Raw genomic sequence first — 71295 nt, forward strand, 5'->3', positions numbered from 1 at the left:
GGAGAGAGGTCTCAGGAGACACCAAACCTGCTGACACCTTGATCTTGGACTTCCAGCCTCGAACTGTGAGAGAATAACTTTGTGTGTAAGCCACTGTTTGTGATATATCTGTTGTTGGCAGCCCTGGCAAACTAATACACCTGCTAACATAACAAAATACTTATTTCTCAAGGGCAGTTGCTGCCTACAGTGTTTCCCCGAAAATAAGACCTAGCCGGACCATCAGCTCTAATGCATCTTTTGGAGCAAAAATTAACAGAAGGCCCGGTCTTATTTTACTGTAATAGAAGACTGGGTATAATATAATATAATATAATACCTGATCTTATATTAATTTTTGCTCCAAAAGACGCATTAGAGCTCATGGTCCGGCTAGGTCTTATTTTCCGGAAAACAGGGTATTGAGATTTTCAAGATCATAAACACGCAGATGTGTTTTTGGCCAGTTTCTGTATTTGCCCATGAGATCCTTGAGATAAACATTAAGCAGTTTTTAAATTTCATTTAATCTTCATAGTGATCTGTTTCACAGATGAAAAAATCCCTAGAAGTTAACTTGCCCAGGGTCACTAGCAGGATTCAAACTCAGTTCTGCCTCTAAGTGCCATCTCTTTCTCTTTAGTTCAGAGGAGCTGGGTGGGCCTGGGGAGGGTCATGGGACAGAAGCGAGAATCGTGGAACTGTCTGGTGTGAACGATGGTAAAGCTGCCAGAAGACGGATCCTTGCAAGTGCCAGTTCGGTGTCTTCCTTAACCCATTCACGAAAAGCTCAATACTTCTGAAAAATTCTGGCATACACGAGGCAGGACGGGTTGCCATAACCACACACCACCCTTACCCTGAAAGGTTTCTTTAACCGGCACACCTGTCTGAACTGACAGACCAAGGGGAGCTCATGTACATTCTGGTCTTTGTCAACAGTGACTCCTAACCACACTGTCATTCTTTCAAAATACATTTTATTAGTGGCACATGGAATTTAAAGTTAAGCAATTTCTTTCCAGAGAGAAGGTAAGTCCTGACAGTCTAAAAAAGCGAGCATGCATGTCACAGCACAAATACCATTCCAGTGTCAAGAGATATGAATAGGAATACTCTCCAGCAGGGAAATCACTTTCTCTACCTTGCTGACCACACTGTATTCACACTCAATTCAGTTTGGGGGGCGGGACCCCCCAGCACTGGGCAGCGCGAGAACGCAGTAAGTCACAGTCAGTGGCATCTCCACACCCACAAGCCCTCCCTGTTGCAGGACAGGTGCAGAGCTTGCGAGCCCCATTACCTGCTGTGAGGACCCAGCTGGCTTTGAGCAGCCATGCTGGCTGCGGGAAAACACCAGCGAGCGGGCTCGCGTGAGCCCAGGAAAACCCTCCGACTTGAAGGAGCTCTGCACAGTCTCCTGATCACCCTTCATCTCCAGATCAGGGAGCTATGGGTTACCAGAGGGTCCTTTTAAAGTATCTAGAAACATCTACATTAGTAAGTCAGAGAAGATCTGAAGTCTCTTAGAAAAATCAGTGTTTTTTAACCCAGAGTGTCTTTCACCCAGTATTCTTCTGATTCCAAATGAAGGTGAACGCCTTGAGGCCCATGAGGCCTTCTCCCATTCGCTCTGGGCTCCTGTCTCACTTTCAGGTCCCTCTACCGGGGGCTTTCCTTCCCACTGTGCCCCTTCACGGGGTCCTGTGGGAAAATGCAACCAGCAGAGCCCCGGCGGCGGCTGTGTCACTGCTGAGGGTGGGCACACCCCACACCCAGGCAGCTTCTGTCCGGTTAAGCTCACGATGTCTCTTCTTTTTGACCTAAGACAAAGGGGACAATCTACGAGAAAGGCTCAGTAGTTTGTCCTCTCTGCTAGTCTTATTTTGATTTAATACAAGCATTTTTCTCATCACTTTGGTCCACACCCCACCAAACATTCAGATAAGATATTTATTGATCACAACAAAATGAGTGACAGACTAGAGAATTTTTCCATTTCTAGATCTAATTGAGTAAGCTAAGTCTCTACAACAGAAAACTGTACTTTACCTCCAAGCTAGTAGCTAGAATACAATCTTCCAGGGGCTTAGGGCAGCTCAGTGGGACTGGTTTCGCCGAGATCAATGCCGGAGTGTACCTTGCCATCCTTGGCAGCCGCCCACGGCATGGACGCAGAGGTCCACTTTACTGCCCAGTCTCCTGCCTTGCTGACCAAGATGACACCGCCTAAACCTTTGAGCTTTGACTTCATATAACCCAATGACAGGTCAGCAGCCTCTTCTAACGTCTTTCCTGAAAACAAGGAAAGGTTGAGAGATAACATATTATTTAGAAAGGAATCTGGGGACAGCCAGCTGGCTCAGTTGGGTAGAGCGCAGTGCTTATACTACCACGGTCGCTGCTTTGATTCCCACATGGGCCAGTGAGCTGCACCCTCCACATAGACTGAAAACAACGACTTGTTTGGAGCTGAGCTGCGCCCTCCACAACTAGATTGAAAACAACAACTTGACTTGGAGCTGATGGGTCCTGGAAAAACATACTGTTCCCCGATATTCCCCAATAAAAATAAAAAACCACAAAGGAATCTGATGGAAAAATCATTTGCCATATGAAAAACCAAAGCACATTAACCAAACAATTCTTGGTAAATGATTTCCCTTTGAGTGCTTCAAAGAAGGACAGCCCTCCTTGCCCTGAGACGGAGTCCTGGCACCAGCCTAAGCAGAGCTGTCTTTTCTCCCACACCCAGGCTCAAAGTCTCCCTACTACCCCCCAAATGTGACAAACAGTATTCCACATGCTCTCCAATTCTAGATCCTAACAGAAAGTGGCGAAGAGTCCAAATAGTGTTAGCAGCATTTGTAGCAAATGAGAACGGGGTTTCAGGTACTTTTTCATCTATTTATAAACAGTTTCCATTCATTTGTCTCCAGAGTCTGAGCTTGTTCTACATACCTTGTTCTACGTGGAAGAGAGTGAGTCTGGCCAGATTCACCTTCAGGATGCTTTCCCCGTGCCCTGTTGTTGAAATGGCTCCAATTTCATTGTCAGCGTAACCTCCAGATCCTGCTCAAAGAAGGAGATTGGTTCCAACTGAGCAATAGTCAAGAAATTCAAACACACATTACCAGTCTAATGCTACATAATATTAAATCCCAAAGAGTACCAAAATGTAGACAAAGGTCAGATTAGCAGCCATGACCTTGAGACAGTGGTGGACTAGTAAGCACCACGTGGCTGCCCTGAAATCAGGAGGATGAAGGGAGCCTGGGGTCGGCGGGTAGGCCTGACCTTTCATGGAGTAGGTATACCAGGACACGGCCTCCTCTGCCCCAAATCTACCTGGTCTGCATAGACTGAAACATACACGACGACTCTCACCCCTACCACTCACTCACTCCTGGGAATTAGTGCGCTTCAATCTTAATGCAAATAACAGTTTAATTAGTACTATTTCTGTAGTAGCAGTGTGTCATGTTCATACACGCAAATCTAATAAACGCAAACTTAAATTTTCAGCTTTCTTAGTTCGCTATTTGGCGCCCATGCCTGGGAAGAGGTAATGTGTACTTAACCCTTTGGGAATACGTCTGCAGATTCTGGAACTGGGGTTAGAAAGAAGAGAGAGGCATGATGGGTAGCTTGGGGACACCCTTGGTATCCTCTATCTCCATTTCCCCTTACCCAAGTCATCCCAAAAGACATGCAATCTAGGAAAAACAGAATGCCTACTAGATACAAATGCCCTCTCAAAGCAGTGCCCTAAATAACCTCTCCTAACCCAACCGCCACTCCCAGAAATCCTGACGCTGCCACCAAGAGGAAGGAAATGAAGAAACAGGAGAAGGGTAGAGAACAGAGAATGTGAACTTGATGACGGGAAGAAAGGAGGGGCCAGTAGCCACCCATCAAGGCTACCTATACACGGCGTGTCCCCAACTCGGCCAACCATTTTATTCATGATGCCCCCTGTCGAGGTTGCGTAAGCCACGTTTCCTTTGCAGTCCAAGGCAACAGCACCCACGGTTCCCAAGTTTCTGTCAAAAATAAACAGAAAAAAGTGACAGGCTGAAATGAGAAGTAACATGAGAAGTAACTTGGGGAAATTGTTATTTCCCCAAGTAACAATGTAGCTTAATACCCTGTAAACTCCCACACATATAGGATACACTTCAATTCCAATATTCCCAACTCCCGGAAGTGGCAGAGAGCCTGTTTTCTTTTCAGTCTTCATGTCACTTAGATTGCTAGACATTCCTTTAGACCTCAACTTGAAGAATAAGCACATCTAGTCCCCGCACCACCATTTGCTGGCTGTGTGACTTTATTGTTTCATTTTCCCCATCCATAAAATGGGCATAAAAAGAAGTGAGTGCACCTCAAACTTGAGTGTGCGTAAGAATTCCCCGGATCCTCAGAGATCCTGAGTTGGTAGGTCCAGGGTGGGACCCGTACCATGCATTTCTGACAACCTCCCAGGAGACGCTGACGCTGCCATCCAGACCCCTCTGCCTGCTTCACAGTGCTTGCTGTAAAGATGAATTAAGGTAATTTCCCTCCTAACATTTTATTATAAAATTTCAAGTTTAAAAAGCTGAAGAAATTGCACGGTAACAGCCACATACCCACCACCCATACTCTGTAATGAGCTATTCTTGAGACACTTCTATAAGTGTTGAGACACAGCAATGGACTAAATGGACAAAGTCCCTTCTGCTATGAAGCCTGCATTTGGGGCCGAGGGTAATAGAGCAATACAAGCTTCAGGTTTTAGTGAACAGCAATAAACATGAAGATTACCGCAGCCTACGGGGAGCGTGATGGTGGAGGTGCTGTTTTATATAGGGGCTCTCTAAAGGAAGCGAGGGGCACGTCCTGCTGGTTACTGGAGAAGAACATTCCCGAAGCAGGAACATCACTGCTAAGTTCATGGCATTTCAAGGCCACTGTAGTGGGAGAGAATCAAGTGAGGAAGAGAGCGCCAGAGGGATGGCCAGCAGCCAGCATGAAGGCTCGGACAGGTGGGTGACCACACATCCTGGGTGCCTGGGACAGTTCTGATTTATGCCTGTTGTCCCGGCTTAATCAACAGTGCCCCTTTCACTCTCAAAATTACATTCCAGTTTGGACACTAAATCACATGGTCATCCTACTTATACGCCACGGTAAAGGCTTTTACTGAGACGGGAAGACACTGGAGAGTTTGAGCTGAGATGTGTGATGGTGTAAGTTTTAAACATAATTATTCCCACTGCCACACCCATCCACCAAATGGCTAAAATGAAAAAGACACATCAAGTGTAGGTAAGGATGTGCAGGAAGTGGACTTCTCCTTCACTACTACTGCAAATGTAAACTGGCATTTGGAAAACCGTTTGACAGTATCTATGAAAGCCAACTCAGCAAGTATACGTCTACGTTTTTGTGCAACAGACATGAGGAGACATGTTCACCACAAGGGTACAAAAGTGTTCATGGCAGTACTGTTTGTAATAACAGAAAACTGAAAGGACACACATGTCCACTAAAGGAAAACAAGTTGTGAGACAGAGATGACACGGACTTCCATACTGCGATATGCAACACATGGATGAGTCTCAGAAATATGATGAAAGAAGGCACCCCAAAATGTACATGTTATAGGACTCCATGGAAATAAAATTCAAAAAACAGGCGACGCTTATCGATGGTGTTACTAAGTGGTTACCTTGGAGGGAACGTAGTGAATGGGGAGGGGTCTGAGGGGGAGCGTCTGGCAATGCTCTTATTTCTTGCTCTGAGTGTTGATTACATGAGGTGTCCACTCTGACACTGCATCAAGGGCATGCTATACAAGTTTATCTTAAAAGAATTATTCTGGCTATTGTGTGTTGACTGAGGGAGACAAGAGTGGAAACAGACCAGTTAGGAGGTTTGGAGACGGTGGCTTGTTAGGGTGGTTTCAGTGGAAAAGGTGAGAAGAAGGTGGGACTTGGGATATTTTGAAGGCAGAGCTGATAGAATTTGCAGATGGACTGGATGTGAGAGAAATCACAAACAACTAACTCTACGGCTTCTGGGTTCAGGAACTGAGAGGCTGCACGAAGCATTTACTGAAGTGTAGGAGACGATTAGGAATAGGTTGGTGTGCATGGAGTGGGGTTAGATGGGGAAATAAAAAGCTCAGTTTGGGACACAGCTTGAGGTACCTGTCAGGCAATCACATGGGCAATCTGAATCGTGGCTAGACATTCAAGGGGTTAGAAAGAGACACTTGGCATTCTAATTAGAAGAAAACAGGAGCCCTGTCTTCCATCATTCACAAAAATCAACTCCAGATAGTTAAAGACAAAAACGTACAAGGTAAAACAAAATTCTTCAAGAAAATCTAGGTGACTCTGTCTCAGGGTAGGGGATCCTGCTAAGTTTCTAGTCTTACAAACTATACAAGACGTAGAGTACATATTTGATTATAAAAAATAAAAACTTGTATATGGCAAAATACCATAAGGAAAGTAAAAACAAGATTAAAAGCAACAGATTTGGGATTTTTTTTTTTTTTAACAGAGAGGATACAGCCTTAAGACTGACGAGACAAAACAACTAAAGAGAAAAAATGATCACAGGACATAAATAGGCAAATTCATTGCAAGGAATGACCCCAAAACAAATGCAAAATGCTGGAACTTGTTCACAGTGACACCATCATCCTCCCTGTGTCCTCCCAGGCACTGCAGGTTGCAGGTCCACCCCTACCATTTGCAAGGGTTGAGGCAAGAATACAAATACAAATGGAGGCCCATACACCACGTTTACTAGGTAGAGGTTATAAATATGTTCTATCCTCTTACTCTGATAAATGTATCTTGAAAAATATTGTAAAACTGTGATTTTCCTATGACTGAAAGTTGACTTCATTATTTATTATTGTACACACGCGAATCCTTGGATGATCAGCTGGTGATGCCTGGATGAGTGAAGACAGACAGGTAGGCGCGCACGCGCGCGCACACACACACACACCCCAAATTATGATGTATTTATTCCATAAAATCACTTTTCCTGGCCTCATTTCAGGGTGCACTGATTATGTTCTTATAATCAACACTGCCACACAACATGCATTCTATAGATAAAGTGACAAATAAGACAACGTAGTTCTTAGCAAGTTCTTCATTAATTTTAATTTGGAGAAGCTTTACTCTGCTGAGGCAGTAGCAACTGGAATTATCAATAAAATTCTTGAAGCAATATTTAGATTTGGAAATGAGTCCTGATTTTAACATTACCATACTCAACTGCTATATGGGGTTACACATGATAAATTGTTATCACAAAAGATATTAATTAACTACTTTAATTTGATGACACAAGTCACAATCACTTACTGTAATTTTCTTAAGCAGTTTTTTTTTTTTAAATTGGGGAAGGGGAACAGGACTTTACTGGGGAACAGTGTGTATTTCCAGGACTTTTTATTGGGGAACAGTAGTGTGTTTTTCCCAGGAGTCATCAGCTCCATCCAAGTCAAATTGTCGTTTCAATTTTAGTTGTGGAGGGCGCAGCTCAGCTCCCGATGCCATTGTTAGTTGCAGGGGGCGCAGCCCACCATCCCTTGCAGGAGTCAAACCGGCAACCTTGTGGTTGAGAGCCCGCACTCCAACCAACTGAGCCATCTGGGAGCTCAGCGGCAGCTCACTGACTTCATTCTAGTTGCAGAGGGCGCAGCTCGCTGGCACATGTGGGAATCGAACTGGCAGCCTTGTTGCCCGGAGCTCGAGCTCTAACCAATTGAGCCACTCATCCGCCCCTGTTAAGCGGTATTTAGATCCATGCAGAATATTTTAAGTTCTTTCAAATTTCAGTGCTGGTATATTATAAAGAAAATAGAAAATAAGAGTATGTTATTGGATTTTGTTCGTCTCTCTTCAAATGATACTGTACTCTGATATATAATGCACAGAAAAATTGCCTCTATAGAAACTGGTTTCAGGATTATTTGTATAAGAAATCTTATCCAAGTTAAGCAAATAGTTTTGTTTCCTTGTTTCAATTTCCTTGTATTTTATTGGAATGTAATTTTTCTTGCATATTTCATATGCACCTTTGGTTTTGTTTCTCCACACTTAAAAAAATATTTTTAATCCTTTCAAAAGAGAAATAGCCAAACAGATATTTTCAAAGCTTTTGTTAAGCTTACAAACAGAAATGAATAGTTCATACTAAATAACTGTAGATAGCATAATTTCAAAATTAATTTCACTTTCTGTTCAAGTCCATTATTTGCTCTTTGAGAATCTTGTTGTTTTGCCGAACCCTTCTTAACTAAATTAATTTAACAGCATTTAGTTGGTATTCCCACCATGTGTCTAAGATTCGTTAAAAAGTCAGCTATGAGTTTCAGCAAGCTGTTCCATCTTTGGGCATCTCTAGGAAATCTTGTATTGGACCCTATCTCGTCCCACAACTGGCACAGCTGAGGGTATGTCTACTAGAAACAAATTCAAACTGTGAGCTGTATATGTCATAGAATACTTCTGGATTTTGGCCATACTTCATGCTTATGTACCATTTACCAACCACGTTAACTCTATTATCAGATTTGCCTTCAATAGTTTAAAAAATTAATTTTAGTTTAAGATAAAAAGATTTTTCCATTCTTCTTTTCATTTGAAACAATGTACTTTAAAAAGCAGGTATGAAAGCCAATGAAATGCTCATTGATTTAGACTTGTTTTGCTTCTCCGGTAGTGCAATGATGGATATAATATTAGTTGTTCAATGTATCTTCTTACCATGGAACATTCTAGTTCAACTGAGTATTTTATTTAAAAAATTTTATATATGATTTCACCTCACTTATTCTCCATTAAATTAATCTGTCTGAATTCTCTATCCTAGATAGTAATCATTAGTTTCATTATTATTTGTCCTAATTACGTTTGGCATTTTATGAAATTTTGAATTAATTTTTACTAAACCTAGAAATTTTCCATTGTTTTTTGTAAACACTGTTGATGGTGCCATGAAAAGCATCATTAGGCTTGGTGAAATACTGGACACATCGTGTTATTCTTTCAAGAACATTACACTGATGTTTTATATTGCTGTCTTTTTCTGGTATTATCAATTGTCTGTTAATTCAGCTGTTTCCCCTCAATTCTAGTGCCCGCATGTGTGCTTTCTTGTGTGATTCTTCGCGATGAGAAAAAAGAACTTGTCCTCGTTCTGAATTTTATGTGGGTCATCCTGAAAGAAAACCACTTACTTTTATTTATTTATTTATTTATTTATTTATTTAAGATTTTATTGGGGAAGGGGAACAGGACTTTATTGGGGAACAGTGTGTACTTCCAGGACTTCTTTCCAAGTGCCGTTCAGCTTCAAGTTGTTGTCCTTTCAGTCTTAGTTGTGGAAGGCGCAGCTCAGCTCCAGGTCCAGTGGCCGTTGCTAGTTGCAGGGGGCGCAGCCCACCATTCCTTACGGGAGTCAAAACGGCAACCTTGCGGTTGAGACTGAGCCATCTGGGAGGCAGCTCAGCTCAAGGTGCCGTGTTCAATCTTAGTTGCAGGGGGCAGAGCCCACCATCCCTTGCGGGACTTGAGGAATTGAACTGGCAACCTTGTGGTTGAGAGCCCACTGGCCCATGTGGGCATCGAACCGGCAGCCTTCGGAGTTAGGAGCATGGAGCTCTAAACGCCTGAGCCACAGGGCCAGCCCCCCACTTACTTTTATTGTTTTGTTTCTAAAAATGTAAGCAGACCACTTCTTGAAGATGTTTTTCTTTTTTCCTTTCAGCTTTTTTTCCTTTTAAGAGATCCACTTTAGTATTCTATCAAAAGCTTGACTCACACTCAGTTTTCAATAATTAGGGATTAAAAAGTAAAGTGTAATTATATTGCAAGTGTATAAAATTAGAATATATTTTCATAAAAAATAAAGAGCAAATCAAAAAAATAAAATAAAATTTGCAGGTGTAATTTCAAATAGTTTTTTCCTAAAATATACAAAATTATCTAGTAATGTTAAAGTCAAAACATGAATTATAATTAACATTTTAAATCAAAATTACTTAAAAGTTGAAATTTTAACACTGTACTTTTAAAAATTTAAGTCTTTTAACTGTTTTTGTAAGACTAAAACCACTCATAATTCTCATATTCAGTGTCCATGTGGTTGCCGACATAAAGAGCCGGCTCTTCTCACTGGCTCTGTCTAGCCCTACGCTGTCCAATGCAGCAGGTACCAGCGACGCGTGGGGACTGAGCACTGGGAATGTGGGTGGAGCACAATGACGTGTGTTGAAGTTTAAAGTACATGTCACATTTGGAAGATTTTGTATGAAAGAAAAATAAAATATCTCAAGTAATTTCTTATATTGAATACATGTTGAAAAAATATTTTGGATATAATGGGTTAGGTATATTATTAATTTCACCTGTTTCTTTTTACTTTTTAATGTGGTTACTAGAACATTTTCAGTTACATATACAGCTCTCGCATTTCTATTGGACAGTGCTGGTCTGGACCCACATATATATATATATATATATATACATACATACACATATACTTCAGAGTCATGGGAGTCAGCCCTCATGTGCAAGTTCTGCAGCCATTGTTCTAACTCATAAACACCTCCAGAACCACAAATTTAAACCGTCACAGAGGAAAGAAATGGACACTTGGCACCATTGTGAAACAATACTTCATTACGTGGGAAGTGATTTGACAAGTTATCAATTTGTCTTTTTCTCTTACCTAAGTCCTCCCACTGTTCAATTCTTCCCACTCCAAAGCAGTGTCCATTTCTGATGTTAGCAGTGGCACAATCCACAAACCTTTAGACTCAGGTGGCCTTTGCTTCGAGGATAGAGAGCAAGAGATGTGCAGAAGCATTTCCCTGGGGGCTGAACGGTGTTAGTCACAAGAGTGGATGATGGGGGTTATGGGTCCTGCTGTGCCGGTGCTGAGCTACAGAGGTGCCCATGTGTCTGTAGTAAACCAGCGTTTTACCTGTTTAGTGATGTAAGGGGGCTCTAAAGTGCAGGGTGCAGGGCAGAAGCCCCTCTTGCTTACATCTAGGAACAAGACTGGCTGGTGGAGATGTGCATTGTTGCAAAATTTTTAGAAAGCCACGTGGCAACATCTATTAAAATGTACATGAACCACTGATGAAGTAACTCCATTCCTGGGACTCCAGCCCATAGGTGCAATATCACACCTGATAAGGTTATCAATAGGTACCAACATAGGCTAATCTTGTAAAAAAAGATTTTTAACCTGGGAAAATTTTTCCTAATATACCTGCCTGGCTTCTCCATCTCAGATCTATTAAATTAGATTCTTTAGGGAAGGGGCCCAGATATGTTTATTTTGGAAAAGTTCCCTAGGTGATACTGAAGTATTATATAGCTCTGGTTACATAGCACAAATCTAAAAAAAATACGTATGCAAAGTTAGATTTTATTCCACTGTAAATTCCAAGGCCATATTCAAATTTTATTTTTCAAATTTTGCTTTAAACAAGGGAGATTTATTTGGGAATTTGAAATCTGTACCACAGAAAACCGTAATTCAGAACCTATCATTAATTCAAACTTCTAAGAGTTGTGCTGATTTCTTTGCACTATGGAAGAGGCTTGAGTAAGTTCCCAGGGTACATTAGATGACAGAGGACCTATTTAGCCTACCTAAGATAACACAATGATCAAGAAGCACTCAGAGAGTTAATCCATTAACACAAGGCATTCTCCTCTTAAATCAGGTTGGAGAAAGAACTGTTAGCCCAGTTTGAGTTAGTATTCATAGGAATAATAAATGAGGTTATAGTTAAGAATCAAAAGAGCAGTTTTTCCACTATTTAGTGTGAGTTGTTTTGTTCAAAAACTGAAACTACTAAGTGATATTTGACTTATTTCAGACACGTAGATAATCAGGTATTAGGTTGGTGCATACGTAATTGTGGTTTAAAAGGTTAACAAATGCAAAAATTGCAATTACTTTTGTACCAACCTCATATTTGTCAAACTTTCCCTCTTTAATAACTCCCCAAACTGTCAGCCCCAGATGATACTTACTTTTGTTGGTCTGGTTTCTGAGCACATTTCTCATGCTTCTCTTTTTGTAGGTGTTTTATGTTTCTCTCTGTTATTAGCTGCTCCCTAGGAACTGTTGGAATCCCCATGGCTGCAGCAAATTTTGCTGCACCTTGGTCAGTCAGGAAGCAATGAGGTGTCTTGAACCAGAAAGAAATGGAAAAATGGTTAGTTTTTTGAAAAAGTTAAAATCTTTTTAACGGTTCCAACTGTGTGGAAATAATTACTTCTCTCTAGATACAAAGTCTCAAATATGTTAAGAAATATTTTGCTTTTCTGAATGTTGAAAAGAGCCTGGCTCTCTGAATTTTTGTATTAAAAAAAAAAATAGACCCTTTTCACGAAGATGGCGCCGAAAGCGAAGAAGGAAGCCCCTGCCCCTCCCAAAGCCGAAGCCAAAGCGAAGGCTTTGAAGGCAAAGAAAGCAGTCCTAAAAGGCGTCCACAGCCACAAAAAAAAGAAGATCTGGACGTCACCCACCTTCCGAAGGCCCAAGACACTGCGGCTCCGAAGGCAGCCTAAATATCCTCGGAAGAGCGCTCCCAGGAGACACAAGCTTGACCACTATGCTATCATCAAATTCCCCCTAACTACCAAGTCAGCCATGAAGAAGATAGAAGACAACAATACACTTGTGTTCATTGTGGAGGTCAAGGCCAACAAGCACCAGATCAAACAGGCTGTGAAGAAGCTCTATGACATTGACGTGGCCAAGGTCAACACCCTGATCAGGCCTGATGGAGAGAAAAAGGCATATGTTCGGCTGGCTCCTGACTACGATGCTTTGGATGTTGCCAACAAAATTGGGATCATTTAAACTGAGTCCAGCAGGCTAATTCTAAATACAAACGTTTTTCACTGTAAAAAAAAAAAAAAGCCCCAAATGATGGAATAATGCTAGGAAGGTGACTTACATATGACCTTATATTTAGAGAACTTAATCCATTATTTAACACATGCTATTAAACAGCTGGTCTGTTCAGTTTGCATGTGTTATATGTGTTGAGAGACGGCTGAAGAAAACACGGGAGGATAACATAAAAGCAATCACTGGTCAAGTGATTACTACTTAAATTACATCATCAACAGAGTCAGCATCCTGGCTTATTCGTGACATTTAACATTACTTCTGTTCTTTTATATAACTTTGGGAGAAGAGCGATCTCAAGTATTTCCCTATAGTCAGACCCCTTTTAGTCACTAAAGTACAGCAGTGACAATCCCTTTGGGACATGATGCTGTGGTCACATGTACCTTTTCCATAACAAGCCGTGCCAGTTTAATGGGATTTGCGATACACTGGACTGCAGATACGGCTCCTGAAGACAGGTCTTTTCCACTCATGATACTAGCATCCATTTCAACTTCACCATTTGTGTTCAAGACAGACCCACAACCTAAACCCAAAAAGATGAAAGCAAGAATTAAGAAATGACCTCCAAGTTTCCTCTAACCAGTCTATTTTAATTCATCTCCCAGTCCACTGCCAGAGGCAAATTTGTTAAAACCAAAAACCTGACTGGGCATCACATGGCCTCCAAAATCAATAATAGTACGAAGCTCTTCATGACCTGGCCTCTGACTTACTTTTCCAGCTTCATCTGCTCTCCTTGGCTTTATTTTACTGAAATACTAGTGTCCCTGAATGTACCATAAGTTCTCATTACTCACTCTGTGCCCTTGCACATGGTCTACTCTTAACCACTAGCATCCTTTCTCCAGCTGTCTCTGCCTAGATAATGCCTATAAGTCTAGCTATTCTTAACTTCTTTGTGACTGTTTCCTCATCTGTAAAAATGGGATAAGAATAAAGCTCAAGAACAAAGAATTATAAATATATCCAGCACCTAACTAGGTAAAATTCCCAGTGTTTGGCATCCAATAAGAAATTACCAGGCACACAAAGAAACAGGAAAATATGACCCATGATAAGGAGGAAAAAAATTAATCAATGGGAACAGATCCAGAAATTACACAAATGATAGAATTAATAGACAAGAATGTTAAAACAGTTTTTATAACTGTATTCCATATGTATCAGAATGTGGAGGAAAATATGAAAAGAACCCAAACATTACTTCTAGAAATGAAAAAAGTCTGAAATGGAAAATACTGATGGAGTTAACACCAAATTAGGAGTGTAGATAATGTCAGAATTGAGTTGAATTATCGGACACCCAGCTGCTGTCCAAGAATTGCTTGGTGGTGTGGGAAAACCCATACACATAAGAATGGGATACTCTGTTATCCCATTCTTAGGAGTAAAGGCAATAAAATGGAGCAAAGATAAGTCTTTTCAACAAATGGTGCTGGAACAAAATGGATATCCACATGCAAAAAAATAAAGGAATCTAGATACAATCTTAACATCCTTCACAAAAATGAACTCAAAATGGATCACAGACATAAATGTAAAATGCAAAACTATAAAATTCCTAGAAAGTAACATGAGAACATCTAGATAACCTTGGATTTGGCTTTTTAGATACAACGTCAAAGGCATGAACCGTGAAAGAATAAATTAAGCTGGACTTCATTAAAATGAAAAATTTCTTATGCAAGACACCATAAAAGAATGAAAAGGCAAGCCACAGACGGGGAGAAAGTATTTGTAAAGATATATCTGATAAAAGACTGTTATAAAGATTGTTACCCAAAATATACCAAAAAAAATATCTTAAAACTCAACAATAAGAATACAACTTCATTGAAAAACAAGTCAAAGATTTTCAGAGACACCCCAACAAAGAAGATCAATGGTAACAAATACAGGTGGCAAATAAACATATGGAAAAATTAATTGCATTTTTATATACTAGCAATGAACAATTGGTAATTTAAAAAGTAGTATGTACAATAGCACCAAAATACATGAAATAATTAGGTTCAAATCTAACAAAATATATGTATACGAAAACTACAAAACACTGATGAAAGAAATCAAAGATCTAAATTAATGAAAGTATATGCTGTGTTCATGAATTGGAAGGCTCAGTATTAAGATTTTAATTCTCTCCAAACTGATCTACAGATTCAGTACTACCAAAATTCTAGCAGAACTTTTTTGATAGAAATTGACAAGGTGACTCAAATTTGTGGGAAAGTCAAAAGGACTAGAAAAGCCAAAAGAATTACGAAAAAAAAGTTAGAAGACTCTTACTACTTAACTTGAAGACTTAATATAAAAGTATGGTAAGTGTGGTATTTGTGAAAGGATACACATATAGATGAAAGAAATAAAACAGAGTCCAGAAACAGACCCATGCGTATAAAGTCAATTGATTTGCAACAAAGGTGAAAGGACAAGACAATGGAGAAATAAGTGCCTTTTCAACAACTGGTGCTGGGAACAATTACGCTAAACTGAACCTTATTACATATCATATAAAACATTACATAAAATTACATTACATATAAAAATTCATTAAAAATGAATCACAGACCCGAATATAAAACGTAGAACTATAAAATTTCTAGAAGACAATATAAGAGAAAATGTTTGTGACCCTGGGCTAGGCAAGTATTTCTTAAGATACAACACAAAAAGCATGAGCCATTAAAAAAACTGATAAATTGAACTTCTACAAAGTAAGAACATCTGTTCTTTGAAAGAGACAGAAAAGATAAGCCACAGAGTGGGAGAAAATATCTGTACAGAGCAAAGAAACGGGAACTAGCTGCTCCAATTTCCTAATCCATATTTCTCCAATTCATGCAAATTCTGTTAGTTTAGAGGGCTGGCGACCAGACCGACCTGTTCCAAATGAAGGTCCTTTTCAATAAGCAGGGGTTTGTCAGCCAAGAGGGTCCTAACAGGCATAGAGTTTAACAAGCCCCCACAGAAACAGCTGGCTGCTCCTCCTGCAGGCAAGGGGGAGTGTCTAGTAAATTCTGGCTCAGCAAACAGTCATAAAAATGCAGTTATGCCACATTCTATGGTCTGGCTGATTTATAAAATTTTGCATAAGTGTTACAAGTGCTTAGCAAAGGCAAGGGGACAGAAGAAATAGTAAATATTTCATGACTAATTGCTTAAGATTTCCTGAAATTCTTCTCCCTAACAGATGTTGGGGTGGGTGGTATACTTCCAAGAAGTATTTTAATCCCTAGACTTTAGGTTTTCTATTTTAAAATAAAGAGGAAATGAGTGTCTTCCAGCAAGTTATTTAACTTTTCAGCTCCCTTAGTTTTCTTATCTGAGAGAATAATAATTATACCTAACTCGTAGGACAACTGTGTAGATTGAATGAGTTAATCCTACAAATTGTTTGGTACATTGCAGACATTCATAGTAGTTATGATTATTACTCTAAAAAAGGATCAACTGAGTGAAAGAAGGTAAACACAAAAGAATACTCTGCATGAATGCATTTACATGAAATTCTAGACAATGCAAATTAATCGATAGTGACAGAAGCAGATCAGTGAATGGCTGATGCTGGAGACTGGAAGGGGAGATTAAATGAAAAGCAGCATGAAGGAACTTTTGGGGGTGATGAAAGTGTTTTAAATCTAGATTGTGGTGTGGTTACCCAGGTGTATACGTTTTTCAAAACTTAAAATGGGTACAGTTTATGGTATGTGGTCTACCCTCACCTTCACCCCCCACAAAAAGATGTAATAAAAAAGCCTCTTGGGATATGAATTCCAGGAAGCAGGCTAAAGAAAGAAAAGTGAATTAATGGATTTAAAAATTCTTAAAGCAAACCTGCTCAACAGGTAAGGAGAAAAATTAAATCTCTTCAACATTTTTAAGTGCTACCACAAAGCTAGTAATAGTAGATTCACCGACACTTGAGAAAGGTTCTATTTATTGTGGGTGAGACAACCTGATTAGGCAACGTTTACTAGCTGCAGTGCAAATTTACCTGCGTTGAACTCGGGATCATCCTCCAGGACGGTCACGGCTCCTTCCACAGCGTCAACCGCGCTCCCTCCCTCCTTGAGGATGTAGTAACCCGCGGTCGCAGCCCGGATGATGCCTTGTCGCACCCGCTCTTTGCGGTCCTTGGCGATACTGCTGGCTCCGCCTCCATGTACCACGACGACGAAATTCATGTCGACGGATCCTAGGTATCAGGAAGACTACAGCGTCATTACAAACGGGCCCAAGAAAACTGCACGGGGCGTAATCTCCTCGAGAGGTTCCGTTGGGGACAAGGTCCAGTTTCTACTCCGGAGAGGAGGCAGGGATGACAGCCTCAGGCAATTTCCTGAGACCACTAGGGTCCAGGGGTGAAAAATTCAACGGCTCAGTTTGAACTTTTCAGGAAAAGGCCAGCGCGCCCGTGACTTCCCGCGTTCCCCCCGCTGTCCCGGCCTGAGCACCTGCGGGCCTCAGTTTACCCGGAGCCCCCAGCTCCTGACCCACGCTGGACCACTGCCCGGGAAAATTCGGGGATGGCGCTCAGGGTCAGAGCTCCGGCCTCCCCCCGGCCCTCCCCCCGGCCCTCCCCCCGGCCCTCCCCCCGGCCCTCCCCCCGGCCCTCCCCCCGGCCCTCCCCCCGGCCCTCCCCCCGGCCCTCCCCCCGGCCCTCCCCCCGGCCCTCCCCCCGGCCCTCCCCCCGGCCCTCCCCCCGGCCCCCACGTCGGGGCTCGGTTTCACAGGCATGGACTTCCGGGGGATGATAGCCTGCGCTGCGGAGGTCCAGCCCTCTCCCGCGAAGTCACAGCTCCCTGGCGCTCCTTAGCCTCGGCATCCCGGTCGTGCCAGCTCGTCGGCGCCCTCCCGCCTCGAATCCCCAGCACCGGGGGAGGTGCTTCCCCGGGTCTCCCGCGGCTGCTCCGGCAGGGCCGTCGACTTACCGAGGACGCAGCCGGCCGCGGACGCCGCGGCCCCTGGCTGCACGGAGCCGCCCCACGGGATCTGCGCCGCCGAGACCCTCCGCGAGCTCGTTCGGGAAACCGCTCAGCGCCCAACGCCCGCGGGCAACGGCTCCGCGCCTGCGCAGGAGGGTGGGGCCGGCACGCAGCGCAGATGCAAAGTCGCTCATTTCCACGCCAGCGGGCTGGCACCCAGAACCGGGGTGACGGTCCCCCTCCACCCATCGGAGCTTCCAATCGGGACGCCGGGCATCTCCTCCTTCTTAGGAGCTGGGGGCGGGGTGTTGGTGGCGAAATGCGTGAAGGGGTGGGCCAAGCTTCTGTAATTGAAAGTTGAAAAGGAAAGTGCATGTACTAAAATCCTTCCTCTGTCCAGGAGATGTTTCGCAGGCTTCACTTATTTTAAATTCACATCTCTTCCTGTTAATTGTCTCTCTCCTTAGCCTTTTGTAAAGAACAAAAAGATGAACTTTGTGATTGGTTTGGTTCTGTGCCGGGGTGCACTGAAGAGTCTGAACCCCCCAGCTCACTCCCTCCTGTGAGCCCCAGAGACCCGGCTCTAAATTCCTTCAAGCACGAGTTATTTTTTTGGTTCACTCCTTTCCTCCTCCTTGCCCCAGAGCAGTCCTTAAGGTCCCACCGCCTGGATGATGGGACAAATCACAAGTAGTCCACTGGCGCTGCCCTGCCTTCTGGTCACCAGAGAGTCCTTCCAATAGGAAGTTTACAATCCCATCCTGTGAAACAACTGTAAGATAACAGGTTAGTGGCATGAATCAAAGGATACATTATTCTATTATGTAAAGTGGGCTTTTTGAATTATAATTTTATTTCCATTATTAATTTGTTTTAATCTTTATGGCTTGAATGAGCCAATGTCATAAAGTTTCACTTTGTCTAACAAATACCACTCCCTCTCTCCTCCCCGACTTAAGATGCTGACAAAACGGGCTGAAATATACAACCGGACAATGGCCAGACCTTGTACAAAAATAGAACTATGAACACAACTTCTGCAGCAATAATCCATGAAATCAAGTTTGTTGTGGGTACTCAATGTGAAAACGTATGAGTACGTAAAGTTCTTAGCATTAACTTGGTAAGTAGTAAATGCTAATACAAGCTTGCTATTGTTATGCTATTACTATATTTATGATTCCTTCACCTCCACTCCCCCAGTGGAGAGGAGTAACTGGCTCCCTCTCTTTCATAGGTTGGAGTTCCTTGGTGTAGAAGTTTGAGAAACACTGTAGAGGACATGCATGCCCAAGGCAGAGCAGCTCTTCTTAGAGCTGTGGCAGAAGGAATTTGCTGCTATCAAAGATTAAGAATAAAAGCTTTTCTTAAAAATGACAGCAGATTCAAAGTCATCCCTATAGCAAAGTCACTCTCAAACACTGACATTCTGACTTTATGTCCCCACAGGAAGGAAAGGGGTGAGGTTATTACTAGCACACCCTGGGCTGCTCCATGGCCGTAGGTGGGTGGGCAGGAAATAGAGGCAGAGCAAGAGGTAAAGGCTTGGCATGATGCTCTGGTTTCCAGTGCTGAAGAAGCCCAACCCCTCCTCTAGGGCCCCTTTTGCACAAGTCCTTTCCTCAAGTAGAAACTTATATTTATGGAATGTGGAAATAAATGAGGGTCTCCCTAATGAGAACAAGTTAAGGTCATTTAATTCAGAGCTTGCTATAGCCAGAGAATCAGCCATCATTCCTTGTGTTTGGCACACTCAAAGACAGGCAGAGGGAAGCTTTAGAGTGGAAAAGGGGAAATGCTTCCTGTGTGTCCTGATTGGTAGTTATTGGCTTGGGGGAAGCTAGAGGTGGGCTAACTGGAAGCAGCATCCGATGTGATTGGTTCAGGGAACACACTTAGCCTTCTCCAGTTGGTCCTCAGTGGGAAGTGGGGAAAAAATTAGGGAAGCTGGCACATATTGCCCATGTCTTGACTGTTTTCATCCTCTTTTTTTCTGGTTATAGACCTTCAATCCATAGCCGTAGGTGTGGACACATAAACCTAATCTGACCAACCTATGAATTCCTTTTGTTTGGCAACAGTAAATGGTTCAAAAAATGGCTGTGTGATGTAAGCAGGATCAATTATATAACTTCTCCAGAACTGAAGTTTGGACATTAGGAAAAAGAAGTTTTGTCTACTGCAGCTGCTAAATGGAGAGACTATCAATTTGGAGCGGCTGGCAGTCATCTTTCCCATGTGGAGACAAAGTGTGTTTGTGGAATGAAGCTGTGTAGTAAAGAATTAATCGTACCCAAAGAAAGATCTGTCCTTTGCCTTTTGCTCCGGTGAGATGACTGTTAAAAAATAACTTCTATGGCTTTTCTGAAGGAAAGGGTTTATTGAGTCATATGCTAGCCAGAAAAATGACCAGACCCTGGGGTATGCAGTCTAAACTACCAGCAGCAGGGCTAGATGGAGAAGAGAAACATGTCTGTCACTCTGGGATTGACAGGGCTCTTATACAATGAGTTTGGGGAAGAAAGATGTAACATTTTTGAAAGAATTTACATTCGCTATAGATAAGAGAGTGGGGAGAAGGTGAAAAGGGGCCAGTTCTGAGATAAGTGCAGAGTCAGTCCATAGGGAAGAAATGTGTGTTCTCTTTGGACTGGTTATGGGCAACAGTATGGAAAGTTGCAAATATGGTGGCACCTGGTGGTCACTATTTGGCTGTCCTCTGTAGATAATCACAGAAATAACCACCTGGAAAATAACTCAAAGTTTTGACATACATTCAGGAATGTGAGCAGTCCTTGTTGATTTTGACTCGCAGCCTCTCTCGTCTCTTCCTTCCACCCTCTGGCCGCTGTAATTTAATTTAGGACATTTCAGAATTTTCTCCTTATCGTGATCTTTAAACCGTTGGAATATCCTACTTGATAAGAGTGTTGGTGTTTACCTGGGGACCTTGGGCTATGCCACGTGGTCTAACAGTGTGATTATAAGAAGGAAATGTGGACATAGATACAGCGGGAGAAAACCACATGAAGGTGGAGGCAGAGATTGGAGTAAGGCATCTACAAGACAAGAAGCCCAAGGATTATCAGCAACCACTAGAAGCGAGGGAGAGGCAAGGAAGTGTCCTTCCTAGAGTCTCCAGAGACAGCATGGCCCTACCGACATCTTCATTTTGGACTTCTAGCCTCCAAAACTGTGAGGGAAGAAATTTCTGTTGTTTCAAGCTGCCCAGTTGGTGGTACTTTGCTCCAGCAGCCCCAGGACACTAATACAAAAATCTAGCTCTCATTTGATTCTGCAGCCAACAGATCCAGGAGAGCTCCTCGCTAACACAGAGCTGGAAAGGTGTTGCAGAAGCTTCTCATGATGCCAACGTCTGTTTCCATGGTTCTTTTCCACAAATCAGTCACAGTGCAATGCTTTACTTCATTTGGAAGCTTATGGGGCCAGAAGCTTTGAATTGCAAGATGAAATAAGCCCCAGGCATTGCCCAGAGAGAACCAGGTCTTTTCCTTAAGTGTTGTCGTTTCTCAGAGACCATAGAGATGGGGGTTGGGGGAGAGTGGGTATGGGTGGGGGGTGTAGGAAGTATCAACAACCAAAAATTATTTATTTGCTTTCTGACCACTCTAAGGTAGCCCCACATCTGCAACTGTTATTTATGAAAGCTGTGAAGTTTCTGTCAAACACTGGACTAGCTTACACAGAAGGCACTCCAGAAATATCTTCCTACCTCTTCCCCATGTAGTCAAATCTGTGTGTCATACTCAAAGTGTGGCTTATCTGCAGTCACTTTGAAACTCAGCCTACATTCTGCTATCACTGGGCACCCAGTGATTCTGCTCTTGGGCACCCAGTTTGACAGTGAAAACCAGGGGATACAGATAAATTCAACATTGGCCCCAAACCAAGGCCATGGAAAGGAAGGCTGCTTCAGCCAAAAACGTGCTACACTATAACTGTGACCAGAAAACCTTCAGTTTATCTTGATATAATTGTAATTCACCTAAATTCGCTTTTTGAGAAAAGAAGTTTAAAGTTTTAGTCTGATTGAACAGTCTGACTCTATACAGCATGTCCTCAAATGATGTCGTTTAGTTCAACGTCATTTTGTTATAATATTGATGAGAAAAAAAAATCGATTCCTGGCCAGGCCCACGGTCTGTGTGAAGTAGATACGTTCTCCACAGGTCTGTGTGGGTTTTCTCCAGGTACTCTGGTTTCCTCCCACATCCCAAAGATGTACACGTGAGCTCTAAATCGTCCCCATCTGCGTGAGTGTGGGAGTGGGTGTGGGTGTGGGTGTGAGTGGTCCTGTGATGGAAGGATGTCCTATCCAGTTTAGGTCCTGCTTTTCACCCTGAGCTGCCAGGAGAGGTCCTGGCCACCTGAGATTTTGAACTGAAATCAGCTGATTGGAAAATAATAATCTTACTTGTTTTTATTCATCTTTCCTAAATGTTTGTATAGATCACATTTATTACAGTGTTTAATATTAAAAGTGTCTTGGGTCTTTTTTTAGAACTTTGGTGATATTTTTGTGACCAGAATATGCTGTAGGAACTTAACTCTTGTTTATATCAGTTAGCCTATGGGGAAATTCGTGTCATATGAGTATGGTTTCACTTAAGGTTTCACTTAAGTGAGAACTTACTGTAACTGCTTTTCCTTCCCTTACATGGAGGTTCAACTGTTTAGATAGTGAGTATTGTTTTGGTGTAGAATTAACCCCTGGTCGTTCACAGAATGTAAAATAATTTATGAGACTCTCTACAAGAGTATCCAGAGAAAAGATTTATTGAAAGTCAGGGAGAGAGAGAGAGAGAGAGAGAGAGAGAGAGACAGAGACGCAAAAGTTTAACCAGGGCAGAGTCCTATGGGGGACAGCTGCACCGATGAGAAGGAGTGCTAGAGTTTTATATTTTTCCATGCAGGATGCAGGATGCTTGTCAGGTTGCAGGGGAGGCTGCCATTACAATTGTCTTCTCCTGGGAACTGTCCTGTTCCCATCTATCATGGATGTCAGCTTGCAGGGGGTTGCTGTTGCAATTGGGAACTGTTCTGTTCCTACCTATGATGGATGTAAGGTGCTTGTCAGCTTTCAGGTGCTGTGCTGGTCAGGAGAGTCAGAGCCAAGTGGTTAATGTTTAGCTTGTTCCTGTTAGCCCACAAGCTCGCTCCTGTTAACTCTTTGACTGTCCCATCCTACCAGCTCACAAGCTCACTCCTGTTAACTGCTTACTTGTCTCATCACGTATGTTTTGGCTTAAAACGTGGCAGAAATTAAAGCATTATTTTGTATGGGTCAGCCAGACCCAGTCAGAAGAATGTAACGGTTTATTAAACTCACCTCCCCAGGAAGATAAGCTAGCCAAGTAAGTATTATACTAGTCTGAAGAGGCCTTAGGAGGAAACAAGACACTGAGAGATATGGGTCCCCTTCTCTTCTGCTGTATCAGCCTTGAAAGATAGGGACAGGTGAGCAATTGCTTGTGCTCTGATAGATGGGGTAGAGGGAGCTTCATGAAAGATGTCCCGGGGTTGCAGGGTTGACATTAGGGCCACCCTGGGGGATGGTGTAGGGACAGGGTGTAGGAACCCTGACTCTGGGCCTCTCCCTGTGAAGGGAAGGGTGAAAACCCTGTAACTATGTTATGGTCTACTAGTAAGATAGCGGGTATCAGACTTTATCCAATATCAGAATCACTGGGAGTAAAATGCAGATTGCTGGGCCCCATCGCCAGCATTTCTGATTCAGTAGGTGGTGGGGGGGGCAAGAATTTGCATTTCTAATAAGTTGTCAGGGATGTTGCTGCTGCTTGTCAGGAGTACCCTTTGAGAACCAATTGTCTCGGAGGAGCCATTGATATCTTGTCCTTTGTAAACTCTTTCAGCTTGAGGTTGATGAAAGTGTGGGATCCAGAGTAGGCGAACAGGATGTTAGGAAATCTGTGTCACTTTTGGTTTTCCTTTTTTTCATTAAAATGCCCCACGAATGATGTGTCAGCTGCTTTTGTTTCTTAAGTGCTTAGTGTTAGAGTGCTTAATTCAGTCCCTCTGTGTGGACATTGAAGGGGGATGTCCACACATCTACTAGGAGGAATTGAAGTACACAGTATTGTCCCCATACCCAAGGGGGATTTGTTCCAAGACCCCCAGTGGATGCCTGAAACCATAGTCTATAGCTGTGTTACTGCCCTGGGTAGGACTGTAGTCATCAGTCCCTTGGGGATGTGTTCTGTGCATAATATCTACATAACATGCACATTGCAAAATTTAGAAAGGAAACAATAAGTAAATAAGCTTCTAAAACGTAAAGCCCTTTAAGAAAACAAGTAAACTGTACGAAGCTTACTGGAATCAGGCAGCTCTGCAAGGCAGTCTGGGTAAATTCTCAAGATGACAGGCCACTAAGTTGTGTTTCTAGGGACAATGAGGCATCTTGCTTTCCATCCGTTTGGGGAAAAGTGGAAAAAGCACACAGGCAACGAGCCAAAAGGTTTATTGACTCATTGGAATTCAACTGGGGTCTGGTGGGCATCTGCCATCGGGCTGTTTTGTTTCCTGTTTGTCCCTATGCCTGGCAAGGAGCCCTGTACACTGTACACTACACAACACCACACTTCTCCTGAATATGTTTTCCTCATTCCACTCGGCATAACTTGATATAGGGTGGTCTGTATATTCTGTTCTGGGAAGGTGCTTAGAGGAATAGAAAAGCTCTCAAAGACCCACATTCACTGTAGGGAAATTATCAACCAGCTGTAGTGCAAGACCAATGTATTAGTCAGAGATTCTGGTTGCATTCAATGAAAGCCATCTGGCTAGGTGAAGGTGAAAAAGGATTTAGTAGAGAATATTAAGGATCTCTGGGTTGCTGTAAATCCATACAGATGGGAATAATACTGTCACACGGGGTGTCATGCGGGGTCTCAGCTCCCTCTCCCCACACAAGAACACAGGCTATGGTGAGGCCAAAAAGGAACACCCACGGAGCCATAGGTAGGGGAGCCATACCACTATATTCTCGCTGGCGGCTGGGTTGGAGACACTGGAAGCAGAAGCCACACTGTTCGCAACCCTCACTGCGCTGCTTGCTAGCTCAGCCACCATCTGCTTGCTAGCCCCCATTTTCTGCTAGCGTAGCCACGGCAGTTACATTAGTGGCCAATGGCTCACTGGTTACAGCTGACGGCCAACTAGCCACAGCTGATGGCCATCCAATCACAGTTGATGGCCATTTACTACCCGAGTGAGCACCTTTCCAAGTGAGGCTAAGAGACTGGAAACTGCACTCCTGGCTCTGTCCCCACAATACCCAACCATGCCGTGGGGCCTCTGGAGAATATCCACCTTTACGAGGCACCTGCCCTTGGGACTGGGCATCTGTCTGTCCAGCCCCACTTCCCCAGACCATCAGGTACTGTAACCTGCGGGAAAAGCAGTCTAGGGCTCGTGGGGCCTGCGCTGCTCAGCCAATAGACTGACGTAGGAGTTGGGTCATAGAATAAGCGTTTATGTGGGGACAAAGCCCCAAAAAGCAGTTTCCAGGCTTTCGGCCTCACATGGAAAGGTGCTGGCTCAGGTAGTAAATGGCCATCAACTGTGATTGGATGACCATCAGCTGTGGCTAGTTGGCCGTCAGCTGTAACCAGTGAGCCATTGGCCATTAATATAACTGCCGTGGCTACGCTAGCAGAAAATGAGGGCTAGCAAGAAGATGGTAGCTGAGCCTGCAAGCGGTGCAGTGAGGGTTGCGAACAGTGTGGCTCCTGCTTCCTGTGTCTCCAACCCAGCCGCCAGCGAGAATATAGTGATGTGACTCCCCTACTTATGGCTCCATGGGTGTTCCTTTTTGGCCTCACCATAGCCTGCGTTCTTATGTGGGGAGCGGGACCAGAGACCCTGCAGGCCGCCCTATACAACAGTTTATCATGAGAGAACCGGTGGTCTGAGAAGGCAGCAGGTTAACACCTCCAAAAACTGCCTTACATTCCCAGACCAACTGGGGATATTTAAGGGAAAATCAAGGCACTCTCCCAGAGGCTGTATGACATCTCAGAGGTCTGTTTCCCTTTCATGATGCCCGCCTCTGTCATCATATCTCTTGTGGCTCCAGTGGTCTGGGAACAGTGGAGGAGTAACCTGGATAAATGCTAAGTGATAGTTGTAATTAGCAAGCATCTACAAGTTGATTCTCTGGGGCCAGGAGCCGAAACAGAGCAGGGCATCCCGGGGGCATTCTGAGCTCAAGTCATAAGGGTGTGATTTACTGTTTAACTATGGGCCAAATGGAGTGAAACCAGCCCGGACGCGGGGCAGGGCATCCCGGAGCATTCCGAGTGCAGGGGGCCCAGCTGGGCCCTGCTTCAGTATCTTTGCTACTGTGCTCACTGGAAGATCACTCTCCTCTGCCACCTCTTCACCTTGCCCACTTCTGAATCCAAGCCTCACATGGAGGCATCGGATTGGTGGACCTCAGGTCACCTGCCCCACCTTTACTGCAAGGAAGTATGGGAATACAAATGTTGGAGTTATACGAAGAGAGGACAGGATTTATCATATAGAAATATTGCTGAAATGTAAGGAGAGTGTTGAAAAGATGTTTGGTGGCCACAAATGAGAAATATCCATTACTCCGTGGATGAAAACTACAGTTTTTCTTTTAAAAAAGCAACACAGTCAAAGGTAAGATTTAACCAAAAAAAAGTCCCCCCCCACAATCTAGTTGTGGAGGGCGCAACTCAGCTTTAAGTCAAGTCATTGTTTTGTTTTCAGTCTAGTTGTGGAGGGTGCAGCTCTCTGGCCCATGTGGGAATCGAACTGGCAACCTGGGTATTATGAGCGCTGCGCTCTAACCAACTGAGCGAACCGGCCGCCCCCAAAGGTAGGATTTTATGGCATAAATTATTTGAGTATTAGTGGATTTCAGGGAAGGGAAAGGAACTTGTGACAGTGGTTTAGCACAGAGAACTTGGAGCAGACAGATCTTGAATTTGAGGTGAAAGAAACAAAGGCTTTGAATTGGGAGAGAAGAAAACATTTTCGGTGGCAGATTCAGCATGGAAAAAGGTATTGGGTGGGTGGGGGGTGGTGACAATATAATTTGCTGTCCAAACCACCAGACTGAGGGTAAAAAGAAGCACTCTAAAAAATAATTATACTTGGGCATAAACTGGAATTGACCCAAGCAAACTGGGATTGACCCTATGGATACGAGAATCCCTTGCCTTCTCACCTCACCCACAAATAATTGAACATACGAGTATGTCACCACTAGAGAATTCCCTTCACTCCTGGCTTAACTTTTCTCCCTGCTTTAAGGCCCAGTTTAAATGAACCCCTCAGTTAAGCCTTCCCCCTGGTATCCCACTCAGGATCAGTCACACTCCTCCCACATTATATTAGTTTCCTATTGCTGCTGTAACAAATTACCACAAGTTTAGTGGCTTAAAACAACACAAATTTATTATCTTACAATTCTGAAGGTCAGAAGTCCAAAATGGGCTGCAGGGTTGTGTTCCTTCTGGAAGCTCTAGAAAAGAATTAATTTTCTAGCCTTTTCCAGCTTCTAGAGGCCCCCTGTATTCCTGGGTGCCTGGCATCTTCCTCTATTTTCAAAGCTATCAGTTGTTGGTTCCTTCCACCCCCACCTCTCCAATCCCTGGCATTACTGCCCAGAGGCAACCATTTTAAACTTTTTGCTGTGTCTTCTGGGTGTTTGCTCCATATCTCTCACTAATAACTCCAACTTCATTGATGTTAAACAATGATTTAACAGCCTTAGTCATTATTTATTGACTTCCTGCTTTCCGAGATACGGATTTAGCTCATTTACTGCCTCGTCTCCTTTTCTGCTTTGTTCTTCCCAATGGAGTCGTTTCACCATTTTCAGTTTCTCAGTTACATTGATAAATTTAAGTAATGAGCTTACTATTTTTTTGTGATTAGTTTCAGGTGTACAAAGCAACATAGTGATTAGACATTTATACCCCTCACAAAGTAATAACCCCCTCAAGCCTACTACCCATCTGACACCGTACATAGCTATTACAATGCCATTGACTATATTCCCTATGCGGTACTTTACATTCTGTTGATGTACCATGTTTCCCCGAAAATAAGACCTAGCCGGACAGTCAGATCTAATGCATCTTTTGGAGCAAAATTTAATATAAGACCCAGTCTAATATAATATAATATTAGACTGGGTCTTATAGTAAAATAAGACCGGGTCTTACATTAATTTTTGCTCCAAAAGACCCATTAGAACTGATTGTGTGGCCAGGTCTTATTTTCAGGGTAGGAGTTTTTTTCTGTGCGAGTGAGTGCCGGGGTTGTGTCTTGTGATACCGAAGAATGGAAACACGGACCAAGGAGAGGCAAGGAGTTTTTTAAAAGGAGAATAGTTTGGACTGGCCTGGTGGCTCAGGCGGTTGGAGCTCCGTGCTCCTAACGCCGAAGGCTGCTGTTTCGATTCCCACATGGGCCAGTGGGCTCTCAACCACAAAGGTGGCGGTTCTACTCCCACAAGGGATGGTGGGCTGTGCCCCCTGCAACTAACAACAGCAACTGCACCTGGAGCTGAACTGCGCCCTCCACAACTAAGATTGAAAGGACAACAACTTGACTTGGAAAAAGTCCTGGAAGTACACACTGTTCCCCAATAAAGTCCTGTTCATCCCCCCCAAAAAAGAGGATAGTTTATTGAAAGCAAAGAGTCAAAGCTCCGGAGCTGGAGGGGGTCCCGAATGGGGTGCCCAGTGACTGAGGCAAAATCTCTTACTTTTTTACCTTCCCTTGTCTGTTTGGGGAAGGGGAGCTGGTGCCTTCCTCTGCCTCTTTGGCACAGGCTTTTTGCCAAGCATGTTCTCAATAACATTTGTGCTGTGACTAATGAGGACAAGGAGCATGGTGACAGCAGGGTTTGAATCTCAGCTCTTTTCTCATGGGAAAAGTGACACAGTCCTTTGGCTGGGAATTTATAGATTAGGCTGAAGAGACTTATTTCAGAGCAGTAGCGTCTCTTACTGTCCAGAAATCAAGCAGGAAGAGTGTCCTCCACGGCAGCCTCCGCCATCCCCTCCAGTCGAGGTACGGAACGCAGTTACAGCTCTGGCAAGATGTGTGTCAAAGATGATTATTGTGGCCATGGGCTGGTGACAGCACAAATGACTCACGAATGGAAGCTGCTGGCTTCACGGCTCAGGGGATTATGCTGAACCCTGCAGGACAAATCAGTGCCAGATGCGCACCTGTGCTCCATTGCCACCTGCTCACATTACTTGCAAATTTGCTGAGATGAAGGAGAAGATTGAACATCGTTCAGGGAAAATGAAAAACTGGACGATGGCCCGAAATGTTGGAAATCTGGTGACGCTGCCATCATTGACGTGGTGCCTGGCAAGCGCATGTGTGTTGAGAGCTTCTCTGACTACCCTCCTATAGGTGGTGGGTCTGTTGGTGCAGCACTTCACAGGTGAGGACGCATAAGGAAACAGTGACTTTGTACACAAAGGCCAAATTCTGTAAAATTAAAGTCCACGTGTTACATACTAAGCTTGGTGTAGTTCCATCAATATTGAGTAGATTTATTATGTCAAATTTATTTTTTCATGTATTGAAATGTGAATTCTCACATTTGAAAATCCTGAGGTAGTTAAAATAACCTACAGTGAGACGTAAATACTATTGAGCACTGTCTTGCTACAGTTCATTGTATCCAGATTCCAGGAAAAATAAATGATACTGGAAGTTGAAAAAAAAAAAAAAAGACAGGGATGGAGATTTGAGTAAAGACCAAAGAAGAGAGATTGAAAAGCGAGAAAAATAGGATTTAAAAATTGCTGCACAGTGCATATTTCTATGTATTTTAAGAATGCAATTAAAAATAATTATTTAAAGTTGTTATTCTTTTGTTGGACTGTGTAGTTTTGGAAAATATACTGCTTAGAGACAGGACCAAGTGTGCAATTTATTCTACTCGGGTGCCTAAGTTCTTTCTGAGTCTCCGATCTTCCTTTACCTTCAAAATATTATACTTGTATAACCCCATCTTCCTACTTATTTTTTCTTTTTTTCTTTATTTTTATTTTTTTGACTTTTAATGACTGAAGCAAAAAAGATCTAAAACCGCAGCTTCTGGAAGAACCATTTGTTCTTGCCGGTCTTATACCTCTCTTCGAACTTGACCTTGGCCTCCCGTCGGGCTTTGCGTTTCAGAGCAGGGGCTCTGAAGACATCTTTGTTGACAACAGTTTTGTCCAAGGGGATATCCACAGAGTACCTTGTGGGCATGAGGTGATTGTAGTTATAAACTTTCACGAAAGATTTGATCTTTGACCTCTTAGCAATTTTCTTCTTGCCCATGGCAGCTGTCACTTTTCGGGGATAGCGGTCAATTCCAGCCACCAGAGCATGGCTGTAGGGGCGGTCTGAAGTGCCATCATCAATGTTCTTCACGATGACCGCTTTGCGTCCGGAGTAGCGTCCGGCCAGGACCAGCACCACCTTCCCAGGTTTCATAAACTTGCCCATTTCGACAGCAGCCACTGGGGCCTACAGCCCCTACTTATTTTTTCATTATGTGAGCAGATTAAAAACAATGGTTTGGCATTATCTCATCTCCGTCCAATGTAGTGGGCCAGGACAGGGGAGATGCTCCTGACCCACCAGAGTCCGCGGCTGAGGCAGTGGGAGTGTTCCCACAGGGCTGGGCACTGAAGGGTGCACTGATGGGAGATTCTAGAAATGAGAACAAAATGGGATAAAAGTGAGCTGCTTTAAATTATCACCAGGAGCCAGTGTCTCTAAACAATCTCACTGATGACATGATCCTCCCCGATGGACATTCCTAATGATTGTTACCTTGACTGGAGCAGACTGCTCCCAGAGGCCTGTCAATGACAAGTCCTGACCACGTGCAGTCAGGAAAAATGGTCAACACAGTGTCGGGAGGTAAATGTCAGCGATTACACTTGTGTAAACAAGCAAATAGAAATACTAAGTCAAACAGAATAAATCACCTCAAACAGAAAGTCAAATATCAGAGTGTGTGTCTCTGCCAATGAAGAATGTTTATTTATGCTGAATGCTAAGTGAGTGTGTTTCTGTATTTGCTCTGGTTCCATAGGGAATTCTGGCAGTTAAAGTAAGATCTCTACTTTTCAATCACTTAATTTACTCTTTTATGATCATGCCTGAGTCATTGTGTGATTTTAAGATCCTAAATGCCATCTTTTGGAACCACGGGTAGAGTAGGGTGGTCGGTGTGGATAGGAACCACTTCCCCCAGGCACACAGGATCTCCGGACTCCTGTCCTCAGCAGGATGTGCTGGTCACACATGTCCCTTCTGAATCAGGTTGAAACCTTGGGAATTCTCTAGCCCTTTGGTCTTCAAACTGGTCAACCCTTGCCAGGGGGGTAAAAACTTTTAAGGGATCACTTCTAGATAGTAATATCTAATATATTTTACCCCATACTTTGTGTGTTCTCACTGACTCTCGTTTCCTGCCTCCATTTTCATAATCACTCCTGCTCCGATTTACCAAACACAGACATGGAGTGTCCTCCAACAGAATCTCCATATAGACAACTGACTCTGCATGTACATATCTCCAGCCTTCAAAAAAAAATTTTAATAAAGACAACCAAGATGGCCTAGATGTTTTCTTACAACCACATCAAAATTACAACTAATCTACAAAACGACCATTATTGAGAATCGCCTAAAATCTTTTAAGCCTTTTAATTAAGGATGGGCAGAAAAAGCCACTTCCAGACTCATAGAAAGGACAGAGATGCGAAACGATCTGGTCCCGTATGTGACCATTAAAGATCGGGAGGGATATTTCAGCTTTGGAGGTTCCCCTCAACCCCCAGAAGAGCAAGAGATTCCAGCCCCACCGCAGTCCAGGGTTCCAGTTCTGGGGAGAGACGTCCCCAGAATTTTTGGTTATGAAAACCAGCGCACATTGTGACTGAGTGAGACTGAGTGCATCTGCACTCACAGGTGCTCCTCTTAAAGGGACACCACGTGGTGTTACCCAGGGATGGAATCACTCACTCTGAGCTCCTGCGCTGGGGCAACAGCTGGAAAAGTGACAGGACAAATGGTGGGGAACTGAGTTGTCTGGCTTGGGATGGGAGGCTGGAGAGGGCTTCCTCCTGGATGGTGGGTGGAGTTACTAGCGAGCTGAAGCCATTGTTTCTTTGTTGAGCCTTCCCTGTTCCCGGAGTGTGAATACTAGCAACTGCCATATCTGACTTTCCACAGTTCAATTGCCATGCCCTGCTGATTGGATATCTGGTCCCACACAACTTTAGTGCACACCCAGGCTGCTTCAGTGGCTTTTTTGTGCAGACTGCTGCCTTGGCTCAAACTGCAGCCTTTCCTAGGGTCTCTCAAAGGTTCGCAAAACCCAGACAAGCAGCATCTTGAGTGAGTCCTGTACCTCTGACTGAGTAGCCCTAAGCCAGCACTACCGGCAGCCGACCTTGGTTCACACTTGTCCTCTCAAGGTGCTTCAAAGCACAGCACGGGTGGCAGCATCTGTGGATTTCTTTCTGGTTTCCGTTGGGTGGCTCCAGGTGGGGCATGGCCTGTGGCTGAAGTAGACCTACAGCAGATCCCCTCCAAGGTGGTCTTGGGGCTGGTGCCCCAGTGGCCAGCTTCAAAATGAGCTGGAGCATCATCCAGCCGCCTCCAAGTATGACACACCCAAAGGGCGGATTGGGCGGGCACCAGAGTCCTGCTGAGACAGATCCTGCTCTGTAGGATCGGCCCCTGCACAACAACTCTTCCACTGTAGTCCAAGCCGGTCCTTACAACCAGTGAGCCAAAGGTCAGTCCTTCCCATAATGTGCAATTACCAACCAAGGCTCCACTACAGGAGGAGGGCACACACAACCCACACAAGGGACACCCTGGAGTGCGAGACTCAGGAGGACAGAAAGACTGTGGCACTGAATGCCACAGCACACCTACTGTGTTTTTACTTAGAAGGTCACTCTTCTAAGAATGGAAGACATAGCATCCCTCTGTAATACATAGAAGAAAACACAGGGAGGCAGCCAAAATGGGGAAACAAAGAAGCATGTCCCAAATAAAAGAACAGAGCAAAGCTCCAGAAAAACAACTAAGTGAAACGGAGATAAGCAATCTATCAGACACAGACTTCCAAACACTGGTTATAAAAATCGTCAGTGATCTCAGGGAGAACTTCAACAGAGAGATTGGAAGCCTAAAAAGGGAGATGAAAACCATAAAAAAAAACCAACCAGTCAGAAATAAAGGAAACTAATGGAAATGAAGACTATATTACAGGAAATCAACAGTAGATTAGATGAAGCAGAGGATCCAATCAGCAATGTAGAAGATAAGGTAGCAGAAAACACCCAACCAGAACAGCAAAGAGAGAAAAGAATACAAAAAATTGAGGAGAGTTTAATATTGCCTCCAGGACAATATCAAGCATAGCAACATTCACGTTATAGGGGTACCAGAAGGAGAAGAGAGAGAGAGCAAGGAATTGAAAACCTATTTGAAGAAATAATGGCAGAATGCTTCTGTGATCTGGTGAAGAAAATAGACATACAAGCTCAGGAAGCACAGAGTCCCAAACAAGATAAGCCCAAAAAGGCCAAAACCAAGACATCACAATTAAAATGCCAAAGGTTAAATGTCGCGTCCCGCACAACAAGGGCAGTGAAGAGGCGAGAAGGGGCGGTTTGGGTTAAGTTTTTAAGAAATAAACAAACAGAGACTTAATGCTGTTAAATTTCTCAGAAGGCCAGGGGTCTCTCAGTCTCAGAGGACTGGAGCCCTGAACAAAGCCGACTGGAGGCTTTTATTGATAAGTATACAAGGGAGTAACAGTGTTTTTGGCACGGTTTGTGAGACTCACTTATCACGTTATAGAAACATCCCAAGCCAATTATTTTAACCTTCAAACAGCCGAAGCACAAGTTCCCATGATGTCTTACCTAAGGTCTGTACCTTCTCAGGGTCAAGTCTCTCATAGTGTAACAGCTCCGTAGAGATAAGTGGAGAGAACTGATCTTTATTGTTTTCATGACTTCTCTCACAAACAGGTGCAAGGGAAAAGCCAGGGCACGCAACAGACTTTCCCAGGCAGAGGGAAGGGGAGGCAAGGCCCCTTCCCTTATTCTTCTAAGGTAGCTCATTAGGGGTCCCCACTCGGTTCCGCCTGGCTTAGGTTGTATCTCCCGTGAGATATCTTACCCGTCTTTGGCTGCAAACCATCTTTTGGGGACCAGACAGAGAGACATAATGTGTAAACACAAGGATGGAACAGAGTCCCAGAAAGGCTCAATCTCACAAACTCTTCTTTCCTTAAGGAAAGACATGGAGGGACAGTTGGCTAGGCTGTTGTGCGACTACAGTTAAATACAAAGAGTGAGTCTTAAAAGCAGCAAGAGAAAAGCAATTAGTTACCTACAAGGGAGCCTCCATAAGACTGTCAACTGATTTCTCAACAAACTTTGCTGGCAATAAGGGAGTGGCAGGAAGTATTCCAAGTGATGAAAAGCAACGACATACAACCAAGATTGCTCTACGCATCAAGGCTGTCAATTAGAATTGAAGGACAGATAAGGAGCCTCCCAGATAAGAAAAAGCTGAAGGAGTTCATCACCACCAAACCAGTATTACAGGGAATCATAGAGTGAGTTCTTTAAGATGGGAGGGGCGTTAAGGATGGATGAAAGGAGAAGGGATCAAGAAGTACTAATTGGTTGTTACACAGTAGTCACGGGGATGTAGGGTATAGCATAAGGAATACACTCAATAATATTGTAGTAACTAGGTATGTGCCAGATAGGTACTAGATCTACAAGGGTGATGGGAATGGGGGTGGAGGCAGGGTGAAAAAGGTGGAGGCTTTAAGGAATACAAATTGGTAATTAATACAGTATGGGGAATACAATCAATAATGTTGTAAAGATCCTTTAAAGTGCCAGGATGGGCACAGGACTTATCAGTGGGATCACGTGATAGACTGTGTAGATGCCTGACCACTGCGCTGTACACATGAGGCTGAAGTAGAGTAATACTGAATGTCAACTGTAACTAAATATATAGGAACATATAGTCACGGCATGTGGAGTAAAGTGTAGGGAAGATAGTCAATGGTATTGTAACAGTTATATAAGATGTCAGAGGGCTAATAGCTTGGGGGGTGGGTTATCATTTCATGGGGGGTTTAAATGTCTAAATGTTACATTGTTTTGTACAGCTGAAACTAATAAAAATAAATTAAATATATTAAATATATTGTGGTACAGGAAATATTTTCAAAGAAAGTGATTTCTAATTTCCTGCCTTTGTAAAAATCAAAGGAGGACCTAATTAAGCCGTGGCCGATAAGTCATTAAAAACAATCTTTTTTTTTTTTTAAGATTTTATTGGGGAAGGGGAACAGGACTTTATTGGGGAACAGTGTGTACTTCCAGGACTTTTTCCAAGTCAACTTGTTGTCCTTTCAGTCTTAGTTGTGGAGGGCGCAGCTCAGCTCCAGGTCCAGTTGCCATTGCTAGTTGCAGGGGGCGCAGCCCACCATCCCTTGTGGGAGTTGAACCGGCAACCTTGTGGTTGAGAGCCCGTGCTCCAACCAACTGAGCCTTCCCGGAGGCAGCTCAGCTCAAGGTGCCCTGTTCAATCTTAGTTGCAGCGGGGGGAGCCCACCATCCCTTGTGGAACTCGAGGAATTGAACTGGCAACCTTGTGGTTGAGAGCCCACTGGCCCATGTGGAAATTGGACTGGCAGCCTTCAGAGTTAGGAGCACGGAGCTCTAACTGCCTGAGCCACCGGGCCAGCCCTGTATACATGTTTTTTTTGGCACCACCGGTATATATTTAATATAAATTTAATAAAGTATATATATTTTAGATCTTGTCATATATATGTGTTATTCATTTTAATTACTGAGTATATTTCAGTATACTACCTTTTATTTATCCATTGCTCAGTTAATGGAAATTTAGGATATTCCCACTTGGAGGCTAAGAAACAATGCTGAGCACATTTTAATGTCTCCTCATGCACCTAGCCTTCAGGATGTGGGATATATGGCTAAATGAGGACCTATCCAGCAAAGGGGAAGGACATCTTCAACTTTCCTAGCTCTTGCCAAATTCATCTCCAAATTGTCCAACAAAGATACACTTCCGCAGGCAATTCAAAATTATTTCCATTTCCCTGCATCCTTGCCCAAAGTTGATGTTATCAGATGATCGATCCCATTTTGCCATTTTTATTTTTATCCTAGAATAATTTATGCTGACACATATTTATGTAAAAACTAAAGAGAGCTCTAGGACTAGATCCTGCGCTGTCCTTCCTCCTGGAATACTCATCTCCTAACACCTCACACTCTCTCCCTCACCTCCTTCAGATCTGGGCTGAAACGTGACGACTTTAGTGAGCCTTTCCTGTCCATCCTAATTAAAACCACACCCCCACACTGTCTCCTGTCCTTATTTTTCTGTGGTCTTTGCTTTATCACTTCCCAACATACTTGTTAATTTACCTCTTTTTTTGGTTCATAATTTCTCTCCCTTCGATCAAATATAAATATCCTTAAGGTAGGGATTTTTGTCTGTTTTCTTCACTGATGTGTCCCAATGACAAGAGCAGTGCTTGACCCAAAATGCGTGTCAAACAAAAAGTTTATGAGTGAATAACTGTGATTGTAAGAACTGGTCACAGCGAGGACCCACTCCAAAGAATAGTCAATGAGGGAAACGGGTTCCTGGGAAGTCGGGGTCGGAGATGGTGGCAATGGAATTGAAGAGAAGATGGATTCCAGAGTCTAGATTCTGCAAAAGAGCCATCAGCCAAAAAATGCAAGCTCCTGCGTGATCTGACTTATATTGTGCAATATATTTACTCTCTTCATACAGAGATTATTGTAAATGTGGAGGAGGGAGATGGACCTGAAGCCCTGGGTGCTGGAACATATGAATGATTCCCTTTAATTGGGGAGCAAAGCCTTGTCTATGAGGGGACCCAACAATCACAGTGACCCTGAGGCTCAACATACTCCCAGAATAACTTGTGTTCCGTTAAGGATCAAGATTCCATTAGGCTTATGATTAAGGAAGGAAACTATAATTATGGAATTTTATTTAACAGCCCACAAGGGATAGAGAAGTGATAGATCTGAGGGTGTGAAAGCGATGAAGCAGGTGTGTATTCATTGATTACACATTACCTATTCATTGATTAGCACATAAATGACCACACTCATGGGAACACAGACAAATATGTGTTTTTCCTGAGGTTTGGGGTTATGGGCACAGAGGGGTATAGTACATAACTTTGTAATGAAAGATTTTAACAACCCCATTGAGGCTGTAGATCCAATCTTAGGATGCAGACAGGATTCAGCCCTGCCCTGCCTGAGCCCCCTTTCTTGCTGGCTGTTCCCCTCCCTGCACACTCAGGCCAGGGACACAGAGAGCCCGGCCATGGTGAGCAGGGCTTAGCATGGACACAGGGACTGAAGGACATGTGGGAACTTGAGCTTGTCGCAGCCACCAGGACCTCAGGGCCTGAGCAAGGCAGAGATCGTCCCAGAAGATGGGGGTGAGAGGGGAGGAAAATCACTTTCCAGAGTAGGGTCCATGTTGGGCTACAGGTGGTAAGGAACAGCGTGCTGTTCAGAGTCTGCAGTCCTGCACCTGTGAGCTCTTCATGAATAATGTGTGCTTGGGTGTGTGTGTGTGTGTGTGTGTGTGTGTGAGCACATGCGTGTGTGGCGTGAGTGACTCTAATGCCTCCATTTATATCAGATTACAGAAAAGAACTTTAGGATTGCAGATACTTTATTGAAATGAAAATGTATTTGAAGTTTCAACAGTTGTCTTGCAGTTTGCAGATCAAAAGACGGAAAAAGAAAGGTAAGTTGTGGTTTCTGCTAATGCACACTGAATTCTGATCATTCTCTGTAGTCGTCCGAGCCGAAGGTCTTGGGAAAACTTAATACTTAGAACACCAGATACTGTTATATACTGTTTGCTGGAAAACAAAACAGAGACATCACCTGCATTCCAATTCCTCATAAGAGGAAATTATGGAAAACCAAATGTTTCTTCTCATTGTTTTCCTGGATTTGTCTAAACACATCTGACATTCGAGAATGATAGGGCAGGAAATAAAATCAGAATTGTCTCATCATTTATTCTGTTTTCAGGAGACATTAATGGATGCCTAAGAGGTGCTTGTGTTTCCTGGTCTCCCCCACCCCCATCCTCAGTGGTCCCTTCTATCTGCATGTTTTCTCTCCTTTGAAATAACACATGTAACAAAATTATGCTGTGTGAACCATTTTCAATATCTCAGCTCAAATACAAGGACATGTGACGTTTCTGAGTTCCTTCATGATCGTACATGTTAGAAATACAGAAAACAGTCTGATGCCTCTGCCATGTCCTTTGTGGGCCACAAAATGTCAGACATGTGTGCACTGGCTGATTTGTCTAATCTAGGGTTTTTAAGAATACATTCCTAATATCTTGAATCTTTAATGTTCACTTTTTAAAAAAATGTAATTATGGTAAATACACATAACATAAATGTTACCATTTTCACCGCTTTCAGTATATAGATAGTAGTGTTAAGAACATCCTCTTTGCAGTTCAACCAGACCCCAGGACGTTTGCATCTCGCTGAAGTGCAACTCCATACCCGTTAAACACTCCCAAGTTCCTCACCATCCAACCCCTGGAATCGATTACTCTGCTTTCTGTTTCTAAGACATTGGCTACTCTAGAAAACTGATGGAAGTGGATTCATGCTATATGTGTATTTTCGTGACTGGCCTTTTTTATTTTTTATTATGTTTTCAGCATTCTTCCATGTTGCACCCTATTTCCAAATCTTAGTGACCTACACTTACACGTTTCTGCTTTGATAATGCTTCAAAATTGTCTACCCTGGGGTGTGTTAAATGTTAAATTAGGGTATAGAATACATGCGAGATAAAAACTAAATAAATCTATTATGATTAGAAAGATTATCTCGTTGTTAAACTACTGATTTGTTTAATTCCCTCATTTGTGCTGAGTTCATACCCATGATCTGCACGTATCATTCACGGGTCTTTAATTATTGGACAGAAATCGAAGCTTTTATACTAACAAACTTTCATTGCTTGACAGGGCCCTTTCGATTGTGTTAATAAGATGTGTGGAATAATCCTTAAAATGAGTTTTCTGCAATCTATTGAAAAGTCTTTAAAATGTTTTACTATTTGATCTATGAACAAGAGGAATTTATTTTTCTGAACACTCTTACAAGTGATGGAAGGTCTTCTTCATAATCAGATATTTTCTGAGCTGAGGGTTATGGGAGCCTTTGCCCAAGCGTTTTCCTCCCTTTTGGTCCTTTTCTTTTATCATTCACTAAAGATTCCAGAAAATGAAGACACAGAGCAGCACTGAACCTTGGATGGCTTTCTTGGTGTCACAGTGTTATTCACACTCACCAACAATGAAAGTCAGTGAAACAAAGCATGGTTAACACTGGCTTTGGCATAATTAGTGACAAACTTAGAGGCTGCTTGTCCTTGTCCAGTTGATTCAAAACACTTTAAGAAGAAATTGAAATTACCAGCATCACTTGGATGTTGTCCACAGTTTCGCTGTCCTGCTTGACAAGACATTGCTTCAGTTGGGTGGCAGCACGTTCCTCGGCTTCACCATGTATGAACTCTTGATAATTCCTGAGGTACTGATCAATGCCCACTTCATTGTAAAGAGTGTCATTTATCGCGTGCTCAAGGAGCGTGCAGCCAGAATCTGGGATGAAAGCATGCAAAAGTGGGCTCACTTACAGAGGTATGAATTCCTTTATGGGCACAGCTAGGATGTTTGTCATCTTACATCCCAGTAGAGACACACATCCAGAAAGACTACGGTCAATGGTCTTAAGTTATCAAATCTAGGAGAGAAAACTCAGGATCTGGGATTTCCTTCAAGCCCTGAAACATTTGTCTCCTTGCACCCACCTTCCTGGCTTCCACAGCCCAGAGAAACCAAACACACGAAAAACGAGGACCCTGGAGAAATGAGAGGCTCTGTGCTGGGCTGTGGGGAACAGGAGGTCGTCCACAGGGACCCTGACAATAACCTGTAAAGCAAAGCCCGCCCTCCTTGTCAGTGCTCACCTGCAAAGCAGGAGAGGGGGAGGGCGATCAGCATGAGGACTGTCAGCAGCTTCATGGCGCAGGCAGCGGCTGTGGGCTCGTGACTGAGTGTGGGAGCGAAGAAGGAACTCACTTTGGAGCTGAGTGCCCTGAGCTCCTCCTTTTATTCTCCTGGTGGCCACCGTAACCCCTCCCCCCAATGAGGGAAGGAGTTACAGGATGAACCTGGCACTGGGCCAGGAAACCACAGCGAGAAACACCCAGAACCCAGACCGCTCCATCTCTGTTTGTAGAAACCGAGGAGACAGAGCTTTTAGAACCCAAAACTATTTTTGAACTGCAACAATGGTACATGACTTAGATGCAATTAATGCAGACGTGCTTACTAAATAATAAAGCAAATTAAAACGGAGTGCGCCTTATTGTTTTATTATTAGGGTGGTCTTAATTATGTCCCATCCTCCTTCGCTTGTTGTTTCTCTTTTCTTTCTCTATCTTCAATGTACAAAGGGGTTCATATCCTGTGTCTGTTCCTCCTGCTTCACTGAACGCATGGGCTGCGTGCAATACCAAATCCCGCCTCGGGGAGGCAGACTTCCTTCGCCCACAGACACATATAGTCGCGTTGGAGTTGGAAAATATTAATGTGTCGCCTGCTTTGAAGATTGTTTTTACAAAGAATACCTCACTTACTTAAGTCAATTTCATGAATTTAATTATAAGTGTAGAATTAAATTTCTTCTACACTTATAGTTTTTGTTAGCTGCTAGGTTTTTTCTTCCACTGATTGCAAGGACGAAGTGAGAAGTAGAAAAACTGAATCTTAGGGGAGGCAGTGCCTAATGGCGGGCTCCTGCAGATTTGGATTTGAATCTTGGAAACAACATCTAATCACGTGATGTCTCTGGGTGAGTTACAGTGCTAGTCATGCCAAGCTCCCTTTGCCCAATTTCTAAAATGGACATAACTGATACCATGCCCGTTTTTGTAGGGATGGCGGAAAGTCCATGTAAAGAGCATATCAGAACTCAAAACAGGGTCATCAGGACTGTGGAAGATTCCATCCACCCATCCATCCATCCATCCATCCACCCATCCACCCACCCTCCCATCCTTCCTTCTATCCTTCCATCCATTGTTCATGACCACCAGATTCTCCTATGACTGGGTCCTGTGCTACATGTCACAGGTTCAGTTTAGAAACAAGTTTGAGCAGGGCTTGGCCCTGTGCAGCTTACCTCTCACGGGGAGGCAACGAACATGCCTACACTTGGCTGAGAAATCTAGGGAAATGATGGTTTAGAAAACAACAACCACTAGGGTAGCGGTCCTGTAAGGAGGTCCAGGCAAGCATTGGAGGAGCGATTTTTGAACTTCGATGGTGAAATTCAGCAGAACATCTGGGAAAGAGTGTTCTAGACCAAGAAAACAGCAAGTACAGAGGTCCTGAGAGCACATGGCACTTGGCAAGAGAAGGGAAGTGTGCAAAGTGTGCCTCTTGGTGACAAGAAAGGGATAGGACAGCCTCATAGGATAGAAACACCAGATGGGTTTAAAAAGGGACAATATGAAAATATGAAGGTAACAGGAACAAGAGAAACAAAGTTGGCTTACGTTGAAGAAAAAAGAAATGGCTGACAGAGCCTGAGAAACAAGTCAATGATTAATTCCCTGTGAACGCATTATTCTCCATCTGGATTATTTGGGACCCACTTCTTTACATCATTCAGCTGGAGCTTAAGTTGCCAAGGAAAATACTGATTTAGGAAGAAGCTAGAAATAGAGAAGAAGGTCATGTTCTTATGCGTGTCCCCTCACCCGGCTGACCATTGCTGGGCACTTTATTCCAAACGCAAGTGAAGGACTTTAGTAATGAAAGAGGCGGCTGTCTCCTTGAACGGGATTTCATGAGGAGTCTGCCTGGTGCCTCAGGCATTATGGAGCAGCCCTGTCACCTGCTGACACACTGGGCCCTTCACAGCTTCTTACTCAGGAAACAAAATCCCACCTCATGTCCCTGAGCCCACAGTAAAGTGTGTGTCTCTTTACCTCCATGTTTTCTGCGAAGCACATGAGGACCATTCTCAGGTGAATCAAATACAATAACTCTGCTCACAAAAGCTCCTGTAAAGGCATCGGTTGAAAATGCAGATGGAAGAAACCAAAAGGTGAGAATGCCTGTGTTGCTGGGCTGATTTTGTCCTTCTCCCAGAAGCACTTTCACTCATGTCCCCAAATTCAGTTCAGAAACCAGAGCAGTGAAGTAGCCTTCGGTGTGAGTGTGTGTGACATTTATTCATCACCCTCTGTGACAAACCAGACACAATAGACTTGGAGATGGAGGTGAATTATTCTCAGATTTTACAGTGAATACCCTTGTCTCAGTTAGAGATAAATGTCAGGTAGGAGAGAATTATATGTGGGCTGTTCTCAGGCTTGTTCAAGACCTGAGGTGATTTCACACTAATATTTTGCTCAGTTGAGGCCTTGCCATCCTTAATAAAAGAGGTAACACTCAGTGAGAGCAATTTTTTTCCTCAGTGATTCATGCATTGACACAAAGCATATAAAAGAGTTCTGCAAATTAAATGATCTTTGAGTTTCTATTAATTGTAAGTTAGTCGTATACATCAGCCCCACGGTATTTGGGGACAAGATACTTTACATTTCTCCTTTTTCACTCATTCTATAAAACTGGTTCTGCCCCTGCGCTCCTGGGGTGTTGGCACATTAACCTCATACATGTGCTTTGGACGTGAACCTCTTCTTCCTTAAGATCACGCCAAAGCCTACAAATTGGGCGGGGAGGTGCTTTCCCCGGCCAGAGACTTCAGGAAAGGCCGAGGTCTTGGGGACATCTTGATGTCCATCATTCACGGCATCCAGGCCATTCCAAGCACAGGCGTCTCCCACGCCTTGGGCCACGCTTGTGTGGAGATTTCACAGCTGTGTCCCTTTGCACAATGGAAATCATCCTGTGGATGTCTTGACGCCTGAATGAGTTACAGTGAGTAAGTCCTCAGAACAGGGCTGGGCACAGAGTAGGTGCTCCGAACATATTAGCTCCAGCAGTAATTTATAACCTGAGAAAGGTGTTCTGATAAACCTTGAAGGACTTCTGGGACCATTATAGACCACCGGAAACTCCGCTTCTACTTCTCCTTCTCTAAAAGGCCTAGAAATACCAAGTCGAGACATGAAGTCCTTGAGGCTTGAGTCCCTTGGCCCTGCTTGCACTCTACTATTGGTTACTGTCTTTCTTAACCCTGCGCTGCCCTTCTCGCTTCGCACAGCTCTTGTCGTGCAGGACACGACATCTCAGTACTTAATTCCCTGTGAACACAGTATTCTCTGTCTGGATTATTTGGGATCCACTTCTTTCCGTCATTCAGCTGGAGCTTAACTTGCCAAGGACAATACTGATTTAGGAAGAAGCTAGAAACAGAGAAGAAGGTCGTGTTCTTCTCTATGGTCTATGGTCACCCGGCAGACCATTGCTGGCCATCTTCATTCAAAGGCAAGTGAAGGACATTAGGAATGAAACGGTAGACTGTCTCCTTGAACAGGATTTCATGACGACTCTTCCTGGTGCCTCAGTCATTACGGACCCTCCCGGTCACCTGCTGACACACTGGGCCCTTCACAGCTTCTTACTCAGGAAACAAAATCCCACCTCATGTCCCTGAGCCCACAGTAAAGTGTGTGTCTCTTTACTCCATGTTTTCTGCAAAGCACATGAGGACCATTCTCAGGTGAATCAAATATAATAACTCTGCTCACAAAAGCTCCTGTAAAAACATCGTTTGCAAAAGCAAATGGAAGAAACCAAAAGGTGAGAATGCCTGTGTTGCTGGGCTGATTTTTCCTCCTCCCAAAGGCACTTTGACTCAGGTTCCCAAATTCAGTTCAGAAACCAGAGCAGTGAAGTGTCACACTGACTTCGGTGTCAGTGTATGTGACATTTATTCATCACCCTCTGTGACAAACCAGACACAATAGACCTGGAGATGGAGGTGAATTATTCACAGATTTTACCGTGAATACCCTTGTCTCAGGTAGAGATAAATGTCAGGTAGGAGAGAATTACATTCGGCCTGTCCTCTGGTTCATACAACACCTGAGATAAACTCAAACTGATATTTCGCTTATTTTAGGACTTGCCACCCTTAATAAAAGGGGTAACGATCAATGGGAGTCATTTTTTCTCAGTGATTCATGCATTGGCACAAAACCTATGAAAGAATTCTGAAATTATGATCCTTGAGTTTTTATTAATTGAGTGTTAGTTGTATACAACAGTCCCACTGTATTTAGGGACAAGATACCCTCCATTTCTCCTTTTTCACTCATTCTGTAAAACTGGTTCTGCCCCTGTGCTCCCGGGCTGTTGGCACATTAACCTCATGCATGTGCTTTGGACGTGAATCTCTTCTTCCTTAAGATCACGCCAAAGCCTACAAATTGGGCGGAGAGGTGCTTTCCCCGGCCAGAGACTTCAGGAAAGGCCAACATCTTGGGGACATCTTGATGGCATTCCAAGCACAGGCGTCTCCCATGCCTTAGGCCACACAGGTCTGGAGATTTCACAGCTGTGTCCCTCTGCACAATGGGAATCGCCCTATGGATGTCGTGAGGCCTGAATGAGTTACAGTGAGGAAGTCCTCAGAACAGGGTTGGGCACAGAGTAGGTGCTCCGAACATGTCAGCTCCAGCCAGTAATTTATAATCTGAGATAGGTGTTCTGATAAACCTTGAAGGACTTCTGGGACTATTATAGACCACTGAAAACTCTGCTTGTACTTCATATTCTCTAAGGCCTAGAGATACCATATTCAGACATGAAGCAGAAGGCCTAATACAGGAAACAAAGCACTTTTTTGATCCATCCTTCCTGGATTCTTTTTCTGACCCTTCCTGAAAGAGTCTTATTGAGATAATTATATATAACTTATCTCTCGAAATATTCTCTATACTGTTGGCCTATTAATGTTCTCAATACCCACCTCCAACATGTGTACTTATTTTCTACATTCAGTAACACATGAATGAGAAACAGTTGTAGAGCACTTCTGTGATGAAAGAAAATGGTAATCGCCTCTTTTAATCTTCACAGCAACCCAATGAGTAAGGTGAGGGTGACATTTATTCACTAAACAGGGGCACTTTGGAAGGTGAAACAGGTCACCTCCTGGACGGAATGCCAGGACAGCAGCATGAACCAGGTTTCTCCTGAGCAAACTGAGATGTGTGGTCACCCTCCCCAGGAGGTGGGCATCTCATTTCTCCCCAACTGTGGACAATGGCACAAGAGAGGCCAAGTAACTTGAGCAAGGGCACACAGCTAGGGGTTGGCAGAGCCAGTAAGGGGCCTGGCTTTCTGGCTAGAGAGGCCCTCTCAACACTATCGGCCTCCTCAGCCTGACCCTGTGGACCTTTACTGTGTGGTTCTCATGGATCCTGTGACCTTGACCTGCACAGCTGCCCTGTGTGAACGCCAGGTTGATTTCTGTGCAGGCCGCACAGTTTTCAGCTCAAGGCGTTTGCTCCCTGTGAAGCCCCTGCTCCACTCTCCTTGCCTCAGTCCCCCTGGGTTGAATCCTTATTCATTCCTTATGTCACATCAAAGACAGCCCGCTTCTTATGTCCTTATCTGGCCCTGAATCTCTGGGGATCTCCTTCCTAAGACCCTAAGCTCTCCGTGTGCGCGTCTCTCCTGGCAACCAGGCCCAGGCTCCTGGCTCTTCGTGTTGCGGTCCTGGAGGGCATGACCTGTGCCCTCTGGTCTTTGTGTGACAATAGTGATAGAAGGTGCTTAACTAATGATTGTGTAACTGCTTATCAGGACAGATTGTGAGATATTACAAGTTTTAATATTAGGTATATTCAGACAGAGAATGTCATTTGAAATTAAATGTCTAATGAAGGCAAGGCTCAAACACAACATCAAACCTAACCGAGGCCTCAGTGTGACGTCCTGGTGGTACCACCACGTTTTTTATGTTCCTGGAGAGGACTTGGAGTCACCACAGGGAAGGTGCAAGTGACGACAGGAGGAATTTTGTGCCCTATCATCTAGGGATAGGGCCACCTGAGTCTCTCTGTTCCTGAGAAGTAAACATTAGCTTGATCCAGTCTAACCCGGATCCATCTAATGACTTGGGACAGGGAGCCGGATTTGGAAGCTGGGCCTGGATCAGGAGTCACTTCCAGCTAATTCTCCTTGGCTTCTTCACCAAAACCCTGAATGTTACACATCTTACATTTTTACAAAACGTGAGCTTAAATATTTGATCTTTATACACATGTGACAGTTCACATGGTTTATTAGGTAGGTGTCTACTCAGTTACTAAGTTCCTCTCCACTTCCTGCCCACATTTTTTTTTTCAAATTATTTTTTATAGATTTTATTGGGGAAGGGGAACAGGACTTTATTGGGGAACAGTGTGTACTTCCAGACCTTTTTTTCCCAAGTCAAGTTGTTGTCCTTTCAATCTTAGTTGTGGAGGGCGCAGCTCAGCTCCAGGTCCAGTTGATGTTTTCTAGTTTCAGGGGGCACAGCCCACCATCCCTTGCGGGAGTCGAGCCGGCAACCTTGTGGTTGAGAGGATGCACTCCAACCAACTGAGCCATCCGGGAGCTCAGCAGCAGCTCAGCTCAAGGTGCCGTGTTCAATTTTAGTTGCAGTGGGCGCTGCCCACCATCCCTTGAGGGACTCATGGAATTGAACTGGCAACCTTGTGGTTGAGACCCCACTGTCCCATGTGGGAATTGAACTGGCAGCCTTTGGAGTTAGGAGCATGGAGCTCTAACCGCCTGAGCCACTGGGCCGGACCCCCACATTTTCTAGCTAACAGTTGCCTTCAGTATGTGAGTGTTTGGCCACTAGGACCAACAGTGACAATATTGGGAAACTGATATAAATGATTTCACTGCTAGAACCGTGATTCTCATATGCAGCTCTTTTTCACATGCAGGTTCTTCTTGAAAGGAAACTCTATTTTTTAGGCTGATGTCCAAAATGTCACAAAAGTGAGTTTGGATGTAGGGAATGAGTGGGCTATTCAATTTTCTATTCTTCACTTCTGGGAAATTTTCTAGATTTTAGTTTTTGCTGACTTTCTTCCTACCACGGTGTCTCTCATTCTAGAGGCCTATTAGTTGGACATCCTAGATGGATGCTTTAGCATACTTTTCTTTTCTTTCATGTTTGTGTCCTTTATCCTTTTCACTATGCATAAATCACTTTTGTTAGACATATTATTTGTTTTCGAATTCCTTTGTTATCTTTTCCAGCTGTCATATATTTAATTTTTCCATAGGTACTTGTACTTGAATGTTTATTAACCATGAAGAGAATAAAAGGTCTTAGTAATGTGAGCTTCTGCAGACCCATGAAGGTGTCCCACGAGAGAAAGAGACTGGCCCAGACAACTTAGACCAGCCCCCAAAGAGTATGAGTCAATTTAGAACTTTCTTGACTCCTCATCTCTTTCCGTTTTTAATCCCTAATCTCTCAGAAACTATGATTAGCAAGGAAGAAAGAAAGGGAATTAAGGAGAGAGAGGAAGGAGAAGACTTAATTGTGACCCAGTGTGAAGTTTTGATTCTTATCCAGCCCAGGATGTACTACTTTCTAAAGGGAGACATTGAACTTCATATCACAGGAATGGAGAGCCATTGAGAGGTGGCTTTAAGTAAGCTTATGACAAATCCGAGCTTTGAATCATATCACTGTATATGAATACAGTTCTGTATGCAGTCAGCTACATTTGAAACATAGGGATAAATAAAGATAATTCAAACGAGCAAATCTTCAAAACTTTCATCTCCAGTGAGCTTTTTCTCATAAGGTGGCAGAGGATATGCTCCATCCAAAAAAAATATTGTCATGCAGAGTAAGATGGATGCAGGGAGACGGTATCTGACGAGGAGAGCCTGCAGAGACAGCAATCATGCCTGTCCAGGGAAAGCATTAGAAGCCTCAAAGGCAATGTGAAGAGACCCTGCAGAGGTCAATCCTTTGTACTTGGTTAACTCAGTTTGTGAGCCTGATCCAGAGTTTCTAACAAATTACTGATATCTTCAACAAAGGAAACCCAGGAGGCATATCAAACAGAGAGCTTTCTCCAGACATAATTTGAGTTTGAGATGTCAACAACTCTGGGAGAACGAGTCCAGCGGGGACTGAAGCCCTTCTGCCACTTACAGCTTGCTTTCTGCCACCTCTGAGAGAGCTACAGACTGTGGAGTCTTTTTGTGTGTGTTTGATAAAATATATACAATACGAATTTTATGATTTCATCCGTATTTAAGTGTACAATTACTTATATTGAGTACATTCACAATGTTTTACTACTACCCATTTCCAGAAACCATTCCAAACTGAGACTCTACCCTTTACACCATCACTCTTTAACGTCTCCTCCAGCGCCAGTCTTTGGAGTCTTGCATATCTAGCCTCCCACTCTGTGAGCATCTCATATAGGAAATTGTCTCTGTATGAGACCCTAAGTTTATTAGTTTTATAAAGTGAAACTAATGAATGACCTTCAATTGCCAGGCTTAAAGGGCTATAGAAGTAGCCAGGGAAAGGTCTCCAGGTGACCACCTTGGTGATGCTGGGGGTTCTCTGACTGTCATAAACAGCCTTATTCCCCTTTTTACTTCAGTGGTGGCCCTCACAGTCGCTGTGTGGCTGCACCCTTAGGAGGCAGAGGTGAGGAAATGGCGATTGTATAGGTTCTACCCACAGTGATACCCATATACTTGTCCTGGAGTGAGGCCTGGGAAACACTTCCTTTGAAATCGTCCCAGTTGATTGTAACACGGAGCCAGGGCTGAGGAGCAGTGGGTGGGACTTTCTTCATCCCCACATGCAATGGTGGGAACAGGCTTTCACCTTCCGGGGGACTAACAAGGGAAAGAAAACCTTTAAATGTTATAGGTAATGTCCACCTATAGTTGTGCTCAATATGTGTAAATCCTTAAGTATTTTAGAAATGATAATAATAATTGATAAAATTTGTTCTTCGTGTTAGTAATTTATTTAATATATTCTCAAAACAACTCTGTGATATAAGTAGTATATCACAGAAAGTTAAAGTAATAACAGAGGGATGACTGCCTATCTATGTGAGTATGTGTGTGTCTTGTAAGTCTATGCATGTTTCTGGGTGTGTCTGTGTGGGTAAAGTGTGTATGATTGTGTGTGCCATTGGGTGTAAATATATGTCTGTGTATAAAGGTTTATTTTAGGGTGTGAGAGTCAGGGAGGGCTTCCCAGGGATGCAATGTGAGGTTGTCAGCTGTCCTGTGGAGGGAAGGTTACAGAGACAAAGGGAACACCACATGTCCGGGTACACTGGTGTGACCCACGTAACACGTGAGTGAGTGGCACCCAGACAACTATGGCTGAGCACAGAATCCTGGGTGAGCAGGTAGAAGACGTCGGAGGGATGCCAGGGACACGTCGTGCCAGGCCTTGTGTGCGACACCAAAGGTGGGCCTGGTCCTCCCAGCGATTCCAGTCTGGGTTTCTCAGGGGTTGCGAGAACTCCTTGTGTGTACCATGCCTAGTGTGCAAACTGAACATGCAATGTGTTTCAGAAAATAGGGACCAATTCCAGTGCCCATGTTCCTGATGTGATTAAGAAAACACATCTACTGTAAAAGAATTGGAGACAACCGGTAAGAGTAGATAACTGTTATCTTCTATTTTCCAAATCACAGTTTGAATGAATATTCCTATTGTAATGAAGAATGGGTTTAGGACTAAGAATAAGTCCTCGTGCTTGACACATTCAGAAACACATGACGTCCAGTATTTCAGGGTTACAGGCGTAAGATCCGATTCACATTTGTTTTAGGAGGGTCACTGTGATGACCATGAGTAGGGTGTGCTGCGGGAAGGGTATCAAGACTTTAGGAGACAACGTGGGAGACTTTAGCACCCACCAGGCAGGACTAGGAATGGGCCGTGATGATGTCTGTGTGGGGGGAAAGGACAGGAGCCGAGTGGGGCTCTGGCAGTGGACGGGGCAGCACTGAGCCTACTCTTAGATGTCAGGAGGGAGATGAGCTGCAACAGGTTCATAATAGTCCCCGAAAGATACCCATATCGGACACCTGGAACTTGTGATTTATCCTCCAAGGCAAAGAAGGACTTTGCAGAGGTGATAAAGTTACAGATTTTGAGTCAGGGACATTATCCTGAATGTTCTGGTGTCCTCCAAATGCCATCTCATAGACTCTATATGAAGGAGGCGCAAGGAGACTTGCACACACAGAAAGGGGAACACAATGTCACCTCACGGGGCCCTGATTATAGTGACGTGGACAGAAGACAAGGCATGTCACCAGCGTTCCAAGCTGGAAGCGCCGTGAACAGTTTTTCATCCTGACTTCTCAGAGCAAGCGCTGCCCTCCTGACACTGTGAGTTCCTCAGACTCTCACAGATTTTAGCCTTTGTCCTCCCCACGTTGAGAAAATAAGATAAGCCACCAAGTGTGTGTGGTGTGTTACAGCCGACCCTGGAAACCAGTCCGGGGCCTGTGATGTACCCAGGTTTTCTGAGTCACCTCCATTAGCCTGGAGGGGGCCATGGTGGAGGCATCAGCAGGGGGCAGACACTGCGGATTTCACAGTTCCCTGGGAAGTGCCCATTGCTTGAGTGGCCTTGTCCAGAGGCAGCAGGAAGCTTGTTTGTGCACCTTTAGGGACATGAGGGGTGAAACAGTGGCCGCGCGGTGCAGGTAGTGAAGAGCAATGTGAGTGTGCAGAGCGACATGAGCTCGCTGGAGGCTGAACCCTGAATTCACTGCAAACTGAGAAGGGACAGAAAACAAGTGATACGGGATCATCCTAGGACTGAGCACAGTGAAGGGGTGAGGACCAGGCAGGTTGTTTGTGGTTATGATGAGGATGGAACAGCAGTGACGCTGCTGGCTGGGAACCACGTGACTGGCCAGACAGTGAGGCTGCAGGTATCCCTCAGGTCAGGCCCAGGAGCAGGAACGCTGTGGTTGCTTTCTACCCCTAACCGTCCTTTTCACTCATGGCCCTGCGACTGGGAAATCTGTAAAGTAATGCAGGATGGTCCTGAGGAGATATTGCCTCTCGTGATCCCTGCACCTCAGGCCACCATGGGGACCCGGATACTGGGTCCTGAAATGTACTACTGACAGCAACCAATGGCCACGTCATGATGAACCGACCCCACCCAGACCAGAGACTATTGGATGATAAAAAGACACGCAGAGAAGTGCAGGGCGAGTGATTTATTGAAGCAAGATGTTGAAACCTTTACATTTTCTGGGAAGTTCAGGTCACATGGAACGTCAGAGATCAATGTGTGTAAGATTCTTTCTCAACCTAGGAGGCACATGTGGACGTAATTCTCAACTGAAATAGAAGAAGAGAGAACGAGTAGGTCAGTCATGCTGCTCCCTGACATGACACGTTAACACGGCTGTTGCTCAAAACCAGGATGTGGAAGAAATATTTCAACTAAGTAAAGGTATTGGAGGGCCCCAGACAGGACAGCAGTGCGAGTGGTGAACTCAGACAGCCTGGTCCACTTACAACAAACCATGTGGGTCAGGAAAGAGCTATGTTCACACCCCGGGAAAGGGACCCTGAGGGACCCAAGAGTGGGACTCAGGATTCTAATGGACGGAGGAGCGGGGTGAAGAGCAGCGCAGGATTTGCTCTCTCTGAGCCCGAGGTCCCAGGACTGTAGTTTTTAACTCCGAGGTTGACATGGGTTTGAGAGACTGGGACAGGGATGGGAGGGGCCTGGGAAGTTCTGCTTTCAGATTTCCAGCCTGGAGGTGTGGAAATTCACCGTGAGGGCACATGCATTCTCTGCTCTGAGCACCCAGGTGTCATGGATATTTGCATAAACCTGACTGAATTCCAGCAACTTTTGGGTTGAGAGACACATTTAAATATGATTTCTTCATAAAGACATGATTTAAGTGTTTCAGCCTCTCCTATGGCTGCAAGAGACATAACGAGGGGTGTTTCTACCCACTGGCCATGAGGGGTGAGTGGTGGAAACGTGAGGCACAGATACAAGGAGTGGGCCTTGGCTCTGCAGAAGCTCAGAGACCCCAGCCGGTGACCCTCCATCAGGTCAGAGGAGGGCTAGTTCCCTCCCTCCCGCTGTCTCCCCTTCATCACTCCCAACACTCCACATGAGATTCCCCAGTGCCTGTGCCCCTGGGTGAGGGGAACTCGAACCCTGACAGCTCCTGGGCAGGGAGGCAGGCAGCTCTGGGCGTCCAACATGGCTGCGTGGGCCCCTGGTTGTCCTGCCCCTGAGGACACTGAGGGGAACCTGGAGCCCCGGGAGGTGACCTGAGAAGAGGGATCAGGCCCAAACTCTCCGTGCAGTCCAAGGACAGCTCAGCAGGTGTCATGTTCTCATCCACCCTGTGGCCACCGTCAGCCTCTCAGATGTGAGCAGGGGACAGGGGCCTCTGCCTCCTGTGCCCTCACCGAGCAGACGCCAACCTCCCTGCTGGCAGTGCATGAGCAGATGCCTCTGTGCAGAAAGAAGAGAGAATTTACCAATATATAGAGAATGTAGTGTCTGTCCTTGTTGGAGATTTCATTTATGCATTCCTTCACTTCTAGTGGGGCCAAAAGAGCTGCTTCTGGTGGATTATATTTCTCAAGAATGCTCTTCAACTCTGATGTAGAACCCATTAGGAAGCTCTTCAATGCCACAACAACAGATGGACAGGCTTCTGCATTGACTGGAGCAGACAAAAAAGAAATACAATAGACATAAGCAAAGACTCTTTTCCCCATATCTCCCTGATGTTGGGACTGGACAGGAAACCAGGGGTTTTATGAGCTCATCACACAATTGTGCCAATGATCATGCAATCCCTAGATGTCATGACTTCCTCAAGGTCACAGAGCAAGCCTCAGGGAAGAGAGCCCTCGGTAACAGATTGACGTATTTCTCCTTCAGTTTTCTTCTTTGCAAAGGACACACACTGCTCTCCACGACTTTCCTATTCTGCTGAAATTCACTTACCCCAGATTTAAAAAAAGAAGGTAGCCTTGTCAATAGAGTGACACTTCTGTTGTCTTGGATTGAGGAAGAGGAGATTTAGTAATCAATCTTTCAAGTGAATGGGAGAATCAGATTTTACCAGAGATCAGAGAAGGAGGAATAAATCTGGAGTGAGGTTAGTAAAATGTTGCTCTTTGGAAACTAAATTAAACAATATTATTCTGTCATTGGATGCAGGCATAACTACAAAGCTAAAAAAAATATGTTTATAAGTGTAGGACATTTGAAACTGATACACAATACTATGATTGGCTCTAATGTTCTGCACCAATGTACAGATTTCTTCAGAGAGGGTGGGAGGCGGGAACTCAGAGTTATTTTTGACCCCAATGCAATTGTGCTGAGACCTGAAGGAACCCCTTTTCCTGGTCTGGATTCTCCATCCCCTCAGTCGTTGTAGTCACCTGCAGCCTGGGAAGTGTCTTACCAGGCTCTCATCTGACCCTAATCAGACAGCACGGGGAGAACAAGGAGGTTCCGATGTCAGATGAAAGAGAAAGACTCCAAGACTTGGGTCAGGATGGAGGGCATGGAGACATTCAAAAGTGTTGTTGGATGGACGGGTAGATTTAGTTCGGAGCAATGGTGATGGAGCCCTAGCGATTGCTCTGGTTCTGCTCCCGTTGTACTCATTCTCTCAGAGGACAAGCATGGATTGCAGGTAGAGTGCTGCTTATTGGCAGAGCCCATTGAAGATTTTTATTTAGAATCGGAGAACGTTGGCTCTCCTTGAACTGAGAACTAAAACCCTCCAGCTGTAACATTTTGTGAGTCTCAAGCTATGAGTTAGCCAGCTGTGGACTCACCTGGCATCAAAAAGACCCTGGGCAGGAGAACGTCTGATGACTACTGGATAACGACCAGATACTGATACCTAGAACTGGTCTCTGGACCTACTTAGTGGTACTCCACTGTCATAGCTACTCTCAGTGGTAGCTGTGAAACCTAGTAAGAGGAGACCTGGGAGGTTAAACATTGTGTTCAGGGTCACAACGCTGTTAAGTGGCAGAACAATGATTCACATCCCAATTTAATTATGTCCTGTTCCTTCTGAAAACATGATCACAGACAAGGAGTGAGGCTTCAGATGGAAAACTCTTCAATGTGCCTGCAATTATATTTTTAAAATGTAAGTTCCAGAGTATTGGGAATCGTTTATATGAACCCTGAGCTTTGGGGGACTGGGTCACGAGTGGTGGAAAAAGTTTGAATTGGGGTCTGTTTTCCCCATTCCCCAAATAAGTCATGTAGTTCAGAGAAGGTAACTTACCAGGGCTGATGCCAGTCTGGTTAGCAATGATACTCACCCTCGTAGCAGCAAAAGGCCAGAGTGACCAGCAGGACAGGGAAAAACAGCCTCATGGTTTCTTTTGCTTTGAGTTTTCAGCTTCAGCAAAAGATGAGCAACAAGGAGCTGGATTTAGGAGCCTGGGAGCCCAGGGCTATAAGTACCTAATGAGCCTCACTGGTCCTGCCCACAGAGGACGTGGCAGGTCACAAGGCCTGGCGTCCAGCCCTCCCTTGCTCCCCGAGGGCTGACACCACCCATCCTTGTCACAGACCTCAGTGACAGGTCAAAGCTAGGTGTTGCTGGCACCATGTGCCTCCCCTTTGCAGCAAAGCTGAGGTTGTAGCTTCACAAACGTATAGTCAGTGAATTGATGGGAGCCCCCCTGGAATGAAGCTCCTTAATGGAAGCTCAGTGTCTGATCAGCTCATCTTTACTTATCATCGTGACTGGCACAGTGAAGAGGATCATCAAATATGCCCGGAATGAATGAATAAATGTTAGTAACAAAGCACTAAAGCTGGTTAGGGTAAAAACAATCAGTGGTTTCAGTATCCCAAAAGGAAACAGTGCCAACAGGAAGACTACCTCGGTGAACTCACCTCCTTCTCTAACCTAATATTTCCAACTATATCAAGAGAGATTTCCTATCAAATCAAGTACTAATTCGATCAAAAGAAGCCCCCGTTCAGATTCCCGTGTTCAATAGAAGGATCATCCCGGGGTCATCAGGGACCCAGCCGTAGAAGCGCCCAGCGGGCAGGCCCTCAGCCTCCCCAACCGTAAGCGGAGTGCTCTATGGACAATTCGGGGATGGGGGCGTGACAGTTCTGTGGAAAGGCATCAGCAAGTAGTCTGTTCCAGAGCAGGGGGCTTGACAACCACTCAGAACAGACAGAATTTTGACATGAAGAAATGTTGGGAGGAGGGACCCGAGGCAACAGCATGAGGGACCAGACAGCTTAAACCACGTGGCTGTTGGGAACATAGGACCCAGGTTACCCTAAACGTGCAGGAGTACATGGTGGGAGAGAGAGGACTTTGTGCCTGGAGAGACAGAATGGGCCACAGCAAGCAGTTTCCATTTTATCTGTGGGCAATGCAGGCAGAGTGGATGGCTGAGGTCAGACACACCTAGATTTTTGCCCTGGTGTTTTCTTGCTGTAATTCACATGTGAAGCCTAAATCATTGGGATTTTTACATTCAGTATCATGGGATAAAGGAAAAATTAAAATTAAAATTACACGTGTTGGTTTGTATGTGGAGAGATAAAAACTTGTGCATCTTTGTTGGGGATATAAAATGGTGCAGGCACTATGGAAAGTGTCTGGAGGGCCTTCAAAAATACAAATAGCATTACTATTGATTGACCTGGTCGACCTCTGAATACAGACACAAAAGAATTGAAAGCTGACAGTGGGGAAGCCCGGTCCTGCAAGGACATAAAAGGTATGTGGGAACTCCATTTATTCTCTGCTCAGTTTTTCTGTGAACAAAAAGTGCTCTAAAAAATAAAACTATAAACAAAGACAACCATCTAGGTGAGAACATTGCCTTCTAATGGGGGGGGGGAATGAGAATAATAAATGAATAAATGAATTGGTCGTGATACATATAATAGAGATATGATCAACTCTCAGAGAAATTTAAGAGAATCTACTGCAAACAACTGTTAGAACAGATAAAAGCTCATTATGGAGCTGCCTACGAGATCAGCACAGAAGCAACAATCACATTCCCATCATCCTGTGTCACCCTGACAAGACTCAAAGGGGAAATCACACCAACGGCCACAGGTACGTTAGGACAACAAAAGTATATTGCAGTTTACAGAAGTGAAACACGCAAAGCTTGAAGGGTAAAACCATGGAATTTACTCACAGATGACAAAGAATGTAAAAATCTGAGGCACACACTTGTTCCTGAAGGAAATATTAGAAAATTTAAAGATGTCAACTATTCTCAAGGGTGCTACAGTTTCAATCCAGGCCATATCAGATTCCTCATCAGGCTGTTTTAGACTTTGTTTTCAAATGTTGTTTGGATCTTTCAATTTTAGAATGGATCCACTTATTGAGTAGTGAGGAATAGTCCACATTTAGAGGCAGACTACCTGGGTTTAAGCTCAGCTGGAACTTAGCACTTGTGGAGCCTTCAGCCAGGTGCCTACACTCCCTGCCACAGTTTCCTCATCAGTAAAATAAGGGAGATAATAATAGCCTGTGTCATAGGATTTGTGTCAGGACAAAGAACTTAATACAGGAACAAAGCTCAGCATGGGGTGGCAATAAACGTCAGCCACTACAATTACGCAAGACAAAGGAAAAAGTGTAAGTAATAGTCAAACAGAATAAATCACCTCATTCCCAACGGCAAATATCAAACTGAGTCCAACCAAATCAGCCAATGGGGAATGTTTATTTACCCTGAAGGCTAACAAAATGTGCTTCTGAATTTGGCTGTGGTTCCATGGGGTTTTCTCTCAGTTAACGGAGGAAAATGAGATGGTTACTTTTCAATCATGTCATTTTTGTTTTATGATCACATCTAAGACTGTTACTGTGATTTTCAAATCCTAAACACTGAATATTGGAAGTAAGGGTAAAGGGTGGTGGGTGAGGGGAGGAATTATTCATCCCGAGGCACAGGGCCTCTGGACTCCTGTCCTCAGCAGGATGCACTGGGGACAAACATCCTTTTGGCTGAGGTGGAATCCCAGGGCTTCTCCAGGGCTAAGTCTGACTGGTTAACATGTATGTGGGTTGGAAACATGGAGGACATCCCTTCTGGATCTTCATGACCATGTGTACTTTTACATAATACATCTCATCTTGTTACTCTGGTTCTCATTTCCCACCTCCTCTCTCATAAACATTCTCTTTCCCATTTCCAAAGACAGAATGTGTACACATTACCCATCACGTCTTACACAGGATTGACTCTGCACGTATAAATCTCTAGACTCCCTCAAAATAATGCAAAGTCACATTTTGACATACACGATATTTTGCCTACAGAGAGTGGTCTCTGATTCCGTGCTTTGAATAAAATGAAAGGAGGACCTAAATTACCCATGGGGTTAAATCATTAAAAGTATTTTTGAGTGATATATCACAATGTCTTTTTTGGCCAATATCCTAGAGGAATCCAACAACTCGAGTGACATTGCTACCACAAACTTATTCTTGTCCCATCTGCAAAATCATGTGACATGTATTTTCAGACTTTTACAAAGATGAAAAACATGACTAAAATTGCCTTATTTTATTTTATTTATTTATTTATTTATTTATTTATTTATTTATTTATTTTTTCATTCAGGCAAAATTTATTGAAGGTAAACTAAGCACCAGATGCTTTTCTAGGCACTGAGCATACAACATTGAGTAAGACAGAAGAATATCTGCTGTGATGGGTTTCAGTCATTTTTTTAATGTGGTGGTCAGGGACTATCTTGCTTATTAGGTGACATTTAAGAAACAATCAAAGGAAGAGAGTGAGTCATAGGGTTATCTGGGGGCATATGTTCCAAATACTACAAAAAGAGCTAATGCCAATAAAATTGCCTTATTTTAGCCATAAGTGATATTATTCAGGGATATGTAAAATCAAGCAGGCCCCATTCGTCTCATTAAGAGATGTATTTATCAATAACATTTGACTTCTGCCAGTATCTCTTTCTTACCTGTCTTCCTCCAAAGCTCTCCCTCTCAGCCTGCCCTGTCAAAACTTCTGCCAGTTCCAAACAGAACTGTCTTTGTCTCTCTCTCTAAGAGTTTCAATAAATCGTCTTACTTTTGTAGAGTATCGTAAATACTTTTACATTCTGCGAACGACCAGAGGTTAATTCTATGCCAAAACAGAGACCAGCAAATATTATTTGACCATTGCCGGTGTTCCAGAACGCCGAGACGTTATGAAAACCACATCTCCGGGTGACGGGGCTGTCCTCATTGCTGCTGCTGGTTTTGGTGAAATTGAAGCAGGTCTGTTCAAGAACGGAAGACCCATGAGCACACGCTTCTAGCTTACTCGCTGGCTGTGAACAACTAATTCTTGATGTTAACAACATGGATTCCACTGAGCCACCTTACAGCCAGAAGAGAAACGGAAATCGTTAAGGAAGTCAGCCGCTACTTCAAGCAAATTGGCTACAACCCAGACACACTAGCATTTGTGCCAATTTCTGGTTGGAATGGTGACAACGTGCTGCAGCCAAGTGCTAACGTGCTTTGGTTGAAGGGATGGAAAGTCACCCGTAAAGAGGGTGTGTCAGTGGAACACGCTGATTGCAGCTCTGAATTGCATCCTGCCACCAACTCGTCCAACTGACAAGCCTTTGCGTGTGCTCCTCCAGGATGGCTACAAAATTGGAAGAATTGGTACTGTCCCTGTGGGCCGAGTGGAGACTGGTGATGTCAGACCCCACACGGTGTCACCTTTGCTCCAGTCAGCGTTACAACTGAAGTCAAGTCTGTTGAAATGCATGGTCAAGCTCTGCATGAAGCTCTACCTGGGGACAACACTGGCAAGATATGTCTCTCAAGGATGATTGTTGTGGCAATGGGCTGGTGACAGCACAAATGACTCACGAATGGAAGCTGCTGGCTTCACGGCTCAGGGGATTATGCTGAACCCTGCAGGACAAATCAGTGCCAGATGCGCACCTGTGCTCCATTGCCACCTGCTCACATTACTTGCAAATTTGCTGAGATGAAGGAGAAGATTGAACATCGTTCAGGGAAAATGAAAAACTGGACGATGGCCCGAAATGTTGGAAATCTGGTGATGCTGCCATCATTGACGTGGTGCCTGGCAAGCGCATGTGTGTTGAGAGCTTCTCTGACTACCCTCCTCTGGGCCGTTTTGCTGTATGTGACGTGAGAATGACAGTTGCTGTGGGTGTCACCAAAGCAGTGGACAATACGGTGCAGGAGCTGCAAGGTCACCACGTCTGCGCACAAAGCTCAGAGGGTTAAATGAACATCATCCCCAACACCTGTCACCCTAGTCTTAGAGACTTCAGAACTCTTTGTCCCTATTGGTCTTTGAAGTTTAGTAGTAAAAGAATTGTGAATGATTACAATACATTGTAAAATCTTCAGAAGGAAAGGAGAATGTTTTATGGAACTTGTGGGTTTTTTGTGTGGCAGTTTTTAAGTTATTAGTTTTTTAAATGAGTACCATTTAATAGGAACAACCTGACCAAAAATTGTCACAGAAGTTTGAGACCCATTGAAGAAAGTTTAATGAGAAACCTGTGTGTTCTCTTGGTCAACACTGTAACTTTCTCCAGTACTACATAGGGAAAGAAAGGGAAAGTAAGGAAGAGTGGCCCTTTATCTATTTCTGGTGTTACATCTGCTCAGACACTAGAATTTGAAAATTTATGGTCAAATTTCTTTTTCTAGGTATGAAGTTTTTTTTTTTTATGCTGTCTTAAGGAAAAGAATCATCTATTTACATAGTCTAAACCTATGGGAAGGGGGTTGGTTGGTTGGTGCAATACTTCATAGATGAGTAACAGTAGGAAACAGTAACTTGGTTTATAAAGACCAAAAATTATAAAATAAAGTCCACATGTTACATATCTAGCTTGGTGTAGTTATATCAATATTGAGTCAATTTGTTGCGTCAAATTTAGTTTTTTAGCTATTGAAATGTGAAATCTCACATTTGAAATCCTGAGGTAGTTTAGACAACCTAAAATGAGGCCTAAATAGTATTAAGCACTGTCTTACTACAGTTAATTGTATCCAGATTCCACAAAAAATAAATGACAATGAAGTTGGATAAAAAGAGTGAGAGTGACAGAGAGACATTTGAGTAAAGAACAAGGAAGTAAGAGAAACTGAAGAGCGAGTAAAACAGGATTTAGGAATTGTTGCACACTGCATCTTCTTATGTGTTTTAGAAATGCACTTAAAAATAATTATTTAAAGTTGTTATTCAGCTGTTGGACTGTGTGTTTTTGGAAAACACACTGCAGAGACAGGACCAAGTGGGCAATGTGTCTATTCTGGTACCTAAGTACTTCCTGAGTCTTTGATCTTCCTTTACCTTCAAAATATTATACTTGTATAACCCCATCTTCCTACTTTATTTTCATTATCTGAGCAGATTAAAAACAATGGTTTCGCATTATCACATCTCCGTCCAATGTAGTGGGCCAGGACAGGAGAGATGCTCCTGACCCACCAGAGTCCGCGGCTGAGACAGTGGGAGTGTTCCCAAGGGCTGGGCACTGAAGGGTGCACTGATGGGAGATTCTAGAAATGAGAACAAAATGGGATAAAAGTGAGCTGCTTTAAATTATCACCAGGAGCCAGTGTCTCTAAACAATCTCACTGATGTCATGCTCCTCCTCGATGGACATTCCCAATGATTTTAACCTTGACCGGAGCAGACTGTTCCCAGAGGCCTGTCAATAAAACGTCCTGGCCTTGTGTGGTCAGGAAAAATGCTCAGCACAGTGTGAGAGGGTAAATGTCAGAGATTACACATAAGTAAAAAGCAAATAGAAATACTAAGTCAAACAGAATAAATCACCTCAAACAGAAAGTTAAATATCAGAGAGTTTGTCTCTGCCAGCGAGGAATGTTTATTTATCCTGAATGCTAACTTAATGTGCTTCTGAATTTCCTCTGGTTCCATTGGGATTTTCTTCAGTTAATAGAAGATCACTCCTTTTCAATCACATAATTTACCATTTTATGATCATGACTGAGTCACTGTTATTGTGATTTTAAGATCCTAAATACAGGATTTTGGAACTAAGGCTGAGGAGGGTGATGGGTGGGGAGAGGAACCATTTCTCCAGGCACACGGGGTCTCTGGACTCCTGTCCTCAGCAGGATGCACTGGTCACACATGTCCCTTCTGGCTCAGGTTGACATCCCAGGAACTCTCTAGCCCTTTGGTCTTCAAAGTGGTGAACTCATGCCAGGGTGGTAAAAACTTTTCAGGAACCGCCTGTAGATGGTAACATCCAATATACTTCAGTACATACGTACGTGTGCTTTCTTTCCTCCACTTTCATAATCACTTCTTCTCCAGTTTACCAAACACAGAGACAAACCATCCTCCATCAGAATCTCCATAGAGACCGCGGACTCTGCATGTACAAATCGGCAGACATGAAGAAAAAATTGAAGCGTATTGTGGTGCAGAAAATGTTTTCAATAGAAAGTGATTTCTACTTGCTTGCCTTTTAAAGTCAAAGGAGGACCTAATTAAACCGTGGCTGATAAATCATTAAAAATAATTGCAGTGGCAATATATCCCGTATCGCTCAAAGGAATTCAAAGAATCAAGTGACATCACCACTAGAAACTCATTCTTTTTGTATCTGCACATTCATGTGACAAGTATTTTTGGAATTGACATGCTAAAGGTGGAAAACATGAATAAAATTTCCTCATGTTGGTAATAAGTGATGTAATCCATGGATATATGAAATTAAAGAAGGGCCTCTTTCTGCACATTCAGAGACGCATTCATCCATAACATCATACATCACATAATTAAGAAGTATCAAAAGTGCCCGTGCCACGTGTTTCTCCAACATTTTAAGCATCGGACTGGTACCCAACATAGCAATGTACTCTATGTAATAAAATTTCCAAACTCATTTGATTCCTTCATCCCGCGCTGCAGTGCACTGATGACCCTTAGGGATTTACGCCCTGAGGTTCCTCCAGGAAACGTGTGAGCTGAAACACCACTACTCTCTGCTTGCACAGACCACCTGCCAGAGGCCCTCGTCCACCTAACGCGGCCTCACACTTCTTGCGACATGCTGTGAGATGGCAAGGGAGGCCCATGACGTGGGAAAGGCTGCCGGATATCAGACATTGTTTCCTTCATCTTGTTCACCAACTTTTGCCATGAAGTGGTGGTCCTATGTTATCTCTTTTGGTTCAAAAATAAAAAGAAGGAAGGAAAATAACAGAAATCATGGTTTACTCCTGACCTTCCATAACATTTCTCCTGTGTGCCCTGCCCTACTCTTGCAGTCCATAGTGATTGGAATCCTTTCCAGGTACCATTGGGACACATCCTAGAGTTCGGGAACACACTCCAAATGGGAGAGAATGTACAGTTCCTGCTCTGCTGAGCTTCAAATACAGGAATAAGTAGGAGTGGTTTCTTTACTCCATTCACCGCCCCCACGTCCAAGCCTTGTTTTGGAAGCCAAACGCTCAGCCTCGCAGGACACTCTTGGGGAGATCGGCAGGTTGCCCCAGAACACTGCTTCTCTAAATATATTCCTCCCACACCTGCAGTGTCAGCATCACCTGGTAGCTTGTATGAAATGCAACTTCTTGGACCTCAGTGCAGATCTAGTGATGAGAAGTCAAGGGTGGGACCAAGAAGCTGTCTTAGCAAGACCTCTAGGTGACTCAGGCGCAGGCTACATTTCAGAACCAACAGCTTTGAGCATCTCACATAAGTTGGCCATGCGTACCTTCATCTGTGTTTCCTGGAATAGTGGTCCATGGAATAATTTAAGGTGACACCTATTTATGGAAAAACTAAAGAGAGCTCTAGGACCACACCCTGGAGTGTCCTTCCTCCTGGAATACTCATCTCCCAGACGCCTACACTCTCTCCCTCACCTCCTTCACATCTGGGCTGAAAAGTGACGACTTTAGTGAGCCTTTCCCTGTCCATCCTAATTAAAACCGCACCCCCACCCTTCCTCCTGTCCTTATTGTCCTCTGTGGTTTTTATCACCTCACAGTATACTTTTTAATTTACCTCTATATTTGCTTCATTATTTCTATCCCCTGAATAAAATATAAGCATCCCGAGGGAAGGCATTTTTGTTTGTTTTCCTCACTGACATATCCTGATGCCAAGAGCAGTGCCTGATACAAAATGTGTGTCCTACAAGAAGTTCATGAATGAATGACCATGATTGTGAGAATCGGTCACAGGAGAACACAGTCAAAGGATGGACAGTGAGGGAAACAGTGAGAAGAACTTGTGTTCCGTTAAGGATCAAGATCCTCTGAGGCTTATGATAAAGCAAGGAAACCATAATTATGGAATCTTACCTAACTGCCCACAAGGGCTGGAGAAGTGATAGATCTGAGAGTGGGAAAGGGATGAAGCAGGTGTGTATGAGTCCTGTTCATTGATTAGCGCATCCATAGCCACTCTGACGGGAGACAGACAAACAGGCGTTTTTCCAGAGGTTTGGGGTTATGGGCACAGAGGGGTATGGTAAATAACTGTGATGAAAGATATTAACAACCCGGTTGAGGCTGTAGATCCAATCTTAGGATGCAGACAGGATTCATCCCTGCCCTGCCTGAGTCCCTTTTCTCGCTGGCTGTTCCCCTCCCTCCACACTCGGGCCAGGGACACAGAGAGCCCGGCCGTGGTAAGCAGGGCTCAGCATGGACACAGGGATTGGGGGACATGTGGGAACTTGAGCTTGTCGCAGCCACCAGGACCTCAGGGCCTGAGCAAGGCAGAGATCGTCCCAGAAGATGGGGGTGAGAGGGGAGGAAAATCACTTTCCAGAGAAGGGTCCATGTTGGGCTACAGGTGGTAAGGAACAGCGTGCTGCTCAGAGTCTGCAGTCCTGCACCTGTGAGCTCTTCATGAATAATGTGTGTGAGTGTGTGTGCGTGTGTGTGAGCACACGTGTGTGTGGTGTGAGTCTCTCTAAAGCCTCCGTTTTCAAAAGATCACAAGAAAAGAACTTTAGGTTTGCAGATATTTTATTGTAATGAAAATGTATTTGAGGTTTCAACAATTGTCTTGTCGTGTACAGATCAAAAAACGGAAAAAGAAACATAACTTGTGGTTTGTACCAATAGACACTCCGTTGTGATCATTCTCTGTAGTCGTCTGAGCTGAAGGTCTTCGGAAAACTTAATATTTAGAACACCAGACACTGTTATATATTGTTTGCTGGAAAACAAAACAGAGACATCACCTCCATTCCAATTCCTCATAAGAGGAAAACTTGGAAAACCAAACATTTCTTCGCATTGTTTTCCTGGATTTGTCTACACACATCTGACATTCAGGAAAAATAGCGCTGGAAGTAAAATCCGAATGACCTCGTCATTTACTCTATTGTTCAGGAGACATTGATAGCCAGGAGGACTGCTATTTGCAGGTCTCTCCAACCCCCACCCCCAAGATCCCTTTAATAATTTTATCTGCACGTTTCCTGTTCTTTGAAATAATGTATCTAACAAAATTATGAAGCTACCGGTTTTCAATATGTCGGTTCCAATACGATGACACGTGAAGTTTTAGAGTTCCTGTGTGAGCTTACAGGTTAGAAATACAGAACACAACGTGAGGCCTCCACCCTATCCTTTGTGGCCACAAAATATCGGGGATGGGCACTCGACTGATTTGTGTAATGTAGGGTTTTTAAAATTTTATTTAAAAATTAAAAATATAGGGAATATGGGGGACAGTGAGTTCCTCCAGGGCCTATTAGCTCCAAGTCACATGCTTTAATGTGTTTGTGGAGGGCGCAGCTCAGCTCTAAGTCCAGTCTTTGTTTTCAATCTTTAGTTGCTGTGGACGCAGCCAGCATCCTGTCTGTGAATTGAACTGGCAACCTTGTTGTTGAGAGCTCGCGCTCTAACCAAATGAACTATCCGGCTGCCTCTAATCTAGGTTTTTTGTTTCTTTTTTTTCCAAATCTAGGTTTTGAAAGGAAATATTCCTATACTGCAGTGTGGGGAACAGTCATTCCATTTAAAAAAAAAGCAATTATTTTACATACACATGACAGAAGTAATACCATTGTCACCATTTCCAATACCCAGTTCAGTAGTGTTAAGAACATCCTCTTTGCAGAGCAACCAGACCACAGGACATTTGCATCTTGCTGAAGTGCAACTCCATACCTGTTAAACACTCCCAAGTTCCTCACCACCCAACCCCTGGAATCCATTACCCTACCTTCTGTTTCCAAGTCATTGGCTACTCTAGAAAACTGATAGAAGTGGAGTCATGCTATATTTGTCATTTTGTGACTGACTTTTTTTTTTTTATCATGTCTTCAAGGTTGTTTCATATTGCACCCTGTTTCAGAATCTTTTTAGTGACGTACACTTATATTTATGCTTTGGCAATGCTTTTAAATTGCTTACCCTGGGATGTGTTAAGTGTTACATTAGGATACAGAAAAACTCTACATAAAATCTAATCCAATCTATTATGATTAGAAAGATTATCTCATTGTTAAACTACTGATTTCTGTTTTAAACAATTCCCTCACACATAGTGGGTTCATACCCACGATCTGCATGTGTCATTCATGGGTCTTTAATTAATGGCCAGGGATTCAGTCTTTTATACTAACAAATGTGGATTGCTTGAAAGTGCACTTTAGATTATGTTAATAAGATATGTGGAATAATCTTTAAAACGAATTTTCTGGACTCCATTAGAAAGTCTTTAAAATGTTGGACCTTTTGATCTATAAACAAGAAAAATTTATTATTCAGATCACTCATACAAGTGAAGGAAGGTCTTCTTAAGAATCAGATATTTTCTAAGTTGACTATTAGGGGCGCTTTTGCCCAAGCGTTTTTTCCCCTTTTGGTCCTTTTCATTTATCATTCACTAAAGATTCCACAAAATAAAGACACAGAGCAGCACTGAACCTTGGATGGCTTTCTTGGTGTGACAATGTTATTCACACTCACCAACAATGAAAATCATGGAACTAAATCATGCTCAACACTTGCTTTGGCATAATTAGTGACAGTCTTAGAGCCTGCTTGCTCTGTCCAGTGGATTAAAAACACTTAAAGAAGAAATCGACATTACCACCATCACTTGGAGGTTTTCCAGAGTTTTCTCATCCTGGTGAAGAAAATATTCCTTCATTTCCTTTAGGGCGTTTGCAGTGGGTTCATCATCTATGAAGTCTTGAAAATCCTCGAGGTACTGATTAACACTCACATCAGAATTGATTATCCCATCTATCATTCTCTCAAGGGCTGGGCAGCCAGGACCTGGGATGAAAGCATGCAAAAGTGGGCTCACTTACAGAGGTATGAATCCGTTTTGGGAGTAGCTAGGGTGTTTGTCATCTTACATCTCAGTAGAGACACAGTTTGAGAAAGATGTTGGTGAACGGTCTTGAGTCTTCACATCTAGGAGAGTAAACTCAGGATCTGGGATTTCCTTCAAGCCCTGAAACATTTGCCTCCTTGCACCCCATTCCTGGCTTCCACAGCCCAGGGAAGCCAAACACAGGAATAACGAGGACCCTGGAGAAATGAGAGGTTTGTGCTGGGCTGTGGGGAACAGGACGTCGTCCACAGGGGCCCTGACAACCTGTGAAGCAAAGCCCACCCTCCTCGTCAGTGCTCACCTGCAAAGCAGGAGAGGGGGAGGGCGATCAGCATGAGGACTGTCAGCAGCTTCATGGCGCAGGCAGCGGCTGGGGGCTGGTGACTGCGGTGTGGGAGCGAAGAAGGAACTCACTTTGGAGCTGAGTGCCCTGAGCTCCTCCTTTTATTCTCCTGGTGGCCACCGTAACCCCTCCCCCCAAGGAAGGAATGAGTCACAGGATGGACCTGGCACTGGGCCAGAAAACCACAGCGAGAAACACCCAGAACCCAGACCGCTCCATCTCTGTTGGTGGAAACCAAGGAGACTGAGTTTTTGAACCAAAAATGACTTTGGAATTCCTCTTTATAAATAATAGCACATGGCAGTAGTTTCAGTTAATGCAGACGTGCTTGTTCAAAAAAAGAAAAGCTGGGCCAGCCGGGTTGCTCAGGCTGTTAGAGCTCCGTGCTCCTAACTCCGAAGGCTGCCAGTCCAATTCCCACATGGGCCAGTGGGCTCTCAACCACAAGGTTGCCAGTTCAATTCTTCAAGTCCTGCAAGGGATGGTGGGCTCCGCCCCCTGCAACTAAGATTGAAAACGGCACCTTCAGCTGAGCTGCCTCCCGGATGGCTCAGTTGGTTGGAGCGCGGGCTCTCAACCATAAGGTTCAACTCCCGTAAGGGATGGTGGGCTGTGCCCCCTGCAACTAGTAAATGGCAACTGGACCTGGAGCTGAGCTGCGCCCTCCACAACTAAGAATGAAAGGACAACAACTTGACTTGGAAAAAAGGCCTGTAAGTACACACTGTTCCCCAATAAAGTCCTGTACCCCCTCCCCATAAAATCTTTAAAAATGAAAAAAAAAAGGCAACATACATAATGGGGAAAAAGTGTGCAAATCAGATATCTGAAAATGGTTAATATCAAAAAAAAAAAAAAGAAAACTAATTACAATATTGTGAGCTGTTTTGTTTCATTATTAGGGGCGTTCATTATGTCCCCATCCTCCTTTTCCTTTTTTCCCTTGCCTTCCTCCTCCTCGTGTTGCTTCTCTTTTCCTTCTCCATCTTCTAGGTACAAAATTGTTCATACCCTGTGTCTGTTCCTCCTGCTTCAGGCAACACCTGGGCTGGGTGCAATACCTCATTCCGCCTCTGGGAGGCAGACTTCCCTCGCCCACAGAGTGGAGTGGGAAAATATTAAAGTCTGGCCTACTTTGAAGATTGTTTTTACAAAGAATATCTCACTGATTTTACTTTATTTTTTTTTAAAAGATTTTTTTGGGGAAGGGGAACAGGACTTTATTGGGGAACAGTGTGTACTTCTGGAACTTTTTCCCAAGTCAAGTTGTTGTCCTTTCAGTCTTAGTTGTGGAGGGTGCAGCTCAGCTCCATGTTCAGTTCCCGTTTTCAAACCGGCAACCTTGTGGTTGAGAGGATGCGCTCCAACCAACTGAGCCATCCGGAAGCTCAGCGGCAGCTCAGCTCAAGGTGCCGTGTTCAATGTTAGTTGTAGAGGGCGGAGCCCACCATCCCTTGCTGGACTCGAGGAGTTGAACAAGCAACCTCGTGGTTCAGAGCCCACTGGCCCATGTGGGAATCTAACCGGCAGCCTTTGGAATTAGGAGCACAGAGCTCTAATCGCCTGAGGCACTGGGCCGACCCAATATCTCACTTATTTAAGTAAATTTCATTAATTTGAATAAAAATATAGAATTAAATTTCATCTGGTTTTTGTTAGCTTTTTCGCATTTTCTTCCAGTGATTCAAAGGACGATGTAAGAAGTAGAAAAACTGATGTTTAAGGGAGGTAGTTCCGAATGGAGGTCTCCTGCAGGTGTGAATTTAAATCTTGGATGCAACATCTAATCACGTGGTGTCCCTGGGTAAGTAAAAGAGCTGGTCATGCTGAGCTCCCTTTGCCAATTTCAAAATGGGTACAAGTGACACCATGCCCGGTTTCCTAAGGATGGTAGATACTCTATGTACAGAGCCTATCACAGAACTTAAAACAGGGTCATCAGGACTATGGAAGATTCCATCCACCCATCCAATCACCCTCCCATCATTCCTTCTATCCTTCCTTCCATTGTTCACGACCACCATGATTCTTCTATGACTGGGCCCTGGAACCTGTGTCACAGGTTCAGTTTAGGAACAAGTTAGAGCACAGCCTGAATTGTGCAGCTTGCCTCTCACTGGGGAGACAACGAACACACCTACCGTTGACTGTGACGTCCAGGGAAAGTGATGGTGTGAAGAAAAACAACCACCTGTCGTGCAGCCGTCCTGCAAAGTGCTCCAGGCGAGCATCGGAGCAGGGGCTTTTATGCTTGGTTGGTGAAATCCCGGGGAACATCTGGGGAAGGGTGATCTAGGTCAAGGGAATGGCAAGTACAAGGCCCTGAGAGCACATGGCACTTGGCAAGGGAAGGGAAGTGTGCAAAGTGTGTGCCTCTTGGGGTCCAGAGAGGGACAGGACCATCTCATAGGATAGAAAAGCCACATGCATTTGAGCAGGGACAACATGAAGGTAACAGGAACAAGGGAAACAAAGTTGGCTTACACTGAAGAAAAAAGAAATGGGTGAGAGTGCTTGAGAGATGAGGCAATAGTTAATTCCCTGTGAACACATTATTCTCCATCTTGATTATTTGGGACTCACTTCTTTACATCATTTGGTTGGAACTTAAGTTGCCAAGGACAATACTGATTAAGAAGAAGCTGGAAGTAGAAGAAAGTTGTGTTCTTATGGATGTCCCCTCACCCGGCTGACCATTGCTGACCATCTTCATTCAAAGGCAAGTGAAGGACATTAGTAATGGAATGGACCACTGTCTCCTTGAACAGGATTTCATGAAGACTCTCCTGGTGCCTCAGTCGTTACGGACCCTCCCGGTCACCTGCTGACACACTGGGCTCTTCACAGCTTTTTACTCAGGAAACAAAATCCCACCTCATGTCCCTGAACCCACAGTAAAGTGTGTGTCTCTTTACCTCCATGTTTTCTGCAAAGCACATGAGGACCTTTCTCAGGTGAATCAAATACAATAACTCTGCTCACAAAAGCTCCTGTAAGGGCATCGTTTGAAAATGCAGATGGAAGAAACCAAAAGGTGAGAATGCCTGTAGTGCTGGGCTGATTTTGTCTTCCACCCAGAAGGCACTTTCACTCAGGTCCCCAAATTCAGTTCAGAAACTAGAGCAGTGAAGTAGCCTTTGGTGTCAGTGTGTGTGACATTTATTAATCACCCTCTGTGACAAACCAGACACAATAGACTTGGAGATGGAGGTGAATTATTCTCAGGTTTTACAGTGAATACCCTTGTCTCGGTTAGAGATAAATGTCAGGTAGGAGAGAATTATATGTGGCCTGTTCTCAGGCTCATGCTAGACCTGCAGTAAACTCACACATATATTTTCCTCATTTGAGGGCTTGCCATGCTTAATAAAAGTGGTAACACTGAATGAGAGCCATTTTTTTCTCAGTGATTCATCCATTGACACAAAGCATATAAAAGAGTTCTGCAAATTTATATGATCCTTGAATTTTTATTCCTTGAGTGTTAGTCGTATACACCAGTCCCACGGTATTTGGGGACAAGATTCCCTACATTTGTTCTTTCTCACTCATTCTGTAAAACTGGTTCTGCCCCTGTGCTCCTGGTTTTTTGGCCATTAACCTCATACATGTGCTTTGGACGTGAATCTCTTCTTCCTTAAGATCAGGCCAAAGTCTACAAATTGGGTGGGGAGGTGCTTTCCCCGGCCAGAGACTTCAGGAAAGGCCGAGGTCTTGGGACATCTTGATGTCCATCGTTCGCGGTTTCCAGGCCATTCCAAGCACAGGCGTCTTCCATGCCTGGGGCCACACTGATGTGGACATTTCACAATGGGAAACGTCTTATGGATGTCGTGAGGCCTGAATGAGTTAAAGTGAGGATATCCTCAGAACAGGGCTGGACACAGAGTCGGTGTGCCCAACATGTCAGCTCCAGCCAGTAATTTATTACCTGAGAAAGGTGTTCTGATAAACCTTAAAGGACTTCTGGGACCATTATAGACCATTGAAAACTCTGCTTCTACTTCACATTCTCTAAAAGGCCTAGAGATACCACGTTGCGATGTGAAGCAGAAGGCCTAAAGTAGGAAATTAAGTATTTTTTTGATCCATGCTTCCTGGATTCTTTTTCTGACCCCTTCTTGAAGGAGTCTTATTGAGATAATTTACATAGAAGTTGTTTCTCAAACATATTCTACATACTGTTGGCCTGTTAATCTTCTCAATACGCACCTCCAACGTCTATTAGTTGTTTCTCACATTTAGTAAAACATGAATAGCAAACAATTGTAGAGCATTTAGTCATGAAGGGCACTGGTAACAGCTCTTTAATCTTCACAGGAACCCAATGAGTAAGGTGAGGGTGACATTTATTCACCAAACAGGGGCACTTTGGAAGGTGAAAGAGGTCACTACCTGGACCGAATGCCAGGACAGCAGCATGAACCAGGTTTCTCCTGAGCAAACTGAGATGTGTGGTCACCCTCCCCAGGAGGTGGGCATCTCAT

General features: G+C 43.9%; 4 protein-coding genes and 1 long non-coding RNA gene across 9 annotated transcripts; 2 read left to right on the top strand and 3 right to left on the bottom strand.

The window, feature by feature from the left end:
• Positions 1-940: 940 nt before the first annotated feature.
• ASRGL1 (asparaginase and isoaspartyl peptidase 1) lies at positions 941-18148 on the bottom strand. Of its 5 annotated transcripts, none has more exons than XM_081063818.1 (8): positions 17868-18016; positions 16931-17131; positions 13317-13459; positions 12045-12202; positions 3904-4022; positions 2941-3051; positions 2032-2274; positions 949-1802 (listed from the first exon to the last, which is right to left on the bottom strand). In XM_081063818.1, exons 2-7 carry the CDS (start codon positions 17118-17120, stop codon positions 2069-2071), a joined length of 927 nt encoding a protein of 308 aa, XP_080919944.1. In that variant the 5' UTR covers positions 17121-17131; positions 17868-18016; the 3' UTR covers positions 949-1802; positions 2032-2068. The 5 variants fall into 5 exon arrangements, with proteins under 5 accessions (XP_080919942.1, XP_080919943.1, XP_080919944.1 ...); XM_081063819.1 differs by having other exon boundaries at positions 949-1821; XM_081063820.1 differs by having other exon boundaries at positions 16931-17147; positions 17868-18007.
• On the top strand, positions 12269-12990 carry LOC308503983 (large ribosomal subunit protein uL23-like). Its single transcript, XM_081063821.1, has one exon. It carries the CDS (start codon positions 12409-12411, stop codon positions 12877-12879), a length of 471 nt encoding a protein of 156 aa, XP_080919947.1. The 5' UTR covers positions 12269-12408; the 3' UTR covers positions 12880-12990.
• Positions 17674-20156, top strand: LOC308503984. The gene is made up of 4 exons (XR_013994247.1): positions 17674-18647; positions 18821-18984; positions 19099-19321; positions 19865-20156. It is a non-coding gene; the product is annotated as an uncharacterized lncRNA (long non-coding RNA).
• Positions 20157-29961: 9805 nt separating this feature from the next.
• LOC308504128 (large ribosomal subunit protein eL27-like) lies at positions 29962-30418 on the bottom strand. The gene has a single exon (XM_081064272.1). It carries the CDS (start codon positions 30396-30398, stop codon positions 29988-29990), a length of 411 nt encoding a protein of 136 aa, XP_080920398.1. The 5' UTR covers positions 30399-30418; the 3' UTR covers positions 29962-29987.
• Positions 30419-37863: 7445 nt separating this feature from the next.
• Positions 37864-40106, bottom strand: LOC308503320 (mammaglobin-B-like; the record flags this gene model as incomplete). The annotated part of the gene is made up of 3 exons (XM_081062644.1): positions 37864-37902; positions 39496-39683; positions 40052-40106. The coding sequence occupies 3 exons, from the start codon at positions 40104-40106 to the stop codon at positions 37864-37866; spliced, it is 282 nt and encodes a 93-aa protein (XP_080918770.1).
• Positions 40107-71295: the final 31189 nt, after the last annotated feature.

The sequence above is a fragment of the Rhinolophus hipposideros genome, assembly GCF_964194185.1.
Source record: "Rhinolophus hipposideros genome assembly, chromosome: 10".
NCBI classification, from domain to species: domain Eukaryota; kingdom Metazoa; phylum Chordata; class Mammalia; order Chiroptera; family Rhinolophidae; genus Rhinolophus; species Rhinolophus hipposideros.

Coding starts and splice junctions, on each gene's coding strand:
- LOC308503983 (XM_081063821.1), top strand. CDS start 12,409: ATGGCGCCGAAAGCGAAGAAGGAAGCCCCTGCCCCTCCCAAAGCCGAA.
- ASRGL1 (XM_081063816.1), bottom strand. CDS start 17,120: ATGAATTTCGTCGTCGTGGTACATGGAGGCGGAGCCAGCAGTATCGCC. Junction 4,023..12,044: donor CAGAAACCAGACCAACAAAA/GTAAGTATCATC, acceptor TATTTTTGACAG/AAACTTGGGAACCGTGGGTG. Junction 3,052..3,903: donor TGGGGACACGCCGTGTATAG/GTAGCCTTGATG, acceptor TTCTTTGAGCAG/GATCTGGAGGTTACGCTGAC.
- LOC308504128 (XM_081064272.1), bottom strand. CDS start 30,398: ATGGGCAAGTTTATGAAACCTGGGAAGGTGGTGCTGGTCCTGGCCGGA.